At 52.4% G+C, this 50554-nt stretch overlaps 1 protein-coding gene across 2 annotated transcripts; it reads right to left on the bottom strand.

Moving 5' to 3' along the window:
• Window positions 1-19496: 19496 nt before the first annotated feature.
• CTDNEP1 (CTD nuclear envelope phosphatase 1) lies at window positions 19497-50030 on the bottom strand. Of its 2 annotated transcripts, none has more exons than XM_082256901.1 (8): window positions 49787-50030; window positions 31165-31231; window positions 29528-29646; window positions 22509-22580; window positions 21632-21748; window positions 20889-21000; window positions 20711-20795; window positions 19497-19864 (listed from the first exon to the last, which is right to left on the bottom strand). In XM_082256901.1, exons 1-8 carry the CDS (start codon window positions 50018-50020, stop codon window positions 19804-19806), a joined length of 867 nt encoding a protein of 288 aa, XP_082113027.1. In that variant the 5' UTR covers window positions 50021-50030; the 3' UTR covers window positions 19497-19803. The 2 variants fall into 2 exon arrangements, with proteins under 2 accessions (XP_082113027.1, XP_082113028.1); XM_082256902.1 differs by having other exon boundaries at window positions 49796-50030.
• Window positions 50031-50554: the final 524 nt, after the last annotated feature.

Raw genomic sequence — 50554 nt, 5'->3', positions numbered from 1 at the left:
GGATTTTCTCGCCCTCGGAGCGCCGCTTCTCGAACGGATGTTCCTCTTTATATACAAACTTCATGTCTGAGATCTCCGCCACCGGCCGATCAGGAAGATAAACAGCCCGAGCTCCGCCCACTACTTCCGCTACCAACCCGGAACTTCCGCCCACTGACGTCACCCGCCGCCCCGCCTCCTCCAGTACATCTCTATGGGACGGGACTCCGAAAACATGGCGGACCCCTGGGAAGGCGACAACATTTCCGTCCCCGCCCACTGACGTCACCGCCCTGCCAGCACAACACTCGTGACAGCGCCACGCCCATCTGTCATGAGTATCATGACAGTTCACCACCGCCCCCTCTAGAGGAAGACATGAGAACTACACTTCGCCCCCAGAGGAGGAGAGAGGAACTACACTCCGCCCCCAGAGAAGGAAAGAGGAACTACACTCCGCCCCAAGAGGAGGAGAGAGGAACTACACTCCGCCCCCCACAGGAGGAGAGAGGAACTACACTTCGCCCCCAGAGGAGGAGAGAGGAACTACACTCCGCCCCCAGAGAAGGAGAGAGGAACTACACTCCGCCCCCAGAAGAGGAGAGAGGAACTACACTCCGCCCCCAGAGGAGGAGAGAGGAACTACACTCCGCCCCCCACAGGAGGAGAGAGGAACTACACTCCGCCCCCAGAGGAGGAGAGAGGAACTACACTCCACCCCCAGAGGAGGTAAGAGGAATTATAGTGCTTCTTGATCAACCTATGACCATCCAGGAGTGACTCTCATTGGGACCTATCATCTTATTCCACTGGCTGGAAGTTTTTGGTACATTGCTTGTTGCTTTACCTTCTACATGTGAGTGATTTTTATCTCTTTAATAAACATTGTTTCACTCCAGGCCGCCCGCTCTCCCTTCAGTTTCTGCACTGATGAGACAATCCACCTGGAGCAGCTCCCTACCCACCCTCCATACATCTCCATTGGGGACCATCAGAAGAGCGCCACCTGCTGGACACACTGAGTAATGCCTGTGTTACACTATCTCTTTGTGAGTGCGCCTCTTAATTGTATGCCTTTTATGAATACTACACTAAGTGTGGTGCCCTCCCCCCCCCCCCTCATCATTTTATATCCATCACAGTATTCTTAAAACTTTGTTGATGTCCCCACTGAACATATTGATATGCTGTGTTTTATCCATGTGTATGTGACAGCAATACTTATTGATTTTCCTATCACTACTATACTTATGAGGCGCCCTCTCTCCCCTGTTTTGACATGACTGACCCCCATATTTCTTTTATGACAGGTGCCCTTTGATTTCTTTCACTTCTGTTTTACCCCTTCAGGCTTTATACAGATCTCGCTTTCTGTGGTCCCCACCAATGTATTTCCGGAGAGGTGTGGTGCATGCGGCTCGGTGCAGCAATTAGGGGTGGAACAAAGGAAGCCAATCACAATGTAGAAGAAAGGTGGAAGATGGAGGAGATTCCCTCAACTCTCAATGATTTCTGGATTCCTTATCAGAGGGAGATCTTAGGACCGAGCCACAAACCATGGAGGACAGGTATGACACCAATTACCCCAGGATGGATCGGCATTTTCAGGTAGAAGAAAGGATTGGAAAAGAGCAGAAAATAAATTCGTGACTACAGACCAAGAACTGAAGGGCAACTAGAAGAAGAGATGCCCGGAGAAAAGGGGAACTCCACATTTGGCTTGCAGGGTTTCGGAGTTCTCCAGGCGAGGACGCGTCCCATAGATCTCCTAGGAGGTCAGAATTACTGCAGACTGAATACTCGGTAGAAGGCTTGCAGAGATTTCCTATAGTGGATCATACCATCTGGAGAAGATACAATAGGACTGGATAGTGGAATGCCCACCTCCTGAGGATGGCGGGGGGGGGGGGGGGGAGAGTCTGACCAATAGGGAGCTACACAGAGAACACAGAGATTTCAGTCCTACAGAGAGCAGAAGGGACCGGAGATTCCTCAGAATAAAGAAGTCCCAGGAGGCTGTGTGTACGCCATCAGTACCGGCACCAAGCGAGTTAAAATGGGACTTTAGTCAGAAAATGAAGTCCCACCCTTTGACTTCAGGCCGCCCTTCTGCAGGTATAGCTATATACAACATTAGAAATAAGAGCCATTACTGAGGACAATCCAGGATTACAGTCTCACCCCACTCTGCACATGCTCAGTTACTCTTTTTCTTTTTGGCACTGTGCCCAAAATCAGAGCCACCAGAGGCTGAGCTGCTGACAGACTAAAGATTTACTGCTGTTCAGGGGCTTCACTTTTATCTTGGCCTGATTCTGGACCTCTGACTGCATTTCCCGACCTGTCTTGTGAATGATCTGCTCTCCTGGATCCTGCCTTGTGGACAATCTCCCATCCCTTTTTTCTGGATCCTGCCTTGCAGACGATCTCCATTCCTATCTCCCCCAGATCACGCCTTACAGACAATATCCCATCCCATCACTCCCATCCCTTCTCCCAGGTCCCATCTTGCAGACAATCTGGTATTTCCTCTCCCGGATTCCACCTTGCTGGCGATCTCCCGCCCCTTCTCCTGGATTCCGTCTCCCAGATCCAGTTTAGTGGACGATCTCCCATTCCATCTCTTGGATCCTGCTTAGCGGGCAATCTCCCATCCCTTTTCCCAGATCCCGCTTTGTGGACGATCTCCTATCCCTTCTCCTTAATCCGCCTTGAGGATGAACTCCCATCTCTTCTCCTGGACTCCGCCATGCGGGCAATCTCCAATCCCTTCTCCCGTCTTGTGAACGATCTGCTATCCCTTCTTCTTGAACCGCCTTGTGATTGATCACCCATCCCATCTCCTGGAACCCGCCTTCCGTACGATGTGCTATCCCTTCTACTGGAACCCGCCTTGTGGACGATCACTAATTCCATCTCCTGGAACCCGCCTTACAGACGATCTACTATTTCTTCTCCCACGCTTGAGGGCGATCTCCCATTCCTTCTCCCGGATCCTGCCTTGCAGGCGATCTCCCATTCCATCTCCCATCCTTTTTGCCAGATCCCACTCTTATGGACGATCTCCTATACCTTCTCCTGAATCCCGCCTTGAGGATGATCTCCCATCTCTTCTCCTGGACCCCACCTTGCAGGCAATCTCCCATCTCTTTTCCTGGATCCAGCCTTGCAGGCGATCTCCCATCCCATCTCCCACCTTGCAAACTATCTGCTACCCTTCTCCTGGAACCCGCCTTGTGGACGATCACCAATCCTATCTCCTGGAAAACCCACCTTGCAGACGATCTGCTATCTCTTCTCCTGGAACTCGCCTTGTGGACGATCTTTTATCCCTTCTCCCGACTCCCACCTTGTGGACGATCTGCTATCTCATCTGTGACGGGAGTCACTTTGGGTTGGGGACTCGTGGAACTCAGCTTACCTTAGAGAGGTCGGGAAACCCCTTTTTCAGCTCTCTAGGCCCCTCTTATTAGTAAGTCACCCTGTGTCTTTTAGGGGCACAAGATGACTGAGAAAATGATGGACAACTACTCAATGGACACTGAGAATATGGTTGGGATTACTTCTAATGGGACATTAATATTTATCAACAATATCCCTCAAAACATATCTGAAGACTATTCTTGGTTTTTTTATTCTGAACTATACATGTTCATTGAAAGAGCTGGTCACATTGATCTCAGTTCCATGTACTCCAATATAAGAGCCTGTCTGTTACTGGAGTCTCCTGTTATTGTCTGAAGGTGTTCTGTGTTTGTACATAGGATATTGTTTAATGTACTTTGTTTTAGCCCTGTCACCGGTGGTCTGGTCACCGAGGCTGGTTTAAGTGCTGAGGTAGTTAGCATGTTAATATCATTGTCATCTAGAAGTTGCTGGGAGGGGGATCACTGTTTGTATTGTTAATTGTGCTAATTAACTCACCTGTCTGCTAGGGGATGTGTTTACATTTGTAATAATGTGTATTGTACGTTATGAGCTTGATTCCGGAAAGTCTGACCTGGAATGAGATCCCTGATTGTCCAGGTGGTAAGTTGTTTGATTACGCTAATGTTTATAGTATGAATTATATATTTCTGTATACATTTGCGAATTGCATATGATGTGATTAGCCTCACCCAAGTGTGTAGTGTATAAAAAGCCTGTATACCCTTTCAATAAACAGTTCTAATTCCAGAGTACCTAAGCTAGTGTCGTCTAGTTTTTGGTTGCAATATGCGGCTATAATATCTGGTTCCCATGTTCAGACTGGAGGAAGCAGTATTCTGACGGAAGAACTCGAGTGGAGTGTGGTTCAGTTCTGTCACACCATCTCCCAGATCCTGCCTTGTGAATGATCTTCTCTCCTGGATTCAAACATGTGGCCGATCTCCTTTCCCTTCTCCTGAATCAGGCCTTGTGAACATTCTCCTAACCCTTCTCCTGGATCACGCCTTGTGGACAATCTCCTAACCCTTCTCCTGGATCCCGCCTTGTGGACGATCTCCTAACCCTTCTCCTGGATCCCGCCTTGTGGACGATCTCCTAACCCTTCTCCTGGATCCCGCCTTGTGGACGATCTCCTAACCCTTCTCCTGGATCCCGCCTTGTGGACGATCTCCTAACCCTTCTCCTGGATCCCGCCTTGTGGACGATCTCCTAACCCTTCTCCTGGATCACGCCTTGTGAACATTCTCCTAACCCTTCTCCTGGATCACGCCTTGTGGACAATCTCCTAACCCTTCTCCTGGATCACGCCTTGTGGACAATCTCCTAACCCTTCTCCTGGATCACGCCTTGTGGACGATCTCCTAACCCTTCTCCTGGATCCCGCTTTGTGGACAATCTCCTAACCCTTCTCCTGGATCCCGCCTTGTGGACAATCTCCTAACCCTTCTCCTGGATCCCGCCTTGTGGACAATCTCCTAACCCTTCTCCTGGATCCCGCCTTGTGGACGATCTCCTAACCCTTCTCCTGGATCCCGCCTTGTGGACGATCTCCTAACCCTTCTCCTGGATCACGCCTTGTGAACATTCTCCTAACCCTTCTCCTGGATCACGCCTTGTGGACAATCTCCTAACCCTTCTCCTGGATCACGCCTTGTGGACAATCTCCTAACCCTTCTCCTGGATCACGCCTTGTGGACGATCTCCTAACCCTTCTCCTGGATCCCGCTTTGTGGACAATCTCCTAACCCTTCTCCTGGATCCCGCCTTGTGGACAATCTCCTAACCCTTCTCCTGGATCCCGCCTTGTGGACAATCTCCTAACCCTTCTCCTGGATCCCGCCTTGTGGACGATCTCCTAACCCTTCTCCTGGATCCCGCCTTGTGGACGATCTCCTAACCCTTCTCCTGGATCCCGCCTTGTGGACAATCTCCTAACCCTTCTCCTGGATCCCACCTTGTGGACGATCTCCTATCCCATTTCCCGATTCTCGCCTTGTAGACGATCTCCTGCGCCTTTTCCCAGATCCTGCCTTGCAGACGATCTCCTACGCCTTCTCCCGAATCCCACCTTGTGGACAATCTCCTACCCTTTCTTCCAGATACCACCTTATGGACAATCTCCTACCTCTGCTCCCGAATCCCACCTTGTGGACAATCTCCTATCCCTTCTCTTGGATCCCACCTTGTGGACAATCGCCTATCCCTTCTCCTGGATCCCACCTTGTGGACAATCGCCTATCCCTTCTCCTGGATCCCACCTTGTAGACAATCTCTCGCGCCTTCTCCCAGATTTCGCCTTGGGGACTATCTGCTACCCCATCTCCCGGATCTTGTCTTGCTGAGGATCTCCTACCTCTTCTCCTGGATCCTGCCTTGCGGAAGATTTCCTATCCCATTTCCCGGATCCTGCCTTGTGAACTATCTCCTACCCCTTCTCCCGAATACCGCCTCACGGCTGATTTCCTTCCCCTTTTTCCCGAATCCCGCCGTGCGGACAATCTCCTACCCCTTCTCCTGGATCCAAACTTGTGGACAATCTCTCGCGCCTTCTCCCAGATTTCGCCTTGGGGACGATCTGCTACCCCCATCTCCCGGATCTTGTCTTGCTGAGGATCTCCTACCTCCTCTCCCGGATCCTGCCTTGCGGAAGATTTCCTATCCCATCTCCCGGATCCTGCCTTGTGAACTATCTCCTACCCCTTCTCCCGAATCCCGCCTCACGGCTGTTTTTCTTCCCCTTTTTCCCGAATCCCACCGTGCGGACAATATCCTACTCCTTCTCCCGGATCCCGCCTTGCAGACAATCTCCTACCCCTTCTACCAGATCCTGCCTTGCGAATGATCTGCTATCTCTTTTCCTTGCTCTTGCCTTTTTGTTCCTGACTTTGGCTCATCTACTGGCAACCTGTCTCTGATTTGGAACCCGCACTGTCCCAGCTCGTTGATCACTCTGTCCTGTGACCTCACTTTCCAGCCATTGATAGTTCTAATCCATTCACACCTTATTGCTCCAATTTAACTTTCAATAGTACCTCTTATTGTCCATCTACTCTGCCTAGATGGGTGTTCTGCCAATACAATATCATCAAGAATATCACGGCCTTCCTTTGCAGATGTCCACCTAGATAAGGAATCGGCTCCACTTCCCTAACGTGGAAGGCTGAGGAGTCTTGAATACAACTTCTGGAGGTGTCAAAAATGGCCGCTTTAAAGGGAATTCTGTGCTAAGAAAAATTTGAAAGGCCGGATATCGATCACCTCTTGTTCTGAAAATGGTTATTGCCCGGCTATCATGCTGATCCAATGGCTACTTTGGGCATTAATGATCTGGAACTAGATTGCGGTTTAAGCGTTGGTTTCACAGCTTACATGCTTATTCTGGGTCAGGTACTCCAAGTACTAAAGCTAATGGACCAACGAAATGGCTGCCATTTGGAGGTGCAATAGCTGCCTACACATTTCCCTTCAATAAGTTAGGCCAAAGCAACCCATCAGTGATTTCAGATAAAGCCCTAGATGGCTGATATTACTTACACCAAGTAGAGACAACCACAGCAGAGCTGGCTGGTGACGTCCTAGAGCCTGAGGCTTAGTCAAGTTTGGATTTCTCATACTAAAGGCAAAGCACTGCATTGTTTTAGCCTGCTTGGGGCACCTTAGTGGACTTCATCATAATCCCCCCTTTCATGTGATTGATGGGGGGAGAAGGTGGAGTTTTCTGAAGTCCTGTCCTATGGTGCCAACACTGCTCCTCTACAGATACAATATGGTGAGGAAATGTGGTGACCATGGGACAGGAAGTGGGCTACCAGCAGGCTCACCGGGTGAAAATGAAGGGGGGGGGGGGGGTGGGTGGACAGAAAACAAAAGAATTTACCACATCTAAAGGCTGGTAGGCTAGAATATATTACAGTTTTAGTTTGAGTCTCCATACTCATTGATGCGAGAAGCATTCCTGGAGATACTGGAGTGTTCTCTGACAGGGGAGAGAAAGCCGAGCTGTAGAAAATTCCATAGGTGAGACAATTGCTGTGTACCTGAGTTCATGGTTCTCCATTTTACGATATAAAGACTCTAGTCCCAGAAGTAGTCTTGTAAGTCCCATTATGATATATTAAATCACATCTAAGATCTTTGTCCTTCAGCTTCCACAGAGAAAACCCGGGAGGTGTTTAGATGCAGAAAGATCATCGTATCCAGATGTATCATCCATCAACCAGAAAAAGATCACCCAGTGAGTATCCGCCAACCAGCAAAGGATCGCCCAGCGAGTATCCACCAACCAGGAAGGATCCCCCTGGCAGTATCGGCCAACCGGGAAAGGACCCCCCCTGGGAGTATCCGCCAACCGGGAAGGAGGATCCCCCTGGGAGTATTGGCCAACCGGGAAAGGATCGCCCTGCGAGTATCCGCCAACAGGGAAACGATCGCCCTGCGAGTATCCGCCAACAGGGAAAGGATCGCCCTGCGAGTATCCGCCGACCGAGAAAGGATCACCCTGCGAGTATCCGCCAACCGAGAAAGGATCACCCTGCGAGTATCCGCCAACCGCGAAGGGTCACCCTGCGAGTATCTGCCAACCGCGAAGGGTCACCCTGCGAGTATCCGCCAACAGGGAAAGGTCACCCTGTGCATATCTGCCAACTGAAAAAGGATCACCCAGCAAGTATCCGCCAACCGGGAAAGGATCGCCCAGTGAGTATCCGCCAACCAGCAAAGGATCGCCCAGCGAGTATCCACCAACCAGGAAGGATCCCCCTGGCAGTATCGGCCAACCGGGAAAGGACCCCCCCTGGGAGTATCCGCCAACCGGGAAGGATCCCCCTGGGAGTATCGGCCAACCGGGAAAGGATCGCCCTGCGAGTATCCGCCAACAGGGAAACGATTGCCCTGCGAGTATCCGCCAACAGGGAAAGGATCGCCATGCGAGTATCCGCCAACCGAGAAAGGATCACCCTGCGAGTATCCGCCAACCGCGAAGGGTCACCCTGCGAGTATCCGCCAACAGGGAAGGGTCACCCTGTGCATATCTGCCAACTGAAAAAGGATCACCCAGCAAGTATCCGCCAACCGGGAAAGGATTGGCCAGTGAGTATCCGCCAACCAGGAAAGGGTCGCCCTGCAAGTATTAACCAACCAGTTAGGATCACATTTAGATGAAGAAGGGTCACCAGCAAACTCCAACATAAGAAGAGGAGGACACTTCGTGACAAAGAGTCATTCAGCAGAGTCAAGTGATTGCAGGGATCCAATAGGAGTGGTAGAAACACAGGGTTTTGGCACTAAAGCTGCTCCCCTATAACCACCCATGAAGAGGGCCTCTGCTAAGCAATACTCACATTGAAACTGACCATAAAAGATGTCAATCATGGGTTATAGAGCCACTATATGGAAAAGAAAAAACTGCTTTGTATTTGAACCCGGTATCTCTATGCTTCTGGGAATAAGATCTAGCTCATCTGCATATCAGCAGTCATCCCAGATAATTGTTAAACGCTAGACAAGGAAAAAAAAAGAAAAGAAATTAAGCCACTTATCGTCGATTTAAAGAGCAATACCCAGCATCAGCAGTGGTGGCGGGTAGCAATGGGCGATTTACTAACTGCCCTCCCAACAAAATTCCAGGTATGTTTTAATAATCCTTTCTTCTAGAGTAATGTCCTAGTAATACGTAACGTTTCCCATGCTAACTTGCTGCCCCCCCCTCTCCAAAGACCCGGACATAACTGGTGTGACTGGTAACCCGGACATAACTGGTGTGACGGGAGTCACTTTGGTTGGGGGGCCCATGGAACACAGCTTGCCTTGGAGAGGTTGGGAAATCCCTGTCTTAGCCCCCCATGTCCCTCTTATGTGTAAGTCACCCTGTGTCTATTAGTGACACAGGGTGACCAAGGAAATGGACAGGTACTTAACGGATACTGAGAATATAGTTTGGATTACTTCAAATGGGACAGTAATATTTATCAAGAAATATACGAAGACTATTCCTGGCCTGTTTGATTCTGAACATGTTCATTGAAAGAGCCAATCACATTGGTCTCTGTTCCATGTTCTTCAATGTCAGAGACGGACAGTCTGTCACTGGTGGTCTCTTCCTATTGTCTGTATATTGAGGTGTGATGTGTTTTCTGTTAAGCCTGTCTGTCCCATTGGTAATTAACCCAAATGTTGTTTCTGTCCAGATGGCTAGATAATTAGTTCAGGTTAATTATATTTCTGTACACAATTCATCTGCATATGATAATGTAATCTGACCTGGTGGGGTAATCTGATATCATGAGGGGGATGTCCATCCTGTGTATATATTCGGTGTGAGTTGTTCAATAAGAGGTTCCAGTTCTCTACAAGCGAAGTTCCGTCTAGTTTTGTATGGGGGGGCAGCTAGACTGAAACCTATATTCAAGACTGGAGGGAGCCGTATACTGGCGGAAGCCCACAAGCACAGGTTGGTTTTGAGGTTCCATTACAACTAGTATGTGCTAATAATATCTTTCCCACACGCTCCTGCTACTGCCCCAGAAACTTCCTCAAATTCTCAGTCCTGACAGGTGGTACGTTCTAATAATAATCCTTTACCCCCAGAGGCCTAGCCAAATACTTGCAGGTATGTAGAGTAAAACTTGCAGGTATGTAGAGTAAAACTTGCAGGTATGTAGAGTAAAACCTTTCTCACACTAATGCCTCGTACACACGCATCGATAGTTGGCCGTGAATTTTCAGCCAACGTCCGATCGGCCGATTCTCGGCTTGTTAGTATGATGCTTCCGACAACCGACTCCGACTTTTCGGCCGAACAAAATCTGGTGTGCATGCTATAAAATTTTTGTTGGCCGTCAACACAACGGCCGATTTTCGTGCAGTCAGTACAGATTTCGGCAGACAAAAATCTGATGAGCAAGACTGGGCATGCTCAGAGAAGAAAGAACACACGGAAAGTTAACCAACACATGACATCACTTCTGAAGTTGGTTGTTGTTAGCCGATAAAATTTGTGTGCAGTCTAGAGCACATTCCAACCAACACAACAACACTGGACAAAAGACGGCCGATCGGTCGGCCGATAATCGTTGCGTGTGTACGAGGCTTAACTCACTATTCCCCCAGAGTTCTCTCAGAGTTGTTCTAATAATTCCCTTTTTCACCTACCCTGCTCCACAGGAGCCCCCCTTAAACTCCCAGTTTTTACAGGTATGTTCCAATTCATTTTCCACATTCCCCTGATGCCCCCAGGTCTCCTTAAATACACATTTCCCACACTTCTCCAGAAGCTTTCCCCAAATTTCCAGTTTTCACATGTCTATTCTAATATTTCCCACCCTCCCCCACTGTTCCCCAAGAGCCCTCTCTAAAATCCTGGGCTGATACCTGGTGAAAGGCAGAAACTACCTTCAGCAAGAAGTTCTAGGCCTCAACACTACCTTGTGCAAAAAAGATCCCTTGCAGGCTAAGGTCCCAGTACAAGTACAGACATGACTACAATGTGTAGGTGAGGTTAGGGACATGGATGTCTCCGATGGGTTCAGAAGCCGTTTCTGAAGAGCAGAGAGAACCAAATGTACAATCACAGAGAAACAATCAGGGGGGCTACATGGAAGATTCCCAACACAAACTGTCCTAACCAAGGAGTGAGCCAATGGTCTAACATAAGACAAAGAGCAGAAACTTGACCTTTGATACCCCCAGGAACCCAAAGCTGGTGCAGACCCAGATGTAATAAGAATAGCATTCATTATCAAGAATGTCCTACAGTGAGGAGGATGACTGTACCTTGACAGTCCCCAAAACTGGTACTGTGAGCTCATCTTTTAGAAACTGCTTCTTCTGGACAATCCCTGTACCTGGAGACAAACCGTTGCAGTTTGCGGTTGACCATGGAAACCAGAAAGTCCACATTCAGCATCGCCCACTGATGGCACCTTTCCTAAAACACCTCCGGACAGAAGGACCTCCGCCTTGGGTCCAGACACTACTGGCTGAGGAACTGGCCTTGGGTCCAGACACTACTGGCTGGGGAACCGGCCTTGGGTCCAGATACTACTGGCTGAGGAACCGGCCTTGGGTCCAGACACTACTGGCTGAGGAACCGGCCTTGGGTCCAGACACTACTGGCTGAGGAACCGGCCTTGGGTCCAGACACTACTGGCTGAGGAACCGGCCTTGGGTCCAGACACTACTGGCTGAGGAACCGGCCTTGGGTCCAGACACTACTGGCTGAGGAACTGGCCTTGGGTCCAGACACTACTGGCTGAGGAACTGGCCTTGGGTCCAGACACTACTGGCTGAGGAACTTGCCTTGGGTCCAGACACTACTGGCTGAGGAACTGGCCTTGGGTCCAGCTCTGAGATATAAACAGCAGGTAAGGCTGGAACGTGAAGTTCTGCCTAGGACAGGATCCACTTTATCTTTCTTGCTGCGGGGAGACTTCTGGTTTATCCCTATTGGTTGATGTGCACTACTACTGTGGCGCTGTCTGACTGAATCAGGTAGGAGTAAAACTGCTGAAACCATTTTGCCAAATAAACTGAGATAATGACATCTTCAGCCACAAGACTCAAGGGGCTTAGATGGAGATCTGCTAATCTGCGGTGACACAGGATGGTTGGAGGTGAGAAACCAAGCAGCAAAACATTAGCCTTTAGCCCCTGGTGGGTTGGACATAAATGGTGTGGGAATGGCCTTTAGTCCCTGGTGGGTTGGACACAGATGGTGTGGGAATAGCCTTTAGTCCCTGGTGGGTTGGACATGGATGGTGTGGGAATGGCCTTTAGCCCCCTGGTGGGTTGGACATGGATGGTGTAGGAATGGCCTTTAGCCCCCTGGTGGGTTGGACATGGATGGTGTGGGAATGGCCTTTAGCCCCCTGGTGGGTTGGACATGGATGGCGTGGGAATGGCCTTTAGCCCCCTGGTGGGTTGGACATGGATGGTGTGGGAATGCCCTTTAGCCCCCTGGTGGGTTGGACATGGATGGTGTGGGAATGGCCTTTAGCCCCTGGTGGGTTGGACATAGATGGTGTGGGAATGGCCTTTAGCCCCCTGGTGGGTTGGACATGGATGGTGTGGGAATGGCCTTTAGCCCCCTGGTGGGTTGGACATGGATGGTGTGGGAATGGCCTTTTGCCCCCTGGTGGGTTGGACATGGATGGTGTGGGAATGGCCTTTAGCCCCCTGGTGGGTTGGACATGGATGGTGTGGGAATGGCCTTTAGCCCCTGGTGGGTTGGACATGGATGGTGTGGGAATGGCAAAAGGACTTGTCAAATGGCAGTGAGGGAGGAGCCTTTCCAGACTGTGGCTTAGATTTCTTTCACCAAGGAAAATGGGTGCTCGACCCCAGTAGAATGCTTGATAATGGCATCCAGAGTAGATCAGAAGAGATGCTGTCCCTTGCAGACCAGATACGTTTTAACTGTGGTTACCGCATTCAACACTCTGATGAAAGCATCCTCCACATGTAAACTGACAGGAGCCCAATGGGGGAGATGAGAAGGGAAACCTCCTGCAGTCTATGCCAACTATAGCTTAAAGTTCCAACCATTTTCTAAAAGTTTGAGAAAGCAAGCCCACATGGAAAGAAGAACCTGTCAGCAAGGGTTAGTTCTCTAGCCCCTTATCCTTAAAGATGGATGCAGACTCCACCACAACGGGGGGAGGGGGGGGGGCTAGGCATAACCCCTCTCCGCCCAGCTAGGCCTGTTTTGCGGCAAGAACTAGGGAACACAACAAGAAGGGAGGGATGTCCATGACCTGCGATTTACTCCAAGAAAAGATTTTCTAGGCAAACTAAAAATACTATTTTTTTATGGAACATCTCGGGACACAGAGGATGACAGCTTAGGATCTCCTAAAGCACTGAACACGAGGGGCCGGAGATACTCCAACATACCCAAAAACAGAGGAGCGATCCCCTAAAAAGCTGCCTGCAAGACCTTTCACCTAAGCTGGCACCACAGAGGTGTAAACATTTACCTGGTCAGCATGTGAAGAGAAGACAGCGACCTTACAAGCTTGAACATCAAAGACTTGATGCAGACTAGCCCAGGAAGCATTGGCACTACTGCTGGAAGGGGCCGTGACCAGGAAAGGAAGAACCTTCATAGCATAGGCCTGAAAACTGACATCCATCTACAAATAATGGATAGAGAAACACCCTGACCCTTCCAGTCACCCTATTGTTAAAACAAACAGTAGAAATAAAGCTGTACACTTCAAATAAAGTCAAACCGCCTCCATAGAGTGAAGCACCTTGTCCTTCGGGTGCTTGGAATTAGGCAACAAAAAAACTTCCTGATTCAGATGGAACAATGAAACCACCTTGGGTAGGAAAAGACTGAGGCCTCAACACCACCTTGTCCTGTTATAGAACCATAAACAGCTCCATGCAGGAAGTGCAGCCAACACCCCGTGAGCTGAGGCATGGTCAACCACGAAGACAACCTTGCAGGTCACCAGCAACACAGGAACCTCTGGAAATGGTTCAAAGTAAAAGATTGCAAAGTTGACTACACCAAGTTAAGGCCCAATGGAATAAAGGGCGAAAACCTGCGAGACCCTGCACAAATGACTTTAAGCAAGAAGTGAAATGCAAGCCTGGCCATGACTGGAATCTGACCCTTGATGGAACATAAAGCCATAGACATCTCCAAACCAGACTAGAGAAAAGCTAAAATGTGTCCGATAACATACTGTCATAGATGAAACTTATGTACTTCACACAAAAGAGAAATAAGCCTCCATGGATGATGGTTACACCTTCCTGGAGGTTGACCTCCTAGCTATAAGGGTAGGGAATGGATTACAGAGCCAGAAAACTCCCTTTCCCTCAAGACTTGGGCTTCAAGCAGTTAAAGCCAGTGATTGTAAAATCAGAATGGAAGATCAGACCCTGCACCATAAAGTGGGGCCTATCCATAAGAACTCATTACTCCCCTGCCAGAATGTTTCCATGTGTGCATATCATGTTCTTCTTGGCCAAGCAGATGCAGTCAGAATCATTGGAATGCCCTCCATTATCCTGCACAAGAAGCACAGAAGAATCTGCAGTGAGGGCATACATCAAGGTAAAATGATCCCAATGAGTCACTAAAGCAACGCACAGGAAACATTTGAGGATCCCTGGATAGGACCTGTCCAGCTTGTAGTCCTATCAGGGTGCCTAGAGAATCTGGCATCCCCCCACAAATCTCTTGAAACACCTCCAGATGAAGAGCTCTTCTCCTGGAGTCAGCAGCGGAGTGCGAGAAGGTCCATCTACAAATTTTCCACTCTGGGAATGTGCACAGCGGAGAGGGTGGAACATGACGGCGGAGAGGGGTGGAACATGAAGTTGCTTCTTCTTGAGCAGTACGACTTCTTCACCCTCCTTGACTATTTTTTTTTTTTTGTGGCCTGGAAGATACTCTTGAGCACACGAGAGGGAGAGCAGTGAAACTTCAGCTTGTAGCCTCTGGCCACCCACCATGCTGCAGAGCCAGTTTGCAACTTTCCAAGTCCAAGCAGTCGCAAAGGTTGTAAGACTGAGAAGGAATGGTCTCCAGAACCAAAAGACTTGGCTTTCCAGTTCTTCTTACGGAACTGGGATATGGGTCCTGGGCTTCGAGCCCAAAGCTGGTCACTTACACAAGAAACTTCATGGATTCCTAAAGGCATCACTGCGTTTTTACTTGTCAACTTCTTAGGCAATTCCTACGGGAAGGAAGGCCTCCAACTTCTTATTCGTTCCATTGTTAAAGACCAGGACATAATCCGCCAGGACCATCAAAGTCTTATCCAAGTAGGAAATAGTCAGGTCAACAAGTGGAGAAACCCATTTCTTTCAGAATTTCTCCTCCATGGGGCACTGGTGAACAAAGCACTTTGGTGGCAAAGACTTTGCAGGTGAGCTCAATAGGCATACAACATTTCTAGTAAGTGAGGGTCCCCCAGTAAGGACTTGGATTGGGACCCAAAACCATTGTCTTTTGAAGAGGATTCTTGTAGCAGCAACTTAAAGCTATAGAGTACCACATCCGCCAAGAAGCCCATCATAAGCTTGTGTGTCTGAGAGAGCCCTGGATTCTGAGACTCCTCTCAGGAGGGCTCATAGACCACAGATTCCTGATCCTCAATGGCTTTCATTCCCACACCAACACCCCATCCTCAGGACAATGCCCATGTTTGCATCCCATGCGGTCCAAGCCAGGGAGAACCCCCGAGAGCTGATCACGCCATATATGGTTTCAGAAAATATCTACCTTGAAACAAAGGAAGTGAAGGGCTGCCCCTGAAAAGAGGAAAGAGATACCAGAGGAGGGCAGCGATTCAGAATTTGAGCCTTCAGGGAGTCATTAGAGGGTGAATTTTCCAGGAGGCACGCCATACCTCATAAAAAGTATTAGGGAGCCAATCCCATTGTCTTTCTCCACACCTCTCTGCCTGAGCAGGGCATTGGCTTTCTAAGGCTCTGTTCATGCTTGGAAGACATTAAAGTACAACTTTGGATGAGAGTGACTTAAGCTTTAACCAATGTTAATGGCCAACTGTTGCACAACTGTAGCATGTATAACGTTCAGTTGTGACTTTCATTTGACTTTTGAGGGATAACATTGCAATCTATGGCACTTAAAGTGGAGTTCCACCCATTTTCTTAACTTTAGATCTATGTAATCCCCTTTAAAACGACTTTTACCAATGGAAACTTTTTTTTTTTTTGCTAGTAAATACCTTTACTGCTTTATTCCTCCTCTCCTTACTTCCGGGTCCGATCGGCGATGACGTCATTCGGCGATTCGCAGTGTGTGCTGGGATGTATTCCATTCCAGAAATCTCGCAGTATTACCCAGGAGCTGAGCTGTACTGTGTGTATTCAGGCCGTGACCTGCCCCGCCTCCTCTCAGTGAGTTGTACTGTATGCATTGTATTCAGGACGTGCTCTGCCCCGCCTCCTCTCAGTGAGTTGTACTGTATGCATTGTATTCAGGACGTGCTCTGCCCCGCCTCCTCTCAGTGAGCTCAGTGAGGATATAATGCTGTCAGTCCTCGCTCACTGAGAGGAGGCGGGGCAGAGAACGGCCTGAATACAATGCATACACAGTACAACTCACTGAGAGGAGGCGGGGCAGGCATGGCTCAGTACAGCTCAGCTTCTGGGTAATACTGCGAGATTTCTGGAATGGAATACATCCCAGCACACACTGCGAATCGCCAAATGACGTCATCGCCGATCGGACCCGGAAGTGAGGAGAGGAGGAATAAAGCAGAAATTAAGGTATTTACTAGCAAAAAAAAAAAAGTTTCCATTGGTAAAAGCCGTTTTAAAGGGGATTACATACATCTATGTAATCCAACCTATTAAAAATGGGTGGAACTCGGCTTTAAGTTGGACCAAAGAAGTGCAGGAACATTTTACGTCTCACATATTTGAACGGTTGTCAATAAAAAAAACATGGGGTGTGACTTGTCATGTGACTTCAGTGTCCAAAGTCCTGTGACAAGACACATAAGTGTGAATGGAGCCTTAGTGTTATCAGGCCTACGTACCTCAAACCCCTGACTGGAGCACGTTACCATCAGAAGAACAGGAGCACAACAATACTCCTACCCTAATAAAGCCAGAATGAAAGAGAACTCTAAGTGACTCTAATGGTCTCAGGGAGAAGCCCTTTCACCTGCCCTGGGGTCCTACATGGAGGGATCTGGAAAAAAATTCACAAAAGGTTGCAGATCAGCCACAAAAAGAGGGTCGGGTCACATAAAGGCCTCACAAAGGGACTCCCTCCAAAAAAAGGTACAAAATTATATGGAGGGACCAGGCTTAAGCCTCAGGTATGGGGGACACCCCTGTAAGTGGAGTTCCTAAAGGAATTGATTAGTCATGTTGGAGACTTCTTCATGGGAAAGGGAACAGTAGGAAGGAACCACTCCTGGCCAAACCTGTATAGTAGGGGGACCTTCTGGAGAAGGGGTATGCTGAGGGGAACCAATTACCATGGGGGGGGGGGTTTCAATAAAATCTGAGGATATAAAATTGGGGTGCAATTCTGAAAGGCCAAGATGACTTGGGAAGACAAACTGCTAAGTGCAGGAGCACAAAGAGGTGGATGTGGAGCAGAAATGTGACTTACAAATGGAGCCAGGAAGCTAAAAATGGGCGTCCTGAACGCCCAAACCCCAGGGAGGCAAACTATCCATATCCTATTCCAATATGTGGAAATGGAAGTGTACCTTCATGTAGAATGTTTATCAGAGGTTAGCCGATCTCTGGCTTTTGGCCCTATGACCCGAGTGGAAATTAAGCTCTCAAGGACTATGAGTAATTCTAGACAAAAGAGATGAGGGAAAGGGGTTCCTACAGCCCCCTTCTACGAATTCCTCGCACTGGAGTCGGAGAACACTCTGGCCACCTGTGGTGATGTCAGCAACTATGAAAAACGGCATTGGGCGCTCTGGCCATGCTCACCCAGGGAGTCTTGGCCAGCACATCGGGCGCTCCGGCCATGCTCATCCAGGGAGCCCTGGCCGGCACATCTGGCGCTCCGCCAATACTCACCCAGGGAGCCTTGGCCGGCACATCGGGTGCTCCGGCCATGCTCACCCGGGAAACCATGGGCGGAACATCGGGCGCTCCGGCCATGCTCACCCAGGGAGCCTTGGCCGGCACATCGGGAGCTCCGGCCATGCTCACCCAGGGAGCCTTTATAGGCACATCGGGAGCTCCGGCCATGCTCACCCAGGGAGCCTTTATAGGCACATCGGGAGCTCCGGCCATGCTCACCCAGGGAGCCTTTATAGGCACATCGGGTGCTCCGGCCAATGCTCACCCAGGGAGCCTTTATAGACACATCGGGAGCTCCGGCCATGCTCACCTAGGGAGCCTTTATAGGCACATCGGGTGCTCCGGCCAATGCTCACCCAGGGAGCCTTTATAGGCACATCGGGAGCTCCGGCCAATGCTCACCCAGGGAGCCTTTATAGGCACATCGGGAGCTCCGGCCATGCTCACCCAGGGAGCCTTTATAGGCACATCGGGAGCTCCGGCCAATGCTCACCCAGGGAGCCTTTATAGGCACATCGGGAGCTCCGGCCAATGCTCACCCAGGGAGCCTTTATAGGCACATCGGGAGCTCCGGCCAATGCTCACCCAGGGAGCCTTTATAGGCACATCGGGAGCTCCGGCCATGCTCACCCAGGGAGCCTTTATAGGCACATCGGGTGCTCCGGCCAATGCTCACCCAGGGAGCCTTTATAGGCACATCGGAGCTCCGGCCAATGCTCACCCAGGGAGCCTTTATAGGCACATCGGGAGCTCCGGCCATGCTCACCCAGGGAACCTTGGCCGGCACATCGAGCGCTCCGGCCTTGCTCACCCAGGGAGCTTTGGCCGGCACATCGAGCGCCCCGGCCTTGCTCACCCAGGGAGCCTTGGCCGGCACATTGGTGCTCTGGACCTGGGAGGCACTCCACCTCTAACAGTACACTCAGGTCTGGAAAGTGTCAATGCAGAGCCCAGTGCCTGAGCCTTACATTCCAGGCTAGCCTCTCACGTCCAGTCCACCGGGGTCCAGGTACAGCACTCTGAAGCTGAGAAAATGCTGATGCAGAGAACGCCAGGCCAAGCAGCGGTGTAGCAGAAATTCTGACCAAAGGACCAAAATCTGGAAGCTAGAGATCGCCACTTCCTAATTTCTACCAGATGAAGGAGGCAAGAAATAGAGACGATTACAGCAGAGCTCCTGGGACACTAGCAAAAAACCGAGGCCTGCTGGGTAGAGGAGGATTTACATCGGGCCGGCCCTCAACTTGTCTGTTTGCCAGTGTGCAGTCCTCCTGTAAGCGGCAGTATAAACCCATTGGAGGCCCGCACCCTTCCTCGCTATGAGATATACAATGCTTTGAACTGTAGCGTACAGAGAGGTCCAGACGAGGCCCGTACAGTCCACATCACAGGACTGGCCGAACAGAGCTGCAGTCTAGATTTTGTTTGAGACTTACAGACCCTTGCCTGACACCAAGACGACAGCTCAGCAATGTAGGAGGAAATTGGAGGCTCCGCCCCCCCGCCATCATGTGACCAAACATAGGGATGTACACACACACAATCAGTGAACACAGTTTGAAATAATTCTCTTTATACAAGAAAGTCTACAATTAAAAACCAGACTCTGTGTCTCCCCACGCACGCATCGGCCCCTGAAAAAAAGGGGCGGGGGGAAGGAATTCATAGAGTTCATGGTCACCACTTTCCCCCCCCCTGTGATAAGTGTCCTAGAGGTAGAGAAGGGGGGCCGGGGGATGGGTCAGCATCTTCCTTCCTCGGAGGAGGGGTGTACAGTCTCTGTCTGTAGATAGGGAGCAGGAATAAGGCGGAGGAAGGGCGTTGATGAACGGGGGGATGGCGGGGAGGGGGGGCTCAATGTCACCACAGTCGATGCTGGTGAAGATTACGGCTTAGGACAGAGCGGACATCGGCTGTAAACCTGGAAAGGGGGAGAGAAGAGGAATGTTAGTGTATAGAATGAATAAAGTTGGATCATTCAGCATTTCATGTATGGAAACAAGTGGTCACCCCCCCCCCCCCCACCAATGGTAAGAGACAGGACAATGTGTCCCCCATACTGTCTACTCTGGAGTCAGGATAGGTCATGCTTTAAAACAAGTGGTCACCCCCCATACTAATTATTCTGACCACCAGTGGGAGGCGACTCCAAGGTATGAATTCTGATCCCCCAAGAGGTGGCGGTGCCCTGATAACCTCTCCTGAGGGGTGATGACGCCCTCTTTAGGCATGCAGTGTAAATCCTTGGGAAGGTCCCGTCCGTCACCCCGACCAAAATGTCTCAACTGCATCTGACCCCAAAAGAGCAAAAGGTCTGGCCTACGACGTCACAGGGCGTGGCCTACGACGTCACAGGGCGTGGCCTACGACGTCACAGGGCGTGGCCTACGACGTCACAGGGCGTGGCCTACGACGTCACAGGGCGTGGCCTACGACGTCACAGGGCGTGGCCTACGACGTCACAGGGCGTGGCCTACGACGTCACAGGGCGTGGCCTACGACGTCACAGGGCGTGGCCTACGACGTCACAGGGCGTGGCCTACGACGTCACAGGGCGTGGCCTACGACATCTTGTGGCACGACGTGTGGCCTGATTTGATGAAGTGTTACAGAAGGCTGGCCATGTGGTTCTGTCATGTGATCAGAGAAGACCAATAAAGTAAATGCTGGAGGTGTTGGGGGGATGGGGTCAGTCGGGTGACATCACAGATGGAGAAGTTATGTAACCAATGAAGAAGCAGCCCGGCTGGGTTGGTTGTCACCTTACCTCAAGGCGTCCAGCATGGGAAGCAGGTTGAGGAGCGCGGTGTCGCTGGGGTCACTGAACCAGGACTTGATAGGAATCGCATTATCTGTAGGTCAAAGTTCAACACATCTGATGAGATAAAAGGTTTCCAGAAGGCCGGCCCCATACAGGGCGGAGTTATCTATGTGAGGACACTTACCTGGGTGACTCCGGTACGCTCCCGGAGAGTTGTCCAGGATGACCACACTAGACAAGTCACTGTGAACCACAGAAAGGTCCTTAATGTAACTGCCCAACTCCAGCGTGCAGTGCTGCCGGGAGAGAGAGAGGACCAATCAGGACAAAGAAGACACAGGGAGGAGGGGCTAACAATGCAGAAAGTCATAAAGACACCAGAGGAACCCTGGGTGTGGTCAGTGGATGGAGGAAGGGAGTACAATCTATGGGCAGTGTGCTTCCCCCCATACATGGGCAGTGTGCTCCCCCCATACAAGGTGAGGTCTCAGGGTCTATGGGTAGTGTGCTCCCCCATACAAGGTGAGGTCTCAGGTCTATGGGTAGTGTGCTCCCCCATACAAGGTGAGGTCTCAGGTCTATGGGTAGTGTGCTCCCCCATACAAGGTGAGGTCTCAGGTCTATGGGTAGTGTGCTCCCCCATACAAGGTGAGGTCTCAGGTCTATGGGTAGTGTGCTCCCCCATACAAGGTGAGGTCTCAGGTCTATGGGTAGTGTGCTCCCCCATACAAGGTGAGGTCTCAGGTCTATGGGCAGTGTGCTCCCCCATACAAGGTGAGGTCTCAGGTCTATGGGTAGTGTGCTCCCCCCTACAAGGTGAGGTCTCAGGTCTATGGGTAGTGTGCTCCCCCATTCAAGGTGAGGTCTCAGGTCGATGGGAAGCATAGAGGTGAGCTCTCCCAAAAACAGAGGAGACGCTCCGCTCACCTGTCTGTAGAAACGCCTTTGTAGGATTCCTCTGCTATTATCTAGTTTGTCGGCCACGGCAGAACCGTAGATCTCCATACTGGCTGTGAAGACGACCAACTCGTACCACTGACTGACCTGGGCGGGGAGATACAGAAGATCAACTGAAAAACTGCAATACATTAATGTCTCCACTCTACATCACTTTCCTCGACGCGTTTCACCACAGCTGGCTCGCTCCCATGAATAGGGGACTTCTCCTTCCTAACCCATTAATCTATGAAGTTTTCATCTTTTGAGGAAATAAATGGAATGAAGAGCGAAGTTTTGGAGAGCGGCTCATATTGGAGACAGGCGGTGGTAGCCGGCACCAGGGTCGTCTGCCGCGTGATGGGAGAGCAAGTCTGGGGCAGAGCCGAGGCGCTGGGTATGTTTACAAATGTATCAACCTAGATATAATGGAGATACAATTCCGATACACAGACACTCTCCCCCACCAGCCCCTCGTACACAGACAACCCCCCCACCACAGTATCCCCCACCCGCCCCTGGTACACAGACCACCCCCCCACCACAGTATCCCCCACCCGCCCCTCGTACACAGACCACCCCCCCCACCACAGTATCCCCCACCCGCCCCTCGTACACAGACCACCCCCCCCACCTTCCCCTCGTACACAGACCACCCCCCCACCATAGTATCCCCTCACCCGCCCCTCGTACACAAATCAACCCCCCACCCCAGTATCCCCAACCCACCCCTCGTACACAGACCACCTCCCTACCCCAGTATCCCACATCCGCCCCTCGTACACAGACCACCCCCCCATCCGCCCCTCGTACACAGACCCCTCCCCCCAGTATCTGGACTGTATACAGAGATGATAGATGGACTCACCACTTCCAGGAAGAAGTCCACGTGTGGCCTCTTATGTACAAAGAATCGGACCGGGTGTTTGTCTATAACCACCTGTAGGGGAGATAGGGGAGGATGATTAATGAGGATGTGACTGTACTCCCACTTTACACTGTAAGACCTATAGCCTGTTACCATGAAGTCTGTGACCCCTAAATAATCAAAGCCATGCTTAGATGTGTATTCCATGTACTTCAATGTAGGAGACACACAGACTGTCATTGGCAGTCTTCCCTATTGTTTGTGTATTGAAATGGAATGTGGATTGTGCCTGTCCCATTGTTAAATGTTAATGACCCCACATTGCTCTGTCCGAGTGGCTAGATAATTAGTTCAGGTGAATTCTGTTTCTATATACAATTTCATCTGCATATGATAATGTAGTCAGGCAGAGGGGAGGGATTGTGTACATTGTATGGGAGTGACTGAGTGTAAAAACCTGTTTCTATTGGATTGTGAATGTCACATCCTGTCCCCAACAAAAGGTCCACCTGGGCGGTAACCTTGTGGGGGAAAACTGTATGAAAGAGCAGCTGTACCATTAAACCTTGAGTTATACTTCACCCTCAATCTAGAGTCCTGTCTCTTATTGGGGGAATCTGCTACAAGGGATTGCTATGCTCTTCATACTCCATTGGATAATCACTAAGCTCTTGTAAGATCTTGTTCCTGTTCCTGCTGCACCCTCTGGGGAAAAATAGATTTTTGTAAAATCCTTTTCTCTTAAGCTCATTGACAGACACAGTCCTCTTTGATTAATATCAAATTGGGTTATACTGCCCTATACAGGAGTAGGACACTAGGCAGAAGGAAAACGTTCTGGCCACACCTTAGGGGCAGTCCCAGAGGGTATATCCTCTCTCTCCCTGCTACAGGATGTCAGTTATGTCACAAAGCAGTGTCAGAGAATTTAACCCAACTCAAAAGTAGAGGGGCAGGTACTGCGTCTGTCAATGAGCTTAAGAGAAAAGGATTTTACGGTAAGATTTTACAAAAATCCATTTTTCTCTGTCGCTCATTGACAGACGCAGTCCTCTTGATTAATATCAAATTGGGACGTCCCAAAGCAGTGCCACAAATGAGGGGTGGGATAACAGAAATCAAAATCCAATCTAGAAGGCCCAACCGGTGCCAACTAGAAGTTTTAAAGGCTCATCAGACCTTGCGGCCAAATGAGGCATCCGCCCGCCGATGCCATCACATCAACTTTATAAAATTTTGCAAAGGTATGCACCGACGACCAGGTAGCCGCCTTGCAAACCTGGACCACTGACGCCTGATGGTGGAAGGCCCAGGAAGCACTAAGCGCCCGAGTGGAATGCGCCTTGACAGGGAACGGAGGATTCCGACCCTTAATAGAATAAGCCTGTACCACCGTCTGTCTGATCCATCTGGAGATAGTCGCGGCAGATGCAGGCAACCCCTTTTTGGGGCCATCTGTGATCACAAAAAGTGAATCCGTTTTACGAAACGAGTCCATAGTTTTCAGGGATACCCTGATCGCCCGAACTACATCCAAGGAATGCAACGCACACTCCTGAGGATGACTGGGCTTAGGACACAGGGAAGGTAACACAATATCTTCATTCAGATGAAACTCTGAAACCACTTTAGGAAGGAAGGATGGATTCGGACGAAGAACCACCTTATCTCTATGAATCACCAGATATGGGGAACGACAGGATAATGCGGCCAGTTCTGACACCCTGCGTGCAGAAGTGATAGCCACCAAGAAGGCCACCTTCTGGGATAACGTAAGCAAGGGAATCTCCCTGATATTTTCCAAGGGAGGTTTCTGAAGAACCGACAACACCAAATTAAGATCCCAGGGCGGTAAGGGCGCGCGCACTGGCGGAGCCAAGTGCCACACCCCCTGGATGAAATTCCGCACCAAGGAATGAGTAGCCAGAGGCTTCTGGAAGAAGATTGCCAACGCTGAAACCTGACCCTTGACAGTACTCAAGGCCAGCTTCTGCTCAACTCCTTGTTGCAGAAAAGCCAAGATTCGGGTCACCGAATAGACACGTGGAGGAAATCCAAGGGATTCACACCACACAATATAAGACCTCCATGTGCGATGATAGACTTTTCTAGAAGTCGCTTTCCTTGCTTTAATTAGAGGTAGAAATAACTGAAGTTGACAATCCTTTGTCCTTCAGCAACTGAGTCTCAATAGCCAGGCCGTTAAAGCCAGCGATTGTAAAGCAGGATGGAAGATCGGTCCCTGAGACTGCAGATCCTCCCTGAGAGGAAGTCTCCAAGGAGCGTCCGCGACCAGCCTGCCCAAGTCGGCGTACCCGGGTCGACGAGGCCAGTCCGGAGCTACCAGGATAACTGGAATTCCCTCCACCTCTATCCTGCGAAGAAGTTTCGGCAGCAACTTGAGAGGAGGGAAGACATACAGTAGCTGATACTGTCCCCACGGGGTGACCAGCGTGTCTGCTGCGTCCGCTAGAGGATCTCGGGAGCGGGCTGCAAACCTCCGCACCTTCCTGTTGAGCCGAGCTGCCAACAGATCCACCCCCGGGGTGCCCCAATGAAGGCACAGCTGGTGAAATCCTTCTGGATGAAGAGGCTATACCCCTTCATCCAGAATCGGACGGCTGAGATAATCTGCCTGCCGATTTTCCACCCCCGGAGTGAATACCGCGGAGAGAGCTGGAACAAATCGTTCCGCCCAACGAAGAATGCTGGCCACTTCTATGGCCGCCAGGGCACTCTTGGTGCCCCCTTGGTGATTGAGATAAGCCACGGCCGTGGCCTTGTCCGACTGGATCCAAATCGGGCTGCCCTGAAGCTGCTCGATCCAGTAAATCAGACAAAGTCTGATCGCTCTCAGTTCCAATACATTTATCGGTAACCTGGATTCTATCGGAAGAAATTACTTCCCCTGGCTGAGCATCGGAGACCTAAGCCACCAGACCAGAGACTCCCTGGTCCGCTCGCTCAACCGGATCCGATTGTCCAGGGAATCGGGATTCTGATTCCATTTGAAGAGAATCTCCTTTTGGAGAATTCGGGCATGAGACTGGGGATACGGTACTGCCTCTAAGAAGGTCACCATCAGTCCCAGGATCCTCATGCAAGTCTGAAGGGAAGACCAGTTGAAGGACAGTAACATCCGAATCGTTCACCAAATCTTTCGGAGCTTCTCCGTAAGGAGACACCCCCTTGCCAGGGATGTCTCCAAAGTTAGGCCCAGATCTGTTCAGATGGATTCCATCTTGAATTCTTGTACCCGGACAAAATGATTGAGTGCTCTTAAGTCCAGAATTGGACGCACCTTGCCCTCCTCTCTGGGTATTGTGAATAGGTTCGAATAGAACCCCTGAAAACGTTCTGCTCAAGGAACGGGAACTACCGCTCCCTGTTGCATCAAGTCTATTACTGCCCCCGCAAAGCTTTTAAGCGATCCGGGGATAGTCGAATGTTGGAAGGGAAGAATCGCACCGGTAGAAGTGATCGAAACTCGATCTTGTATCCCGACCGTATGACCTCGCGAACCCCTTTGTCCGGGATTCTGGCAGGCCATGGATCTGGAAACCGGTGAAGACATCCCCCCACCCCAGAGATGGGTGGGGGCGCACCTTCAGGCTGTATTGGTCTTATTTTCAGGTTTGGCTGAGCCGGACTTTTGTTTACCCGACCAGCGCCCTTTGAAACCCCCTGCAGGGGCTTTGGAGGGCTTTGCCTTATCGCCCGCCCCAGCGGAACGAACAAACTTTTTATGAGCGGAAAAGGAAGGTCCTCGTCTGTTACGAGGTCCTTTACCCTTAGCAGTCTGTGACAAAAAAGTGCTCTTGCCCCCAGTGAGATCCTTTATAATCTCATCCAAGGTGGCCCCAAACAGGCGATCCCCCTGAAAAGGAAGATTAGCCAAAGCTTTTTTGGAACCTTGATCCGCCGACCAGCACTTTAACCACAACACACGTCTGAGGACCACTGCTGAAACAGATGCACGCCCTAGCAAGGAAGTGGCGTCACAGATGAACTGTAGTCCTTGTATAATCTGCTCCAGCAAATCTGATACTGCCGGGGGGATACTTCTCCCCTTTATGTCACGGCGTAACAATTTTGCCCATTCTGTCAATGTTTGTGAAACTAAACCAATGGCAATCACTGGCCTAAAGGCTGACCCTATCAGGGAAAAAATGGAGCGGGATTCCGCTTCCACTTTTCGATCCACCGGATCCCTAAAGGACGGAGCGTCCTCCAACGGGATAACAGTGGCTTTATTTAGTCTGGAAATCGGTGAGTCCACCACTGGTGGTACCGTCCATTTTTTAAGGAGGGATTCCTCAAACGGATAGCGCCTAGCAATGCGTTTGGAAATAGCAGGGGTTCGTTTCGGATGATCCCATTCTTCTTTAATTAGATTACCAAAGCATTTGGGCAAGGGAAAAACCTTCGCCATTTTGGTAGGCTTGCTGGTACCAAAAGGAATTTCAGTGTCAGCTACCTCTGCCGGTGTAACCTCCAGGCTTAAGGTTTCCCGGACAGACACAACTAGTGCGTCCACCAACGCTTCTTCTTGTGCTATGGCGGAGGCAGAAACGTCCTCACTGTCTGAGGAGACCGTACCAAAAAGAGCAACCCCAGAAGAGGGACCTGCAGCTGCAGTGACCATCTCAGAATCCGAATCTGAAGTGTCAGATGAAATAGGGGTAGGCGGGGGTCGCTTTCTTGACCCCCGTCCCTGATAGGCCATCTCCACCCGGGATACCAAAGACTCCAAAACTGCTGATAATGTATCAATCATAAGTGGGGCACTAGAGGGTCCTGCGGCCACCTCGAGGGGATCAGGTGGGGATACATGTGTGGCAGGGTCCATGATTATACAAGACACTTGCCAGCAAACAAAAAATAATTGCAAAGAAGAAAACTTTTTTTTTTTTCCTTTTTGTAATCCCCCAGCGCAACAGCGCCCCTCAGTGTTACCTGCTTGGACCCCACAGAGAGAGAGAGACCCCAAGGCTCACCACCTGATGCACAGAAGTTTCTATCAACCTGCTCTCAGCGCTGTCTCTTACAGACAGGAAGTCTTTTGGATCGTTTTCCCGGGTAAAGGAGGCGGCTCCGCCCCTTTACACGCCTTCCGGCGCCTCCCATGCTACTCCTCGAGGTAGCTGGTCACTTCCAAAATGGCCACCCCCATGCTGGAGACACGAGGCTACGCCAAGATGGCGGCCCCTGTGGAAAGATGGCAGCGGCCTGCAGGAGGTGTGCGGCCTGCGGGAGGATGGCGGTAGTCCAGGCACAGGCATCGGCCTGTATTGCACCTTATGTATAAGGTAAGATGCTATCACCTTCTTACATTGCCAGCCACTGACTTCAGTCATGGTCCCTTTACAGTGCCCCTCATACAGTGACTTCCGATAGTCAGCTCCCAAACCAAGCCTTCTGGTTCTTATTCACTAAATCACCCTCAAGAGGGGATCTGTGACACCTGTTATAGGATAGAGGGGGGATCCAGGATCATGAGGGTCCGATCATCCCAGGGAGGGGCCCGCGTCCACCCACAAACCCGTCAGGGGGAGAGGGGGAACATTTTACTCACCATACCGGAACCAGGCGGGCGCCAACTCCTGACAGAACCCCTCTCCACCAAGGTGGGGGGGCTGTCGACCAATACGGACGCCGTGACTCAGTTTCCAACTGGTCGTCGGCGTCCCGGCGAGACGTTTAACTCGCAGGGTCAGTCCCCGTCCAGTGGGACTATATCGCGGCCGACCCAGCGTGGAGCTATGGCCTGCACGCGCTCGTAGGCTGACTGGGGTGACCATTGGATCTTAACATCCAGCCCGTCGCCCAGATTCGGCATAATTGCTTGAAGATCTCACAGGAACAACTGGAGAAAAAAAGCTGCCTAAAAAAAAAGATTTTTCTAAAAAAAAAATCTTGCTAGGACCAAAGATCCCAGCAAGGAACTTAGGTCCTTACTCCTGACTAGACAGAAAAAAAACTGACATCCTGTAGCAGAGAGAGAGAGAGGATATACCCTCTGGGACTGCCCCTAAGGTGTGGCCAGAACGTTTTCTTCTGTCTAGTGTCCTACTCCTGTAGAGGGCAGTATAACCCAATGTGATATTAATCAAGAGGACTGCGTCTGTCAATGAGCGACAGAGAAATGAAGATTTGATCCCACTTTACACTGTGAGACCTATAGCCTGTGTCCATGAAGTCTGTAACTCCTAAATAATCAAAGCAATGCTTGGATGTGTATTCCATGTACTTCAATGTAGGAGACACACAGACTGTCATTGGCAGACTTCCCTATTGTTTGTGTATTGAAATGGAATGTGGATTGTGTCTGTCCCATTGTTAAATGTTAATGACCTCACATTGCTCTGTCTGGATGAGTAGATAATTAGTTCAGGTTAATTCTATTTCTGTAAACAATTTCATCTGCATATGATAATGTAGTCAGCAGAGGGGAGGGATTGTGTACATTGTATGGGAGTGACTGAGTGTAAAACCCTGTTTCTATTGGATTGTGAGTTTCATGTCCTGTTCCCCACAAGGTCCACCTGGGCGGTAACCTTGTGGGGGAAAACTGTATAAAAGAGCAGCTGTACCATTAAAGTTTGAGTTATACTTCACCCTCAATCTAGAGTCCTGTCTCTTATTGGGGGAATCGGCTACAAGGGATTGCTATGCTCTTCATACTCCCTTGGATAATCACTAAGCTTTTGTAAGAGTTTGTTCCTGTTTCTGCTGCACTCTCAGGGGAAAGAGAGGGTCGCCCACGGGAACCTGGAGCCTTGTCGTAGGTCCAGGGTGGGTAGCAGACGGCGAGACCCCAACCAAGCTGCAGCGGTTCGTGGAGTCTGAAGTGGTTACGGTGTCTGGTGGAGTGCTTGGAGCCCTCGGGAAGCACTAGGAGCATCTGTCAATGGAAGTACCCAGTCGGAGTGCCAGTCGATCCGTTACAGAGGATATTTGGGAGGGGGCCCCAAGGACGACTCATAGCATTATATGCAGACTCCATACACAGTCCTTACCTTTAATATAAAATCTGGGGGGGTTCCTGGACGGACTGTTGGCCTCAATACGCCATCATGATGAGAGTGGATGAGAGTCTCATCTAAATCTAGTACTAGAACCTTCTTCTTCACCTGATCTGTGGACACAACACCAACAGGGGTCACTAGAGAGAGGGGAGCGGGGGAAGTAAGGATACAATACAGAGATAGGGGGTAAAGAGATTAGGATGGATGGGGGGGGGGGGGGGGGGTGGAGGTACAGTACAGAAACGGGGGGGTGGAGGTACAGTAAAGAGATCAGGATTGGGGTACAGTACAGAAACGGGGGGGGATGGAGGTACAGTACAGAAATGGGGGGTACAGTACAGAGATCAGGATTGGGGGGTACAGTACAGAAACGGGGGGGGGGGTGGAGGTACAGTGAAGAGATCAGGATTGGGGTACAGTACAGAAACGGGGGGTACAGTACAGAGATCAGGATTGGGGGTACAGTACAGAGATCAGGATTGGGGTACAGTACAGAGATCAGGATTGGGGGTACAGTACAGAGATCAGGATTGGGGGTACAGTACAGAGATCAGGATTGGGGGTACAGTACAGAGATCAGGATTGGGGGGTACAGTACAGAAACGGGGGGGGGGTGGAGGTACAGTGAAGAGATCAGGATTGGGGTACAGTACAGAAACGGGGGGTACAGTACAGAGATCAGGATTGGGGGTACAGTACAGAGATCAGGATTGGGGTACAGTACAGAGATTAGGATTGGGGGTACAGTACAGAGATCAGGATTGGGGTACAGTACAGAGATTAGGATTGGGGTACAGTACAGAGATCAGGATTGGGGTACAGTACAGAGATCAGGATTGGGGGTACAGTACAGAGATCAGGATTGGGGGTACAGTACAGAGATCAGGATTGGGGGTACAGTACAGAGATCAGGATTGGGGGGTACAGTACAGAAACGGGGGGGGGGGTGGAGGTACAGTGAAGAGATCAGGATTGGGGTACAGTACAGAAACGGGGGGTACAGTACAGAGATCAGGATTGGGGGTACAGTACAGAGATCAGGATTGGGGGTACAGTACAGAGATCAGGATTGGGGTACAGTACAGAGATTAGGATTGGGGTACAGTACAGAGATCAGGATTGGGGTACAGTACAGAGATCAGGATTGGGGGTACAGTACAGAGATCAGGATTGGGGGTACAGTACAGAGATCAGGATTGGGGGTACAGTACAGAGATTAGGATTGGGGGTACAGTACAGAGATCAGGATTGGGGTACAGTACAGAGATCAGGATTGGGGTACAGTACAGAGATCAGGATTGGGGGTACAGTACAGAGATCAGGATTGGGGGGTACAGTACAGAGATCAGGATTGGGGGGTACAGTACAGAGATCAGGATTGGGGAGTACAGTACAGAGATCAGGATTGGGGGGTACAGTACAGAGATCAGGATTGGGGGGTACAGTACAGAGATCAGGATTGGGGGGTACAGTACAGAGATCAGGATTGGGGGGTACAGTACAGAGATCAGGATTGGGGGGTACAGTACAGAGATCAGGATTGGGGGGTACAGTACAGAGATCAGGATTGGGGGGTGGGGTATAGTACAGACATTAGGATGGAAGGGGTGGGGGATGGGGGAACTCACTGAGTCGGTTCCTGGAGACCGGAGACAGGGGAAGGATGTCATACCTCACAGTCTGGTATTGGATTACCTGGAAAAGAGGAGGTCATTAGATCACTTGACTCCGCCTCTATGGAGTGACTCCACCCCCAATATACATCACACATCATTCCCCAAATATTTCCCTTTCTAACAGGAAAAGCCGGACAAATCCAACATAACACTGGAGGAGAGAAAGAGAGGAGAGAAAGAGAGAGAGAGAGAGAGGAAGAATGGGGGGGGGGGGGGAGAGAGAGAGAGGAAGAATGGGGGGGGGGGGAGAGAGAGAGAGGAAGAATGGGGGGGGGGGGGAGAGAGAGAGAGGAAGAATGGGGGGGGGGGGGAGAGAGAGAGAGGAAGAATGGGGGGGGGGGGGAGAGAGAGAGGAAGAATGGGGGGGGGGGGAGAGAGAGAGGAAGAATGGGGGGGGGGGAGAGAGAGAGGAAGAATGGGGGGGGGGGGAGAGAGAGAGGAAGAATGGGGGGGGGGGAGAGAGAGAGGAAGAATGGGGGGGGGGAGAGAGAGAGGAAGAATGGGGGGGGGGAGAGAGAGAGGAAGAATGGGGGGGGGGAGAGAGAGGAAGAATGGGGGGGGGGAGAGAGAGGAAGAATGGGGGGGGGGGAGAGAGAGAGGAAGAATGGGGGGGGGGGAGAGAGAGAGAGGAAGAATGGGGGGGGGGGAGAGAGAGAGAGAGAGGGGAAGAATGGGGGGGGGAGAGAGAGAGAGAGAGAGGGGAAGAATGGGGGGGGGGAGAGAGAGAGAGAGAGAGGGGAAGAATGGGGGGGGGGAGAGAGAGAGAGAGAGAGGGGAAGAATGGGGGGGGGGAGAGAGAGAGAGAGAGAGAGAGAGAGGAAGAATGGGGGGGGGGAGAGAGAGGAAGAATGGGGGGGGGAGAGAGAGAGAGAGAGAGAGGAAGAATGGGGGGGGGAGGGAGAGAGGAAGAATGGGGGGGGGGAGAGAGAGAGAGGAAGAATGGGGGGGGAGAGAGAGAGAGGAAGATGGGGGGGGGGAGAGAGAGAGAGAGGAAGAATGGGGGGGGGGAGAGAGAGAGAGGAAGAATGGGGGGGGGGGAGAGAGAGAGAGGAAGAATGGGGGGGGGGGGGAGAGAGAGGAAGAATGGGGGGGGGAGAGAGGAAGAATGGGGGGGGGGGGAGAGGAAGAATGGGGGGGGGTGGGGAGAGAGGAAGAATGGGGGGGGGGGGGAGAGAGGAAGAATGGGGGGGGGGGGGAGAGAGGAAGAATGGGGGGGGGGAGAGAGGAAGAATGGGGGGGGGGGGAGAGAGGAAGAATGGGGGGGGGGGAGAGAGGAAGAATGGGGGGGGGAGAGAGGAAGAATGGGGGGGGGGAGAGAGGAAGAATGGGGGGGGGGAGAGATGAAGAATGGGGGGGGGGGGAGAGATGAAGAATGGGGGGGGGGGGGAGAGAGGAAGAATGGGGGGGGGGGGGGAGAGAGGAAGAATGGGGGGGGGGAGAGAGGAAGAATGGGGGGGGGAGAGAGAGGAAGAATGGGGGGGGAGAGAGAGGAAGAATAGGGGGGGAGAGAGAGGAAGAATAGGGGGGGAGAGAGAGGAAGAATGGGGGGGGGAGAGAGAGGAAGAATAGGGGGGGGAGAGAGAGGAAGAATAGGGGGGGGAGAGAGAGGAAGAATAGGGGGGGGAGAGAGAGGAAGAATAGGGGGGGGAGAGAGAGGAAGAATAGGGGGGGGAGAGAGGAAGAATAGGGGGGGGAGAGAGAGGAAGAATGGGGGGGGGAGAGAGAGGAAGAATGGGGGGGGGAGAGAGAGGAAGAATGGGGGGGGGAGAGAGAGGAAGAATGGGGGGGGGAGAGAGAGGAAGAATGGGGGGGTGGGAGAGAGAGGAAGAATGGGGGGGGGAAAGAGAGGAAGAATGGGGGGGGGGAAAGAGAGGAAGAATGGGGGGGGGGGAGAGAGAGGAAGAATGGGGGGGGGAGAGAGAGGAAGAATGGGGGGGGGAGAGAGAGGAAGAATGGGGGGGGAGAGAGAGGAAGAATGGGGGGGGGAGAGAGAGAAAGAATGGGGGGGGAGAGAGGAAAGAATGGGGGGGGAGAGAGAGGAAGAATGGGGGGGGAGAGAGAGGAAGAATGGGGGGGGGAGAGAGAGGAAGAATGGGGGGGAGAGAGAGGAAGAATGGGGGGGGGAGAGAGAGGAAGAATGGGGGGGGAGAGAGAGGAAGAATGGGGGGGGAGAGAGAGGAAGAAAGGGGGGGGGAGAGAGAGGAAGAAATGGGGGGAGGAGAGAGAGAGGAAGAAATGGGGGGAGGAGAGAGAGAGGAAGAAATGGGGGGGAGAGGGAGAGAGAGAGGGAGGGAGAGAGAAATGGGGGGGGGGAGAGAGAGAGAGAGAGAAAATGGGGGGGGGGGAGAGAGAGAGAGAGAGAAAAGAGAGAGAGAAATGGGGGAGAGAGAGAGAGAAATGGGGGGGAGAGAGAGAGAAATGGGAGGGGGAGAGAGAAATGGGGGGGAGGAGAGAGAAATGGGGGGGAGGAGAGAGAAATGGGGGGGGGAGAGAGAAATGGGGGGGAGAGAGAGAAATGGGGGGGAGAGAGAAATGGGGGGGAGAGAGAGAAGAGAATGGGGGGGTCTGGAGAGAGAGAGAAATGGGGGGGAGAGAGAGAAATGGGGGGGAGGAGAGAGAGAAATGGGGGGGGAGGAGAGAGAGAAATGGGGGGAGAGGGTGGGTAGTATGAGGCAGTAGTAAGGTAGGAGCAGTGGGTAGTATGAGGCAGTAGTAGGGTAGGAGCAGTGGATAGTATGAGGCAGTAGTAAGGTAGGAGCAGTGGGTAGTATGAGGCAGTAGAAGGGTAGGAGCAGTGGGTAGTATTAGGCAGTAGTAGGGTAGGAGCAGTGGGTAGTATGAGGCAGTAGTAAGGTAGGAGCAGTGGGTAGTATGAGGCAGTAGTAAGGTAGGAGCAGTGGGTAGTATGAGGCAGTAGTAGGGTAGGAGCAGTGGGTAGTATGAGGCAGTAGTAGGGTAGGAGCAGTGGGTAGTATGAGGCAGTAGTAAGGTAGGAGCAGTGGGTAGTATGAGGCAGTAGTAAGGTAGGAGCAGTGGGTAGTATGAGGCAGTAGTAGGGTAGGAGCAGTGGGTAGTATGAGGCAGTAGTAAGGTAGGAGCAGTGGGTAGTATGAGGCAGTAGAAGGGTAGGAGCAGTGGGTAGTATTAGGCAGTAGTAGGGTAGGAGCAGTGGGTAGTAGGAGGCAGTAGTAAGGTAGGAGCAGTGGGTAGTATGAGGCAGTAGTAGGGTAGGAGCAGTGGGTAGTATGAGGCAGTAGAAGGGTAGGAGCAGTGGGTAGTATTAGGCAGTAGTAGGGTAGGAGCAGTGGGTAGTAGGAGGCAGTAGTAAGGTAGGAGCAGTGGGTAGTATGAGGCAGTAGTAGGGTAGGAGCAGTGGGTAGTATGAGGCAGTAGTAAGGTAGGAGCAGTGGGTAGTATGAGGCAGTAGTAGGGTTGGAGCAGTGGGTAGTATGAGGCAGTAGTAGGGTAGGAGCAGTGGGTAGTATGAGGCAGTAGTAAGGTAGGAGCAGTGGGTAGTATAAGGCAGTAGTAAGGTAGGAGCAGTGGGTAGTATGAGGCAGTAGTAGGGTAGGAGCAGTGGGTAGTATGAGGCAGTAGTAGGGTAGGAGCAGTGGGTAGTATGAGGCAGTAGTAGGGTAGGAGCAGTGGGTAGTATGAGGCAGTAGTAAGGTAGGAGCAGTGGGTAGTATGAGGCAGTAGTAGGGTAGGAGCAGTGGGTAGTATGAAGCAGTAGTAAGGTAGGAGCAGTGGGTAGTATGAGGCAGTAGTAGGGTAGGAGCAGTGGGTAGTATGAGGCAGTAGTAGGGTAGGAGCAGTGGGTAGTATGAGGCAGTAGTAAGGTAGGAGCAGTGGGTAGTATGAGGCAGTAGTAGGGTAGGAGCAGTAGGTAGTATGAGACCGTAGTAGGGTAGGAGCAGTGGGTAGTATGAGGCAGCAGTAAGGTAGGAGCAGTGGGTAGTATGAGGCGGTAGTAAGGTAGGAGCAGTGGGTAGTATGAGGCAGTAGTAAGGTAGGAGCAGTGGGTAGTATGAGGCAGTAGTAAGGTAGGGGCAGTGGGTAGTATGAGGCAGTAGTAAGGAAGGAGCAGTGGGTAGTATGAGGCAGTAGTGGGGTAGGAGCAGTGGGTAGTATGAGGCAGTAGTGGGGTAGGAGCAGTGGGTAGTATGAGGCAGTAGTAGAATAGGAGCAGTGGGTAGTATGAGGCAGTAGTAGGGTAGGAGCAGTGGGTAGTAGGAGGCAGTAGTAAGGTAGGAGCAGTGGGTAGTAGGAGGCAGTAGTAGGGTAGGAGCAGTGGGTAGTATGAGGCAGTAGTAAGGTAGGAGCAGTGGGTAGTATGAGGCAGTAGCAGGGTAGGAGCAGTGGGTAGTATGAGGCAGTAGTGGGGTAGGAGCAGTGGGTAGTATGAGGCAGTAGTAAGGTAGGGGCAGTGGGTAGTATGAGGCAGTAGTAGGGTAGGAGCAGTGGGTAGTATGAGGCAGTAGTAGAATAGGAGCAGTGGGTAGTATGAGGCAGTAGTAGGGTAGGAGCAGTGGGTAGTATGAGGCAGTAGTAAGGTAGGAGCAGTGGGTAGTATGAGGCAGTAGTAAGGTAGGAGCAGTGGGTAGTATGAGGCAGTAGTAGGGTAGGAGCAGTGGGTAGTATGAGGCAGTAGTAAGGTAGGAGCAGTGGGTAGTATGAGGCAGTAGAAGGGTAGGAGCAGTGGGTAGTATTAGGCAGTAGTAGGGTAGGAGCAGTGGGTAGTAGGAGGCAGTAGTAAGGTAGGAGCAGTGGGTAGTATGAGGCAGTAGTAAGGTAGGAGCAGTGGGTAGTATGAGGCAGTAGTAGGGTAGGAGCAGTGGGTAGTATGAGGCAGTAGTAGGGTAGGAGCAGTGGGTAGTATGAGGCAGTAGTAAGGTAGGAGCAGTGGGTAGTATGAGGCAGTAGTAAGGTAGGAGCAGTGGGTAGTATGAGGCAGTAGTAGGGTAGGAGCAGTGGGTAGTATGAGGCAGTAGTAAGGTAGGAGCAGTGGGTAGTATGAGGCAGTAGAAGGGTAGGAGCAGTGGGTAGTATTAGGCAGTAGTAGGGTAGGAGCAGTGGGTAGTATGAGGCAGTAGAAGGGTAGGAGCAGTGGGTAGTATTAGGCAGTAGTAAGGTAGGAGCAGTGGGTAGTATGAGGCAGTAGTAGGGTAGGAGCAGTGGGTAGTAGGAGGCAGTAGAAGGGTAGGAGCAGTGGGTAGTATTAGGCAGTAGTAGGGTAGGAGCAGTGGGTAGTAGGAGGCAGTAGTAAGGTAGGAGCAGTGGGTAGTATGAGGCAGTAGTAGGGTAGGAGCAGTGGGTAGTATGAGGCAGTAGTAAGGTAGGAGCAGTGGGTAGTATGAGGCAGTAGTAAGGTAGGAGCAGTGGGTAGTATGAGGCAGTAGTAGGGTTGGAGCAGTGGGTAGTATGAGGCAGTAGTAGGGTAGGAGCAGTGGGTAGTATGAGGCAGTAGTAAGGTAGGAGCAGTGGGTAGTATAAGGCAGTAATAAGGTAGGAGCAGTGGGTAGTATGAGGCAGTAGTAGGGTAGGAGCAGTGGGTAGTATGAGGCAGTAGTAGGGTAGGAGCAGTGGGTAGTATGAGGCAGTAGTAGGGTAGGAGCAGTGGGTAGTATGAGGCAGTAGTAAGGTAGGAGCAGTGGGTAGTATGAGGCAGTAGTAGGGTAGGAGCAGTGGGTAGTATGAAGCAGTAGTAAGGTAGGAGCAGTGGGTAGTATGAGGCAGTAGTAGGGTAGGAGCAGTGGGTAGTATGAGGCAGTAGTAGGGTAGGAGCAGTGGGTAGTATGAGGCAGTAGTAAGGTAGGAGCAGTGGGTAGTATGAGGCAGTAGTAGGGTAGGAGCAGTGGGTAGTATGAGACCGTAGTAGGGTAGGAGCAGTGGGTAGTATGAGGCAGCAGTAAGGTAGGAGCAGTGGGTAGTATGAGGCGGTAGTAAGGTAGGAGCAGTGGGTAGTATGAGGCAGTAGTAAGGTAGGAGCAGTGGGTAGTATGAGGCAGTAGTAAGGTAGGGGCAGTGGGTAGTATGAGGCAGTAGTAAGGAAGGAGCAGTGGGTAGTATGAGGCAGTAGTGGGGTAGGAGCAGTGGGTAGTATGAGGCAGTAGTGGGGTAGGAGCAGTGGGTAGTATGAGGCAGTAGTAGAATAGGAGCAGTGGGTAGTATGAGGCAGTAGTAGGGTAGGAGCAGTGGGTAGTAGGAGGCAGTAGTAAGGTAGGAGCAGTGGGTAGTATGAGGCAGTAGTAGGGTAGGAGCAGTGGGTAGTATGAGGCAGTAGTAAGGTAGGAGCAGTGGGTAGTATGAGGCAGTAGCAGGGTAGGAGCAGTGGGTAGTATGAGGCAGTAGTGGGGTAGGAGCAGTGGGTAGTATGAGGCAGTAGTAAGGTAGGGGCAGTGGGTAGTATGAGGCAGTAGTAGGGTAGGAGCAGTGGGTAGTATGAGGCAGTAGTAGAATAGGAGCAGTGGGTAGTATGAGGCAGTAGTAGGGTAGGAGCAGTGGGTAGTATGAGGCAGTAGTAAGGTAGGGGCAGTGGGTAGTATGAGGCAGTAGTAAGGTAGGGGCAGTGGGTAGTATGAGGCAGTAGTAAGGTAGGAGCAGTAGGTAGTATGAGGCAGTAGTAGAATAGGAGCAGTGGGTAGTATGAGGCAGTAGTAGGGTAGGAGCAGTGGGTAGTATGAGGCAGTAGTAAGGTAGGAGCAGTGGGTAGTATGAGGCAGTAGTAAGGTAGGAGCAGTGGGTAGTAGGAGGCAGTAGTAGGGTAGGAGCAGTGGGTAGTATGAGGCAGTAGTAAGGTAGGAGCAGTGGGTAGTATGAGGCAGTAGTAAGGTAGGAGCAGTGGGTAGTATGAGGCAGTAGTAGGGTAGGAGCAGTGGGTAGTATGAGGCAGTAGTAGGGTAGGAGCAGTGGGTAGTATGAGGCAGTAGTAGGGTAGGAGCAGTGGGTAGTAGGAGGCGGTAGTAAGGTAGGAGCAGTGGGTAGTATGAGGCAGTAGTAGGGTAGGAGCAGTGGGTAGTATGAGGCAGTAGTAAGGTAGGAGCAGTGGGTAGTATGAGGCAGTAGTAGGGTAGGAGCAGTGGGTAGTATGAGGCAGTAGTAGGGTAGGAGCAGTGGGTAGTAGGAGGCAGTAGTAGGGTAGGAGCAGTGGGTAGTAGGAGGCAGTAGTAGGGTAGGAGCAGTGGGTAGTAGGAGGCAGTAGTAAGGTAGGAGCAGTGGGTAGTATGAGGCAGTAGTAAGGTAGGAGCAGTGGGTAGTAGGAGGCAGTAGTAGGGTAGGAGCAGTGGGTAGTATGAGGCAGTAGTAAGGTAGGAGCAGTGGGTAGTATGAGGCAGTAGTAGGGTAGGAGCAGTGGGTAGTATGAGGCAGTAGTAGGGTAGGAGCAGTGGGTAGTATGAGGCAGTAGTAGGGTAGGAGCAGTGGGTAGTATGAGGCAGTAGTAGGGTAGGAGCAGTGGGTAGTATGAGGCAGTAGTAGGGTAGGAGCAGTGGGTAGTATGAGGCAGTAGTAAGGTAGGAGCAGTGGGTAGTATGAGGCAGTAGTAGGGTAGGAGCAGTGGGTAGTATGGGGCAGTAGTAGGGTAGGAGCAGTGGGTAGTAGGAGGCAGTAGTAGGGTAGGAGCAGTGGGTAGTATGAGGCAGTAGAAGGGTAGGAGCAGTGGGTAGTATGAGGCAGTAGTGGGGTAGGAGCAGTGGGTAGTATGAGGCAGTAGTAAGGTAGGAGCAGTGGGTAGTATGAGGCAGTAGTAAGGTAGGAGCAGTGGGTAGTATGTGGCAGTAGTAAGGTAGGAGCAGTGGGTAGTATGTGGCAGTAGTAAGGTAGGAGCAGTGGGTAGTATGAGGCAGTAGTAGAGTAGGAGCAGTGGGTAGTATGAGGCAGTAGAAGGGTAGGAGCAGTGGGTAGTATGAGGCAGTAGTAAGGTAGGAGCAGTGGGTAGTATGAGGCAGTAGTAAGGTAGGAGCAGTGGGTAGTATGAGGCAGCAGTAAGGTAGGAGCAGTGGGTAGTATGGGGCAGCAGTAGGGTAGGAGCAGTGGGTAGTATGAGGCAGTAGTAGGGTAGGAGCAGTGGGTAGTATGAGGCAGTAGTAAGGTAGGAGCAGTGGGTAGTATGAGGCAGCAGTAAGGTAGGAGCAGTGGGTAGTATGAGGCAGCAGTAGGGTAGGAGCAGTGGGTAGTATGAGGCAGTAGTAGGGTGGGAGCAGTGGGTAGTAGGAGGGTGGTGTAGTAGGTAGTATGGGGTGGCTTTGTGGGTAGCAGTGGGCAGTAGGGGTGGCTCGGTGGGTAGTAGGTGGCTCAGTGGGTAGTATGAGGCAGTAGTAAGGTAGGAGCAGTGGGTAGTATGAGGCTGTAGTAGGGTAGGAGCAGTGGGTAGTAGGAGGCAGTAGTAAGGTTGGAGCAGTGGGTAGTATGAGGCAGTAGGAGGGTAGGAGCAGTGGGTAGTAGGAGGCAGTAGTAAGGTAGGAGCAGTGGGTAGTATGGGGCAGTAGTAGGGTAGGAGAAGTGGGTAGTAGGAGGCAGTAGGAGGGTAGGAGCAGTGGGTAGTATGGGGCAGTAGTAGGGTAGGAGCAGTGGGTAGTAGCAGGCAGTAGGAGGGTAGGAGCAGTGGGTAGTATGAGGCAGTAGCAGGGTAGGAGCAGTGGGTAGTATGAGGCAGTAGTAAGGTAGGAGCAGTGGGTAGTATGAGGCAGTAGTAAGGTAGGAGCAGTGGGTAGTATGAGGCAGTAGTAAGGTAGGAGCAGTGGGTAGTATGAGGCAGTAGTAGGGTAGGAGCAGTGGGTAGTATGAGGCAGTAGTAAGGTAGGAGCAGTGGGTAGTATGAGGCAGTAGTAAGGTAGGAGCAGTGGGTAGTATGAGGCAGTAGTAGGGTAGGAGCAGTGGGTAGTATGAGGCAGTAGTAAGGTAGGAGCAGTGGGTAGTATGAGGCAGTAGTAAGGTAGGAGCAGTGGGTAGTATGAGGCAGTAGTAAGGTAGGAGCAGTGGGTAGTATGAGGCAGTAGTAAGGTAGGAGCAGTGGGTAGTATGAGGCAGTAGTAAGGTAGGAGCAGTGGGTAGTATGAGGCAGTAGTAAGGTAGGAGCAGTGGGTAGTATGAGGCAGTAGTAAGGTAGGAGCAGTGGGTAGTAGGAGGGTGGTGTAGTAGGAAGTATGGGGTGGCTCAGTGGGTAGATACTCACGGTGCGGACCTGCCTCCTCAGCATGTACAGAATGAAGCTCTGTTAGGTGGCTCGTGGGTAGTAGTAAAAGGGTGGCTCAGTGGGTAGAAGGGGTGGCCCAGTGGGTAGAAGGGGTAGGAGGGTGGTGTAGTAGGTAGTATGGGGTGGCACAGTGGGTAGTAGGGGTGGATCAGTGGGTAGTAGTAGAAGGGTGCTGTAGTAGGTAGTATGGGGTGGCACAGTGGGTAGTAGGCGGGGCTCAGTGGGTAGAAGGGGTGGATCAGTGGGTAGAAGTAGTAGCAGGGTGGTGTAGTAGGTAGTATGGGGTGGATTTGTGGGTACTATAGGGGTGGCTCAGTGGGTAGTAGGGTGGATAGTAGGGGGTAGTGCAGTGGGTAGTAGGTGGCAGTGCAGTGGGCAGTAGGGGGCTCGGTGGGTAGTATAGGGGTTGCTCAGTGGGTAGTAGGGATGGCTCGGTGGGTAGTGCACTGGGCAGTAGGGGGCTCGGTGGGTAGTATAGGGGTGGCTCAGTGGGTAATATAGGGGTGGCTCGGTGGGTAGAGCAGTGGGCAGTAGGTGGAAGTGCAGTGGGCAGTAGGGGGCTCGGTGGGTAGTATGGGGTGGCTCAGTGGGTAGATACTCACAGTGCGGACCTGCCTCCTCAGCATGTAAAGGATGAAGCTCAGTGGGTAGTATATGGGTAGTGCAGTGGGTAGTAGTAAGTAGTAGGTGGATCAGTGGGTAGTATAGGGGTGGCTCAGTGGGCAGTACTCACGGTTCGGACCTGCCTCCTCAGCATGTACAGAATGAAGCTCCAGAGTTAGGTGGCTCGGTGGGTAGTAGGAGGGTGGCTCAGTGGGTAGAAGGGGTGGCCCAGTGGGTAGAAGTAGGAGAAGGGTGGTGTAGTAGATAGTATGGGGTGGAAAAGTGGGTAGTAGTGGTAGTACAGTAGGTAGTATAGGGGTAGTGCAGTGGGTAGTATAGGGGTGGCTAGGTGGGTAATATAGCAGTAACTCAGTGGGTAGTAGGGGTGGCTCAGTGGGAAGTATAGGGATGGCTCAGTGGGTAGTGCAGTGGGTAGAAGGTGGCAGTGCAGTGGGCAGTAGGGGGCTCGGTGGGTAGTATAGGGGTGGCACAGTGGGTAGTAGGGGGTAGATACTCACGGTGCGGACCTGCCTCCACAGCATGTACAGGATGAAGCTCAGTGGGTAGTAGTGGTAGGAGGGTGGCTCAGTGGGTAGTACAGAGGGCAGTATAGGGGTAGTACCGAGGGTGGCTCGGTGGGTAGATACTCACGGTTCAGACCTGCCTCCTCAGCATGTACAGAGTGAAGCTCCAGAGTTTGGTGGCTCAGTGGGTAGTATAGGGGTAGTGCAGTGGGTAGTAGGGGTAGGAGGGTGGCTCAGTGGGCAGTAGTGGTAGTATGGGGTGGCTCAGTGGGTAGTATAGGGGTGGCTCGTGGGTAGTAGTAGTAGGGGGTAGTGCAGTGGGTAGTATAGAGGTAGTGCAGAGGTAATACAGTGGGCAGTACAGGGGGTGGCTCAGTGGGTAGTAGTAGTTGGGGGTAGTGCAGTGGGTAGTATAGGGGTGGCTCAGTGGGTAGTATAGGGGGTGGCTCAGTAGGTAGTATAGAGGTAGTACAGTGGGCAGTACAGGGGTGGCTCGGTGGGTAGATACTCACGGTTCGGACCTGCCTCCTCAGCATGTACAGGATGAAGCTCAGTGAGCAGTATAGTGGTGGCTCGGTGGGTAGTAGTAGTAGGGGGTAGTGCAGTGGGTAGTATAGAGGTAGTGCAGAGGTAGTACAGCGGGCAGTACAGGGGTAGTGCAGTGGGTAGTAGTGGTAGGAGGGTGGCTCAGTGGGTAGGGGTAGTACAGAGGGTAGTATAGGGGTGGCTCAGTGGGTAGTATAGTGGGTAGTAGTGGTAGGAGGGGGGCTCAGTGGGTAGTATTGGAGTGGCTCAGTGGGTAGTATAGGGGCAGTACAGGGGTGGCTCAGTGGGTAGATACTCACAGTTCGGAGCTGCCTCCTCAGCATGTACAGGATGAAGCTCAGTGGGCAGTACAGTGGGCAGTACAGGGGTGGCTCGGTGGGTAGTAGTAGTAGGAGGGTAGTGCAGTGGGCAGTATAGGGGTAGTACAGGGGGTAGTGCAGGGGGTGGCTCAGTGGGTAGTAGTAGTTGGGGGTAGTACAGTGGGCAGTACAGGGGTGGCTCGGTGGGTAGATACTCACGGTTCGGACCTGCCTCCTCAGCATGTACAGGATGAAGCTCAGTGGGCAGTACAGGGGTGGCTCAGTGGGTAGTAGTAGTTGGGGGTAGTACAGTGGGCAGTACAGGGGTGGCTCGGTGGGTAGTAGTAGTAGGGGGTAGTGCAGAGGTAGTACAGTGGGCAGTATAGGGGTGGCTCAGTGGGTAGATACTCACCGTTCGGACCTGCCTCCTCAGCATGTACAGGATGAAGCTCAGTGGGTAGTATTGGGGTGGCTCAGTGGGTAGTATTGGGGTGGCTCAGTGGGCAGTATTGGGGTGGCTCAGTGGGCAGTATTGGGGTAGTACAGGGGGTGGCTCAGTGGGTAGTATTGGGGTGGCTCAGTGGGTAGTACAGTGGGTAGTAGTGGTAGGAGGGGGGCTCAGTGGGTAGTAGTAGTAGTAGTAGTAGGGGGTAGTGCAGTGGGTAGTAGTGGTAGGAGGGTGGCTCGGTGGGTAGATACTCACGGTTCGGACCTGCCTCCTCAGCATGTACAGGATGAAGCTCAGTGGGTAGTATTGGGGTGGCTCAGTGGGTAGTATTGGGGTGGCTCAGTGGGTAGTATTGGGGTGGCTCAGTGGGCAGTATTGGGGTAGTACAGGGGGTGGCTCAGTGGGTAGTATTGGGGTGGCTCAGTGGGTAGTACAGTGGGTAGTAGTGGTAGGAGGGGGGTTCAGTGGGTAGTAGTAGTAATAGTAGGGGGTAGTGCAGTGGGTAGTAGTGGTAGGAGGGTGGCTCGGTGGGTAGATACTCACGGTTCGGACCTGCCTCCTCAGCATGTACAGGATGAAGCTCAGTGGGTAGTATAGGGGTAGTGCAGTGGGTAGTAGTGGTAGTATGGGGTGTCTCAGTGGGCAGTATAGGGGTAGTACAGGGGGTGGCTCAGTGGGTAGTATAGGGGTAGTACAGGGGGTAGCTCAGTGGGTAGTAGTAGTTGGGGTAGTGCAGTGGGTAGTATAGAGGTAGTGCAGAGGTAGTACAGTGGGCAGTACAGGGGGTGGCTCAGTGGGTAGTAGTAGTTGGGGGTAGTGCAGTGGGTAGTATAGGGGTGGCTCAGTGGGTAGATACTCACGGTTCGGACCTGCCTCCTCAGCATGTACAGGATGAAGCTCAGTGGGCAGTACAGTGGGTAGTATAGGGGTGGCTCAGTGGGTAGTATAGGGGTAGTACAGTGGGTAGTAGTGGTAGGAGGGGGGCTCAGTGGGTAGTATAGGGGTAGTACAGAGGGTGGCTCAGTGGGTAGTATAGGGGTAGTGCAGTTGGTAGTAGTGGTAGGAGGGGGGCTCGGTGGGTAGTAGTAGTTGGGGGTAGTGCAGTGGGTAGTATAGGGGTGGCTCAGTGGGTAGTATTGGGGTGGCTCAGTGGGTAGTACAGTGGGTAGTAGTGGTAGGAGGGGGGCTCAGTGGGTAGTAGTAGTAGTAGTAGTAGTAGGGGGGTAGTGCAGTGGGTAGTACAGGGGTGGCTCAGTGGGTAGTATAGGGGTAGTACAGGGGGTAGTAGTGGTACGAGGGGGGCTCGGTGGGTAGTAGTAGTTGGGGGTAGTGCAGTGGGTAGTAGGGGTAGGAGGGTGGCTCAGTGGGTAGTATTGGGGTGGCTCAGTGGGTAGTACAGTGGGTAGTAGTGGTAGGAGGGGGGCTCAGTGGGTAGATACTCACGGTTCGGACCTGCCTCCTCAGCATGTACAGGATGAAGCTCAGTGGGTAGTACAGAGGGCAGTATAGTGGGTAGTATAGAGGGTGGCTCAGTAGGTAGATACTCACGGTTCGGACCTGCCTCCTCAGCATGTACAGAATGAAGCTCAGTGGGTAGTATAGGGGGGGGGGGGAAGTACAGTGGGCAGTATAGGGGTGGCTCAGTGAGTAGTTACTCATGGTTTGGACCTGCCTCCTCAGCATGTACAGAATGAAGCTCCAGAGTTTGGTGGCTCAGTGGGTATTATAGGGTGAAGTACAGTGGGCAGTATAGGGGTGGCTCAGTGGGCAGTATAGGGGTAGTGCAGTGGGTAGTAGGAGGGTGGCTCAGTGGGCAGTAGTGGTAGTATTAGGTGGCTCAGTGGGCAGTATAGGGGTAGTACAGGGGGTGGCTCAGTGGGTAGTAGTAGTTTGGGGTAGTGCAGTGGGCAGTATAGGGGTGGCTCGGTGGGTAGTAGTAGTAGGAGGGTAGTGCAGTGGGCAGTACAGAGGTAGTGCAGTGGGTAGTATAGAGGTAGTACAGGGGGTGGCTCAGTGGGTAAACACGGTTCGGACCTGCCTCCTCAGCATGTACAGAGTGAAGCTCCAGAGTTTGGTGGTTCAGTGGGTAGTATAGGGGTAGTGCAGTGGGTAGTAGGGGTAGGAGGGTGGCTCAGTGGGCAGTAGTGGTAGTATGGGGTGGCTCAGTGGGTAGTATAGGGGTGGCTCGGTGGGTAGTAGTAGGGGGTGGATCGGTGGGTAGTATAGAGGTAGTGCAGAGGTAATACAGTGGGTAGTACAGGGGGTGGCTCAGTGGGTAAACACGGTTCGGACCTGCCTCCTCAGCATGTACAGAGTGAAGCTCCAGAGTTTGGTGGTTCAGTGGGTAGTATAGGGGTAGTGCAGTGGGTAGTAGGGGTAGGAGGGTGGCTCAGTGGGCAGTAGTGGTAGTATGGGGTGGCTCAGTGGGTAGTATAGGGGTGGCTCGGTGGGTAGTAGTAGGGGGTGGCTCGGTGGGTAGTATAGAGGTAGTGCAGAGGTAATACAGTGGGCAGTACAGGGGGTGGCTCAGTGGGTAGTAGTAGTTGGGGGTAGTGCAGTGGGTAGTATAGGGGTGGCTCAGTGGGTAGATACTCACGGTTCGGACCTGCCTCCTCAGCATGTACAGGATGAAGCTCCAGAGTTTGGTGGCTCAGTGGGTAGTATAGGGGTAGTGCAGTGGGTAGTAGGGGTAGGAGGGTGGCTCAGTGGGCAGTAGTGGTAGTATGGGGTGGCTCAGTGGGTAGTATAGGGGTGGCTCGGTGGGTAGTAGTAGTAGGGGGTAGTGCAGTGGGTAGTATGGGGTGGCTCAGTGGGCAGCATAGGGGTAGTACAGGGGGTGGCTCAGTGGGTAGTATTAGGGGGTAGGACAGTGGGTAGTATTGGAGTGGCTCAGTGGGTAGTGCAGTGGGCAGTATAGGGGTAGTACAGGGGGTGGCTCAGTGGGTAATATAGGGGTAGTACAGTGGGTAGTAGTGGTAGGAGGGGGGCTCAGTGGGTAGTATAGAGGTGGCTCAGTGGGTAGCGCAGTGGGCAGTATAGGGGTAGTACAGGGGGTGGCTCAGTGGGTAATATAGGGGTAGTACAGTGGGTAGTAGTGGTAGGAGGGGGGCTCAGTGGGTAGTATAGGGGTGGCTCAGTGGGTAGTGCAGTGGGTAGTATAGGGGTAGTACAGGGGGTAGTAGTGGTAGGAGGGGGGCTCGGTGGGTAGTAGTAGTTGGGGGTAGTGCAGTGGGTAGTAGGGGTAGGAGGGTGGCTCAGTGGGCAGTAGTGGTAGTATGGGGTGGCTCAGTGGGCAGTATAGGGGTAGTACAGGGGTGGCTCAGTGGGCAGTAGTGGTAGTATGGGGTGGCTCAGTGGGCAGTATAGGGGTAGTACAGGGGTGGCTCAGTGGGCAGTAGTGGTAGTATGGGGTGGCTCAGTGGGTAGTATAGGGGTAGTACAGGGGGTAGTGCAGGGGGTGGCTCAGTGGGTAGTAGTAGTAGGAGGGTAGTACAGGGGTGGCTCGGTGGGTAGATACTGACGGTTCGGACCTGCCTCCTCAGCATGTACAGGATGAAGCTCAGTGGGCAGTACAGTGGGTAGTATAGGGGTGGCTCAGTGGGTAGTATAGGGGTAGTACAGTGGGTAGTAGTGGTAGGAGGGGGGCTCAGTGGGTAGTATTGGAGTGGCTCAGTGGGTAGTGCAGTGGGTAGTATAGGGGTAGTACAGAGGGTGGCTCAGTGGGTAGTATAGGGGTAGTGCAGTTGGTAGTAGTGGTAGGAGGGGGGGCTCAGTGGGTAGTGCAGTGGGTAGTATAGGGGTAGTACAGGGGGTAGTAGTGGTAGGAGGGGGGCTCGGTGGGTAGTAGTAGTTGGGGGTAGTGCAGTGGGTAGTAGGGGTAGGAGGGTGGCTCAGTGGGCAGTAGTGGTAGTATGGGGTGGCTCAGTGGGTAGTACAGAGGGCAGTATAGGGGTAGTACAGTGGGTAGTACAGGGGGTGGCTCAGTGGGTAGTACAGAGGGCAGTATAGGGGTAGTACAGTGGGTAGTACAGTGAGCAGTACAGGGGTGGCTCAGTGGGTAGTAGTAGTTGGGGGTAGTGCAGTGGGTAGTATTGGAGTGGCTCAGTGGGTAGTGCAGTGGGCAGTATAGGGGTAGTACAGGGGGTGGCTCAGTGGGTAATATAGGGGTAGTACAGGGGGTAGTAGTGGTAGGAGGGGGGCTCAGTGGGTAGTATAGGGGTGGCTCAGTGGGTAGTGCAGTGGGTAGTATAGGGGTAGTACAGGGGGTAGTAGTGGTAGGAGGGTGGCTCAGTGGGTAGTAGTGGTAGTATGGGGTTGCTCAGTGGGCAGTATAGTGGTAGTACAGGGGTGGCTCAGTGGGTAGTAGTAGTAGGAGGGTAGTACAGTGGGTAGTATAGGGTGGCTCAGTGGGTAGATACTCACGGTTCGGACCTGCCTCCTCAGCATGTACAGGATGAAGCTCAGTGGGCAGTACAGGGGTGGCTCGGTGGGTAGCAGTAGTAGTTGGGGGTAGTACAGTGGGTAGTATAGAGGTAGTGCAGAGGTAGTACAGTGGGCAGTATAGGGGTGGCTCAGTGGGTAGTAGTAGTAGGGGGTAGTATAGAGGTAGTACAGTGGGCAGTACAGGGGTGGCTCAGTAGGTAGATACTCACGGTTCGGACCTGCCTCCTCAGCATGTACAGAATGAAGCTCAGTGGGCAGTATAGGGGTAGTACAGGGGGTGGCTCAGTGGGTAGTGCAGTGGGTAGTATAGGGGTAGTACAGGGGGTAGTAGTGGTAGGAGGGGGGCTCGGTGGGTAGTAGTAGTTGGGGGTAGTGCAGTGGGTAGTAGGGGTAGGAGGGTGGCTCAGTGGGCAGTAGTGGTAGTATGGGGTGGCTCAGTGGGCAGTATAGGGGTAGTACAGGGGTGGCTCAGTGGGCAGTAGTGGTAGTATGGGGTGGCTCAGTGGGCAGTATAGGGGTAGTACAGGGGTGGCTCAGTGGGCAGTAGTGGTAGTATGGGGTGGCTCAGTGGGTAGTATAGGGGTAGTACAGGGGGTAGTGCAGGGGGTGGCTCAGTGGGTAGTAGTAGTAGGAGGGTAGTACAGGGGTGGCTCGGTGGGTAGATACTGACGGTTCGGACCTGCCTCCTCAGCATGTACAGGATGAAGCTCAGTGGGCAGTACAGTGGGTAGTATAGGGGTGGGGCTCAGTGGGTAGTACAGTGGGTAGTAGTGGTAGGAGGGGGGCTCAGTGGGTAGTATTGGAGTGGCTCAGTGGGTAGTGCAGTGGGTAGTATAGGGGTAGTACAGAGGGTGGCTCAGTGGGTAGTATAGGGGTAGTGCAGTTGGTAGTAGTGGTAGGAGGGGGGGCTCAGTGGGTAGTGCAGTGGGTAGTATAGGGGTAGTACAGGGGGTAGTAGTGGTAGGAGGGGGGCTCGGTGGGTAGTAGTAGTTGGGGGTAGTGCAGTGGGTAGTAGGGGTAGGAGGGTGGCTCAGTGGGCAGTAGTGGTAGTATGGGGTGGCTCAGTGGGTAGTACAGAGGGCAGTATAGGGGTAGTACAGTGGGTAGTACAGGGGGTGGCTCAGTGGGTAGTACAGAGGGCAGTATAGGGGTAGTACAGTGGGTAGTACAGTGAGCAGTACAGGGGTGGCTCAGTGGGTAGTAGTAGTTGGGGGTAGTGCAGTGGGTAGTATTGGAGTGGCTCAGTGGGTAGTGCAGTGGGCAGTATAGGGGTAGTACAGGGGGTGGCTCAGTGGGTAATATAGGGGTAGTACAGGGGGTAGTAGTGGTAGGAGGGGGGCTCAGTGGGTAGTATAGGGGTGGCTCAGTGGGTAGTGCAGTGGGTAGTATAGGGGTAGTACAGGGGGTAGTAGTGGTAGGAGGGTGGCTCAGTGGGTAGTAGTGGTAGTATGGGGTTGCTCAGTGGGCAGTATAGTGGTAGTACAGGGGTGGCTCAGTGGGTAGTAGTAGTAGGAGGGTAGTACAGTGGGTAGTATAGGGTGGCTCAGTGGGTAGATACTCACGGTTCGGACCTGCCTCCTCAGCATGTACAGGATGAAGCTCAGTGGGCAGTACAGGGGTGGCTCGGTGGGTAGCAGTAGTAGTTGGGGGTAGTACAGTGGGTAGTATAGAGGTAGTGCAGAGGTAGTACAGTGGGCAGTATAGGGGTGGCTCAGTGGGTAGTAGTAGTAGGGGGTAGTATAGAGGTAGTACAGTGGGCAGTACAGGGGTGGCTCAGTAGGTAGATACTCACGGTTCGGACCTGCCTCCTCAGCATGTACAGAATGAAGCTCAGTGGGCAGTATAGGGGTAGTACAGGGGGTGGCTCAGTGGGTAGTAGTAGTAGTAGGGGGTAGTATAGAGGTAGTACAGTGGGCAGTACAGGGGTGGCTCAGTGGGTAGTATAGGGGTAGTATAGGGGTGACTCAGTAGGTAGTAGTAGTTGGGGGTAGTATAGGGGTAGTACAGGGGTGGCTCAGTGGGTAGTATAGAGGTAGTGCAGAGGTAGTACAGTGGGTAGTATAGGGGGTGGCTCAGTGGGTAGATACTCACGGTTCGGAGCTGCCTCCTCAGCATGTACAGGATGAAGCTCAGTGGGCAGTATAGGGGTAGTACAGGGGGTGGCTCAGTGGGTAGTAGTAGTAGGGGGTAGTATAGAGGTAGTACAGTGGGCAGTACAGGGGTGGCTCAGTGGGTAGTATAGAGGTAGTGCAGAGGTAGTACAGTGGGTAGTATAGGGGGTGGCTCAGTGGGTAGATACTCACGGTTCGGACCTGCCTCCTCAGCATGTACAGAATGAAGCTCAGTGGGCAGTATAGGGGTAGTACAGGGGGTGGCTCAGTGGGTAGTAGTAGTAGTAGGGGGTAGTATAGAGGTAGTACAGTGGGCAGTACAGGGGTGGCTCAGTGGGTAGTATAGAGGTAGTGCAGAGGTAGTACAGTGGGTAGTATAGGGGGTGGCTCAGTGGGTAGATACTCACGGTTCGGACCTGCCTCCTCAGCATGTACAGGATGAAGCTCCAGAGTTTGGCGGCGAAGGCCACGAACCCTCTGAGGCCGAGCAGTCCCGGTGTCCGCATCATCCCGGGGGTGGGCGGGGTGTGAAGTCGGGCGGGTGACGGCGGGCTCCTCCTCCTCTCACATCCCGGACACACAGCCGCTGAGGAGACGACTGACAGCCGCCATGGCTGGGCGCCCGCGTCACTTCCGCTCATACCGGGTGTCACCTATTGCGCCTGCGCACTGACCGGCCCGGAACCGGCATCGCGCATGCGCAGACTCCCGTAAACGTGCCTGCGCGAGTGACAGCCGGAGAGCACGTACTGCGCCTGCGCACTGTGCCAGCGTCACACAGGACAGACACGTGACCGCAAAGAGGAGCGTACAGTGTGCGTGCGCAGCCTCTTCCCGCCAATCTTCTCTGAGAGACGGAGCAAAGCCTGACGGGAGATAATAGTCCCCCCCTTACCGGAAGAGACCCCTTCCACTTACCGGAAGAGACTTCACCCAACACCATCCCCTCCACCTGAGGAGACCCCACCTCACCCAACACCACCCCCTCCACCTGAGGAGACCCCACCTCACCCAACACCACCCCTCCACCTGAGGAGACCTCACCTCACCCAACACCACCCCCTCCACCTGAGGAGACCCCACCTCACCCAACACCACCCCCTCCACCTGAGGAGACCCCACCTCACCCAACACTGTCCCCTCCGCCTGAGGAGACCCCACCTCACCCAACACCA

Source organism: Pelophylax lessonae (assembly GCF_965119305.1).
Source record: "Pelophylax lessonae genome assembly, chromosome: 4".
NCBI lineage: Eukaryota > Metazoa > Chordata > Amphibia > Anura > Ranidae > Pelophylax > Pelophylax lessonae.
Note: the sequence above shows the minus strand (reverse complement) of the source record. Positions and strands in the feature narration are given on the sequence as shown.

Bases quoted from the DNA above. Each gene is read 5' to 3' on its own strand.
- CTDNEP1 (XM_082256901.1), bottom strand. From the start codon at position 50,020: ATGAGCGGAAGTGACGCGGGCGCCCAGCCATGGCGGCTGTCAGTCGTC. The intron at 29,647-31,164 runs GTGAGTTCCCCC...TTGTGTCCACAG, and splicing joins GGTCTCCAGGAACCGACTCA to ATCAGGTGAAGAAGAAGGTT. The intron at 22,581-29,527 runs GTAAGGACTGTG...TCTCCCCTACAG, and splicing joins CCCCAGATTTTATATTAAAG to GTGGTTATAGACAAACACCC.